The 68,491-nt window shown below is 40.0% G+C and overlaps 3 protein-coding genes across 3 annotated transcripts; all 3 read left to right on the top strand.

Moving 5' to 3' along the window:
* Positions 1–2,650: 2,650 nt before the first annotated feature.
* Positions 2,651–19,424, top strand: HNRNPK (heterogeneous nuclear ribonucleoprotein K; the record flags this gene model as incomplete). Its single annotated transcript, XM_082013005.1, has 14 exons — positions 2,651–2,705; positions 3,586–3,683; positions 5,053–5,109; positions 6,591–6,634; positions 7,536–7,608; positions 8,200–8,313; positions 9,333–9,461; positions 9,907–10,214; positions 10,573–10,627; positions 14,312–14,362; positions 17,141–17,162; positions 17,240–17,322; positions 17,799–17,968; positions 18,759–19,424. 14 exons carry the CDS (start codon positions 2,651–2,653, stop codon positions 18,790–18,792), a joined length of 1,293 nt encoding a protein of 430 aa, XP_081869131.1. The 3' UTR covers positions 18,793–19,424.
* Positions 19,425–21,407: 1,983 nt separating this feature from the next.
* On the top strand, positions 21,408–29,191 carry QNG1 (Q-nucleotide N-glycosylase 1; the record flags this gene model as incomplete). Its single annotated transcript, XM_082013644.1, has 4 exons — positions 21,408–21,744; positions 22,735–22,994; positions 27,305–27,500; positions 28,767–29,191. 4 exons carry the CDS (start codon positions 21,408–21,410, stop codon positions 28,997–28,999), a joined length of 1,026 nt encoding a protein of 341 aa, XP_081869770.1. The 3' UTR covers positions 29,000–29,191.
* A 2,237-nt stretch (positions 29,192–31,428) lies between these two features.
* On the top strand, positions 31,429–62,311 carry KIF27 (kinesin family member 27; the record flags this gene model as incomplete). The annotated part of the gene is made up of 17 exons (XM_082013409.1): positions 31,429–31,738; positions 33,832–34,032; positions 35,310–36,268; positions 44,947–45,090; positions 50,251–50,457; positions 51,011–51,186; positions 51,522–51,655; positions 52,203–52,358; positions 53,444–53,649; positions 54,656–54,853; positions 55,206–55,319; positions 56,367–56,543; positions 57,168–57,383; positions 58,312–58,518; positions 59,346–59,544; positions 60,032–60,196; positions 61,848–62,311. The coding sequence occupies 17 exons, from the start codon at positions 31,429–31,431 to the stop codon at positions 62,309–62,311; spliced, it is 4,233 nt and encodes a 1,410-aa protein (XP_081869535.1).
* Between the last annotated feature and the right edge of the window lie 6,180 nt (positions 62,312–68,491).

The following is a 68,491-nucleotide window of genomic DNA, read 5'->3' as shown; positions in this document are numbered from 1 at the left end:
TGTAGCCGAGGCCGGCGAGGAGGGGGCGCTGCGCGCGCGCTGGGGCGGGACGGGGGGGCACAGGCCAGACCGGGCCTTGCTGGGGGCAGTAACGCTGCTATCGTGCCCCTCTCGGCGCCGTTGCGTGACACAGCGATCGGGAGGCCCGTGCCTCCCTTGTCGCGGGGCCTTAACCTACGGGAGCCGCCTTCTCCCGGGAGCGCCGTGGGCTCCCGCAGAGACGGCGGTGGAATGGCGTGAGCGCTGCTTGCAGAAGGAGATTGGGGTGTCGCCGTCTCAGCGGATACTGGGGGGAGCCCCTTAGGCGTCCGGGAGCAGTCTGCGGGCCCCGGGGGCGTCGCCCGCCCCGAGGGGAAGGCGAGAAGGGTGGCCAGTGTACCTGCGGGTGGCCCTGGGCACTGTGGCCGAGCCAGCGTGGCTCCCGGCGGCGCGGTGCGGTGGAGGCCGGCAGCGGTAGCGGGTGCTCTCTGAGGGCGGGGGAGCGGCCGTCGCCGCCTTCCTGCGCCCGCCCATGGTAACTTTGCGCCCGGGGCGACTTGTCGGGAATTATGGCGGGCGGAGAGGAGGGTGCTCTCGGCCGCGACTTGTGGGGAGGCGACCGCGGGAGGCCGGTTGGGGAGCGCCCCGCATCGCGCCCAGTCGCTGTCGGGGGCGGTCGCGGCGGCGGAGAGCCCTTTGGCGGCGAGGCTGTCCCGCTCCGACGGCCGTGCTGCGGCTTGGGCCGCCGGCCGCCTCCTTTGTGTCTCCCCGGGCGGAGGGGGGTAAATCTCCCTGCGACCGCGTGGTGGTGGTGGCTTTTCCGCTGCCGGCTCCGCCTAGCAGCAGGCAGGCGCCATTACAGCGGCCGCCATTTCTGCTGGCCGCCGCTGCCGGGGAGGTGAGGCTGGGGCTGCGGGAGTTACGTAACGCCGCCGCTCCCCTGCCCAGGAGCCAGCCGGCCTCGCCGCCGCAGCTGGGCGTTCGCCGGAGCCGCCGGGAGAGAGAGGCGGGCGGGAATAGCCGCTTGCGCCCCAGAGGGAGCGGGGCTGATGCGTCCTGGCGTTTCCCAGCTCTCCTGTTTGTGGTAGCTGGTGCCGCCTCCCGCCTGTCGTGGCTGCTTCATCCTTTCGGTGTTTATGAAAACATGGCATTAGTCGATTTAATCCCGCGAACTCTTTTTACCCAGCGGAGCGCGGTAACTGAGAGCACTTTCCGTACGCGCGCCTTGGGGGGGTTTGGTCACGCGGGTAAATATGGGCGACTAGGGGAGACTAAGACCTGGACAGTGTAGTACAGTTCACTCCTCGCAGCCCTAACATTCTTGGGGTGATTGGAAATAGAATAACCAGGATCTGAAGGGGCTGTTCAATCCGTGTAAAAATCTGCCCGGCCCTTTTCTACTCTCCCCCCCGCATAACAGCGTTTTGGCAACGTCTGTCAGACATTTAGCTGTCATTAAGTCTGTGTGTGTCCGTTAGCTCTCTTAAGTACCTGGAAAGACCAGTGTGTGCTGGGAAGGCAGTCGCTCAGCAGCAGCAGCTGGCTGTAAGCAAGCGCACACCGATCGGCAGTACCTGCTGTTAGCCTGTACAAGCGGGGCAACAATTGCAAATTAACAGCTGGCTGTGAGTGTGTTTAAAAAGTAACATGCATCTATTTTTTTTTTTCTTCGTGGATGCCATAGTGAGGGTCTACTGTTTGTTGAGGCAATGGAAATTAGTAATTATACAAGGAGGAAATACATGACTGGCTGTGTTATGGAATACATTTTTGAAGAGAATAAGTTGCAAAATTATTTCTTTTGTCTAGATTTCTCTTTAATATGACAATAATATTCTGAGATCAGCTTAACAAAAGCACATCACAAATGAGATACCTATTTTGGAACGTCATAGTGAAGCTCATCTGCTTTTGAGGTTCTTGGTTGTGCGTGTGCAGAGGAATACATGTAACGCAGAGGGTGGTATTTTTAAAAGATTTTTTTCCCCAGTGTGTCTAGAAGTAATTTGTTGTTTGCTCATCTTTTACACTTGAGTAGAAGGCATGCCAAAATGCCTGGTAGTATGTTGGTAGAGAATTTATAAAACTAATGCTGACAATTTCCATAATAGGACGTATTTTAGTTTAGAACCAAACAGCAGGAGCAGATTGTTACGTAGTGTGCTTTAAAAAGTAAATCCAAGGCATGTAGCATATAACATGTTCACTTCAAATATCTGAAAATAATTTTTAGTAACTGTGGTTACTTAAAACTGTAATTCAGACAGTAATTATTTATTTCTGAGTTTACAGACTTATATCTCCTCTTAGGAGTGTGTTTGGTCTGGGTATGCTTTCCCTTTTATTAAGGAAAAACTTTGCAGCAAAAACTCAGGTCAAACCTCTGTTTTTTGGCCCTAGTGAGAATAGGAGCTGTAAAGCAAGCAGAGTTACAACTGATACATGCTGTTTTTATAGGCTCTTGAAGCAATAGGCTGTTTAATTTTGATCCCGCCCAGAATACTTGAGTTTTTCTCTGCAAGGATATATAATAGTGGTAAGTTCTAGAAGCAGGCATTACTTTTTGCTTTTTCCTTTTAGCATGATGTACAGTGTGCCTTTTCACAAAGTAGATCTACAGGCTTTTTTATTCTTCAACAGGTTTTGCCTGCCCACTTAAGAAAAAAAGGCAATGGAGACTGAACAACAGGAAGAGACCTTTACCAACACAGAGACAAATGGTAAATGTTTTAAAGGACTATTTCTTTTTAGAAATAACCTCTTTAAATTTCAATGTTTCTAAATATTTTGTGATGCTTTAACTGTATCAGATGTTTGTATCAGCAGTAGTTTTGCATTCTGCTTTAAATCTTTTAATTTTTAATTAGACTGTGGCATTACACATGTTTTAGAAGCATAAATGCATCATCTTTCTGTGGGCATGTTTTAGACATGGGATAAGTAGCTGAAAGTTACAAGTATTTGAAAATATTTCATAGTTAAATATTCAGTCCTTGTGTGGAGAGTGTGAATATGTAAGAATATTGTCAGGCATATCCATTAATTGTATTTTGTTTATTGCAGTTTTTACACACAGGGCTATAAATATGTAAAATACATCTAAAGAGCTTCATGAAAAACTTTGACATAATTAGTGAGGAAGTTAGGGCATTAGTGTCATTGATTCATCCCAGTTTTTCCCAAACAGTTTTTGAAGTGCTACTTTACTGTAATTCCACCAGTATTTCACTGTTGGATAAACTACATTTGATCTTGTTGCCTGAAAGGTTTTTCAGAATTGTAAATAAATACTGTGGGAGATACTGCACTGTTTAAACAGCGTGTCATGAATTTCTCACTGGCTGTGTGCAACATTCTTGTTTAAACCATAGTTCGCAGATTTTAATGGATATTTCAGTCGTTAATTGATAACGTAAGCTGAGTAAAGTAAGTAAAGACCTGTTTCTGTGCTATGGATACTCAGAGTAGGCATCAGTAACGAGTGCTGGGCTAATAGGTGATAATGTGTTAAGAATGCAGAGCATGAATTTGGTATGTGTTCCATTTTATTATGACTTAGAAAGTTAAATAAATGTTTGTGTTTCCCCCCTATGGACCTCTCTACAGGCAAACGTCCAGCAGAAGATATGGAGGAAGAGCAGGCCTTCAAAAGATCTCGGAACACAGATGAGATGGTTGAATTGCGCATCCTGCTTCAGAGCAAAGTATGCTTTTTTGTTTTTACTGTCTTTGCTTATGGCATTGCTCAAGACAGTGGTGACAGAGAGTATGTTGGGATATATGTTTAGAAAGAACATGTACTTCATTTACTATGAGATAGCTTATTAGGAGTAACAAAGTGTCCGTGAATGGCAGTAACAGTGTATTGTGATGGAATTATCTTCAGTGGTTCTTTTAAAGGGTGAGTCCCTGTGGATCAATACCGTTACTTTTAAAGGACGTACTCGCTGAAAAAATAGAGCAATAGAAATTATTAAGTGTTCTTAGCGAATGACGGTGTATTAATCTTTGGAAAGGAGGCAGTTTAGAGAATGATCAGCTAGTGATTGTAAATCAAGTATGAGAGGTAAGAAGAGAACTTCCTTAGGATTTTAGTAACTCTCCCACACAGATCTACTAAACCTGTTCAAATATATCTACAGGAAGAAATGTGGGAGTAGTGCTTCTGGGATTGCAGTGGTTTTGTTGACAAGTATAAATAGTTACAGTAAAGTTGCTATGTATGAATCTCCTCTGGTTTTTCCAGTAGTTACAGATGATTTGTACTTCCTGAAGTATTTCAGTCTTTTGTGGTGGCATGGAGGAATGTTACCTTAACTCTGCATGGCATTTCTGACCAATAGTCAAGTTACGTGGGGTATCACGAAATGTTTTGCATGCTGTTAGCATAATGTGTAATCTGTGTAAGAGAAGCAGTGCTTTTGCATGTAATCCTTGAAATAACCCGGTAAAAATAAGAGTTTTGCAATTACAGTTTGTGACTGTCTGCCAGTTTATTCCTGTTGATATTAGAAAAAAAGTGTTAAGTGACTGTTACCATTGGCTTTAACCTTTTTCAGAATATACTGCTCTGAGAAGTCAGTTAAGTTACAGAAGTATAAACCAAAATTAACACTCAAAGTTATCAAGAAATGTTTTGGAGTGCAAAAATGCAACATGCAAACAAATTCCTTAAGAAAAAAAAAATAGTTGATTAAATAAATTAGGGAAATCATTGACCTACATTACATTTATATAGTATATTTTTTTGAGAGCTATAGTGTATGAGATTGCTTTAACACAGGCAGAATTGCCTAGAAACTTCCATTTGGAATTGAAATACTAGTTGCAAAACTGAATATCCTTCTCCTTCCTAAGTTCAGTGGTAAGAGCTATTGATCATTTTTTCCGTGGACAAACTATATTAGTTTGTTTCAATTTGATTTGAACTTTTCAAAAAGCAGTGCCTGCCTGCCCCCACTCCACCGGCCAACAGCATAATAAAAAAATACATTTACCATTCTTAGTCTTAGAGCTCAAAAATGTAGTCTGTGCTGTGTTGGCATAACATGACTTTTGAAAACTATTTTCCAGAACGCTGGAGCAGTGATTGGAAAAGGTGGCAAAAATATTAAGGCACTTCGTACAGACGTGAGTATATATGAGTTTGAACTAATTTAACACCAATTCTTTCAGAGCACTACATCAAAAGCTTGGTTGCGTGCATTTCTAGAAATGGGAGCAATTCAACTCTAGACATCTATAGTCTAGTTACAAGCCATTTGTAATGATTGTTAGAGTAGATAACTTAGTTCTTCAATTTATATTGTAATTAAAACCCAGCTTGACTCATGTGGGAGGAGAGGTTTATATTAAATCTCTTCACTTTTGAATAGGATTCCGCTAAATTACACACTTTAAGTGAGTTAACATTCTAATTATAAATATTGACAAAGCTTAAAATCCTTAATTATACCATTTCCCATATGTGTGAATCCATTATAGTACTGCTGAAACCATTGCAGGTGGCTGGCTTAACCCAGTGATAGAGGAATTCTTTAACTTCCTTTAAAAAAAGCAAACAAAATGGTCCATCTGTTCTTTAACAGCTTGCACATGAAGCATAAAAGCATTAATGTTAAGGTTGCTTGATTTAAATGCGGGAATAGAACAGTAAAGGAACATCCTATTCTGTTACTTGGAAGCATTTTTAAATGGTCATGACTTACTTGCCTATTCACATTTTACAGTGGGTTGACTCTTGTGATTAGACACATGCTCAGTGTTAATGTTGTGTATTTATAAAACTCGGCAACGCTTCTTAAATTCCATTTGTTTACACTCCTGTACTTAACATCAGCTACAATTTCAACAGTTTTTCCAATCAAAACTCTGTTCAACACAAGATTTGGCAATATATCATTATAAATCCGTTCCAACTAAGTGCATAAACTACCATAACTAGAATTGAGGTTGAAGTTGAAATGGTCAGGAATCTTACATATGCTCACTAACTTTGGCAGCTAGTTGTTTTGGGGTTTTTTTTTTTAGGGTAGTGTTTTTTGGCTTTTGAAGTAAATCAATACGTCACCTAAGTCCAGATAATTTACATTGGTCTGGAAAACTAACTTTCCCGATTTGCCCAAGGTTCTAGTTATATCACTCTTGACAGGTTTTGTGTCTACCCTCATGAGCCAGCCTGCTACTGAAACATATGTAAAAAGTAAAAAGTAGTTCAGTCAGGTCAAGTGACTCAATTTTAAGGTCCATACTGTTAAGCCACAGTCGGTGTAGCAATCCGTTATTGTGTTAGTCTTCAGAACAACTTAAGCTTGTTTCATTAATTGAGAGTAATGGGTATAGTTTGTATTAAATTAAAATTTATTGCTTTTCCCCCTTTTCCCTCTCCTTGTTTTTTTGGCCATATATCTCCGTTGCCCATGTACTGGATCGACTTGCCCCTGCGTTGCCCACCATGACGTTGGCCCATCCGCCCCTGAACGCCCATGTGAAAACCCTGGTTGGCTATGCCCAAAAATGTGCTCGTTGCCAAACGGGTACCATACTTGACAACTTCCGATTGAATACCCATGCCCAATGCCAACATCCACGAACGCCAATGACCAATGCAGTACAATGCCAGTGTTTCAGTCCCAGACAGCAGTGGCCCCGAGCGGTATGTCCCAACAGTTTATGCCTCACTGCCTGATTAGAAAGAGAGAAATGTATTTTATTACCTGCCTTTGATATAATTAAATAGTATCCCCTTATAGACGGTGTATTGTTTTTTTTCAAGTTTTCTGTCTTATTTTCCCCATTAAGTCTTTTTGTCACTGAACTTTTACGTGAGTTGCCCACCCAAACAATCCACTAATTTTATTTCAATGGAAGGAGCACAGCTTCAAGTGTCGCATATTCGCTGCATTGTAAATCAGATTGTTTCAAAATACTCTCTCGCTCTGTTTTTGTGGCCCACCTTGCTCCCCTCAACATTGCCTGTTCATAATTATTTCTGATGAAATGCTAACTCTGGTCACTTTCCTTCACTTCTCATTTGTTTTGTCTTTTTTTTTTTTTGTCTTGCATTTGTATTTGTTTTCTTAGAGAGCGCATTAGTAATCTAATTTCTAACTGGTCTCATAACCTTACTCTAGATACAATGTTCACCACTTGCATATCCCCACTTTCTCTATGAGGTGTGCCAGTTTTACCAATGTACTAGCGAGGGTATCCTAAATTAGTGGTGGCGGGGAACATGAATGTTCACTTCTACTTTCAGTTCTGCGTCAATTTCTTGCCCACTTAATCTGAGCCCTTCCAAAAGCCCATTCTGTCTGTCTTTCTCTCTCTCTGCAAGACCTACCTAATCTTAAATTTATCATGCATATATATTGGGCATAAACAAAGATGCATGTGTTTTAAATTGAGCAAACAGGTTTACTTTAAATGGGGAATATTAATTGTAAGCTCTTCTGTGTAGTAAATATTGTTAGACTTTTGTGTATGATGATGAAAAAAATTTACTTCTACTACTTCTTTTCCACCTTCTCCATGTCCGGTATTATGGCCTCCAACAGCATCTTGAGTATAAGTGCAGATATAGAGACAATTGGAGAAATCTTGAAGAAGATTATCCCTACTTTGGAAGAGGTACGTCTCCTAATGTTTGTTTCTTTTTAGAGGCAAAAGATTAGCTTTTGAAACAAGATGGTTATAGATGATTTGCAACTTTTTAAATACAGTAAATTAGAAAATAAAAACCAAAATCCTTTTAAAGGATTATGGCTCTCAAACTACATGTTGGCATTTTTTTGTAGAGGACAAAGTCAATCTCTATTCATTAAATTAACATTTCGAACAGCCTCCCCCCTTTCAAAATACTTACCTCCTGACTTGTTCAGTGCCCATTTTGAAGTAGTTGTCATTTGTATCCAGCGTTAGCTTTGTAAGTAAGAGTGGTGAGCTGTTTGGTTTCATCTTAAATCCTTTTAGAAAGTTGTACAATGTAATGTAATTGGGGGGGGGGAGGAAAACCCAAAACGTATGAACTGACATAAGTTTATGTTGAGGTGAGGTGCTTAAGTAGTTGTGATCCTAGCAAAGGAAATACAAGATTACAATTCAGCAATAAATCAAGTCATACCATTATGTTTGGAGAAGAAACTGAACAAAACTCCAAATATTTTACATTTTTATGTGACTAATACTTTGTTCTTTTCTTTCTATACATCTTTCTTACAGTATCAACACTACAAAGGCAGCGACTTTGACTGCGAGTTAAGACTTCTCATTCACCAAAGTTTGGCAGGAGGAATTATTGGTGTCAAGGGTGCTAAAATTAAAGAACTCAGAGAGGTACTTGCTTACTGTTCTTCTGAGATCTGGGTTTTGTTCAGTAAACAAGTTGTGTTTTGTGTTCACAAGGGGCAAGTATAAGTATCTTCCGTGCAGTAATTCCTTCAGGACATGCTGCGTACATGATTTTGATGTTCTGCGATGGATATTAGTTGAAATTTTCTTTCAAACCTTTCCAAAAGTAAAGTCATTGTTGGTGATAGAGCGTAGGACTTCTTATCAAGCTTCTAAGCAATATTCATGGTAGTGTTTTTAAAGAAGGGTATTTTCTTCTTTTCAATTAAAATAGCATTCATCCGTCCTTCTAGAATGAACTCTTGCACAGACTAGATTTATTCCTGTGGCTGGACATGCAAAATTGTTTACGGTGAATGCATCTCCACAAATTATTATGATGATAATTCAATAGATGTCTGAATATTACTAGAAAGGGCAAAAGGGCTTTTGTTTGGTGTTTTTTTTAAATTCTACCTCCTTGAAGACCATTGTTTTCTTTCAGTGAAGGAATGAGATTTTAAAAAGCTAACAGTCTCTATGAACTTAAAAGCCCTCTGTTTTCTGTCCTTCCTTGGCATTGTGTCAGAGGCAGTTTCAGGTCAGTTCAGGTATAAGTTGGTGCCTGTTTGTGTGGATTGAGAAAGGCAAGATGACTAGACATAATCCTTGCATCCAAAGCATGTTTACTTGACATGTGAAGGTCAATACAACCTGCGAGCTCACAATGGATATGTGCTCCTTTTGCTAGTATTTAATTAAATGGTGGTGTAAATGGGACATAACTGAAAGAAGAGAAAATGGAACTTTTTTCTTCTTCATACAAAACTACGTCAGTAGAAATCTTAAAAAAAAAAGTAATGCTAAATTAAATTTGTTGTGAGAATTCAGAAGCCAGCATGCACTTAAAATGGCTGGGAATTTAATTGTCTTTTGGATTGTTTCTTTAAAAATGTTTTAATGAGTATATAAAGTTGTTTAAGATACTTACATTAGATAATCTTGGATTTTTTTTTCTTCAACAGAACACTCAGACCACCATTAAGCTCTTTCAAGAGTGTTGTCCTCATTCTACTGACAGAGTGGTGCTTATTGGTGGAAAACCTGATAGAGTTGTTGAATGTATCAAGATTATCTTGGATCTTATCTCTGAGGTAGTGTTTGTTAAATGTATTTTGTTCTTTCATTGGCATTCATGAATGTTAGGGATCATTTGGATGAAAAACGTTATCTTTCAGTTTCTATTTTGAAATCAGTACCTCCTGCTTTCCCAGTAACAAAGTGATTGACTGACTGTAACTGGCTGAGGAAAGCAGTTTTTGACACTAGTGGGCCATTATTCATGCTTTGCATATCATTAAGATGCAAAAATTGAAGGGGAAGGGAGACAGGGGTTTTTTTGCCACTGATGAGTAACAGCAGTTTATCATAGTTAAATTCACAGGAAGCACATAACCATCTCCTTTCTTACCAGCATTGTGAAATTGAGAACATGTTCCAAATGTATAAATTTATATTTGAACATTCAATATATTTAATATGCCAATTGTAATAGTCTTAATTGGCTTGGGGGGTTGTTTTTTTGTTTGTGTGTTTTAGTCTCCAATTAAAGGACGTGCCCAGCCTTATGATCCCAATTTCTATGATGAAACATATGACTATGGTGGCTTCACAATGATGTTTGATGATAGAAGGGGACGTCCAGTAGGCTTTCCGATGCGTGGAAGAGGAGGTTTTGATCGAATGCCCCCTGGTCGTGGTGGACGACCTATGCCTCCATCAAGAAGAGATTATGATGATATGAGCCCTCGCAGAGGACCTCCACCACCTCCACCAGGTCGTGGTGGTAGAGGTGGCAGCAGAGCTCGTAATCTTCCTCTTCCACCTCCACCACCTCCGCGTGGCGGGTGAGTTGTTGCATAAATGCATTACATAAAACTCAGGTTCTGTACAGTCTGCTGAATCATGTTCCTTTTCCCAGTGTGTTTTCCACATTTCCATGTCGGTAGTGATTATGCAGGATTGAGTGTGTGTTATACCAGAGTCTTTTGAAAAGTGGTGCAATTTAATTACTTGCTGCACTGTAGTAATCTGTCAATACTATAGTCAGTAGTTCTGAAACTTACGTCATTCGGTACTTGGCTAGAGTAGTTTGAAATTAGTTTGAAATTAAATTTTCACGCTTATGTTTCACACACAACTTAAAGTAGAATACATAAACTAGTTTATAACACAATTCATGTGCTGTTGCTTTTTTCATTTTAGAGATCTTATGTCCTATGACCGAAGGGGCAGACCGGGAGACCGTTACGATGGCATGGTAGGAGTTTAAAATTTGCCTTGTTCTGTTTTGTAAGCACAGTTAGCATGCTGACTGTCTGAAGATACTGTTGCTGAACACGTTTACTTAGGTGTGGGACATGCATGGTTCTGGTGATAAAATGGTCCCTCCTGTGGAGGAATGTTTGGGGTGTAAGTGGTATCTGAGACATGATTTGTTCTCTTTCTTTTCCTCCCTGCCATCAAAAATGATACAGAAAGTTTGACTGTGCTCTACCCTGCAGGTTTTTTTGCACTGACCATCTTTCAGATTTTTTAAGTCAGAATGACAGAAATGGGAATTGGTAGGCTTTTCAGATAATGAAAACATGTCAGAACAATGTTCTCTTAAATTCTTTTATTCATATAAGCATTTTTAACGCTAATGTTGGAAAACATGAATATAATCATATATAATCATATAATCATTTAGGTTGGAAAAGACCTTTAAGATCGTCAAGTCCAACTGTTAACCTAGCACTGCCAAGTCCACCACTGAATCATAGATAGAATTAAGAGCTCTAGTTGGATCTGGAAGGGGATTGCTCTTTCGAATCAATTCTTGTCTATTTGCTGGTTTCACTCTCTGAAAAAAACCTACTGTAATAGCAAATGTTTGGAGCTAGGGCTACTGCTAAGCTGAACCTAAAATTAAATTAGGTGTGATCAACCACATTAATGCTAATACTTGCTGAGGAAAAAAAACCAAACCTCTTAACAGTATATGGGGCCTTAAAAAAAGGTTTTAAGATACTCTTCCATATTGTATTCCGAAATGCTACTTTGTAGCAGTCATTTGCTGTTGTATTAGATTCCTCTTTCCTGGGAAGAGAAATCGTATATGTCCAGGAGGTAAAGCTACAGTAATATTCTGCTTTTCTCCTCTGGACTTTGTTTGGCACCTTCAAGATGACAGGTGAGACAAGATTTCTTTTTTTTTTTTTGCTTTTAATGAGTGCAAGAGAAAGGAGTGGAGAAGAACTATGAAATGGGCTACCTAAATGGGCTTTACACATTGGGAGTAAGAGTTACTGGAAGTATGTATTGCAAGAATGTCACATGCTTACTAGAAATATTAAAAGGAAAGATTTGCACACAGTTACAAAAAAAAGTGCTGCCCATGCTACTCTACATGTTAAGAAACTGGAAGAATTGACAAGTACACCTCCAAGATTCTGTATTTGTATTTCAAAGATCAGTTCTTGTGTTCTTATATTTGCAGCTAATAAAGACAGTGTTAGAGCATATAAACTGAGCAGCCAGCCTTTCATTTGGTATCTGGTTGAGCACAGTCTTACTTAGCTTGATTTTTGGGCAGTAGTGTTGTTTTATTTTTATTCTATTACAGCTAGAATAGAAAATCCATTTTGACTTGTTTAGCCTGACTTTTTGTGAGGCTGACATTTGCTTTCTTGACATGAGTTTCTACAAGTCAGTGGAGTCATCTCTGCTTGGTTTTTTTGTTCCAAAAGAAATTTTATTTCCTCTTCACAGTGGAGCTGCTCATGGCTTTGGCTTCTTTATGATAGGTATCAGCCTGCTTAAAGCGAGGGCTTCCCAACAAAGACTGTAGTTAATTTCTAGTTTTAGTTAGCCATGATCCTAGTGTCATAAATTGTGTAAGCAGATACTAAGTCTTCATGTGGATTGTGAGGCTGGAGCTGGAAATGTCATGCCAAAAATGTAAGGTCTTCCTATGCCACTTTCATGTAGAAACCACTCTAGCAAAACACTTAAACTAGCGTAAACCAACATCACTGTGGTTTGTGAACTAAGCAATGCATGGGAAAGGCTGCTTTCAGAGAGCAGAAGTACTCTTTTACACAGATGCAGTAAAAGGAAAGAAGAGATTATTTTCTCAGATGAACATCTCCAAAATCATGGAAATGTTGAATGTATGGAAATTTTTTTTTTTTTTGTGCCAGTTCCCTTTTCCACTAAAGGCAGAAAGATTCATTAGTTCCAGACCTTCAGAACCAGATGCTGAACTCTGAATTTTCTGGAATTCTAGAGATATGACAATATTGACAGCCTTGTAAATGCTGAGATGAGAAAAACATAATTTGATTTAAAAAAAATACATTCATTCCCCTTACCCATGCAGAGTCACCCACCTGAGAAGATACTTGTCTGTTAGCCCAGCTTACAGTTGCAACTTAATTATGCACTGCTGTTGGAAGAGTTCCCTTGGTTTATAATCTCTGTTCTGAAGCTTCTTCCTGAAGGACAGACTTGTGTTGTTTCTCTGTTAACAGAGCTATAAATTTCATTACGCAACTACTCTGAATCAAATGCCTATGGACCATAAGGGCTATTCTGACAGCTGAAAAAAACTGAATGTATTTCAAGTATTTCTTTTTTTAACACCCTCATCCTCAGGGGTCTTTTAGTACAGAAATGCACACAGATACTGGTGGGAGGGGTGGAAAATTAAGTGGACAAGCATATAGAGCCATTTTATCCCTTCACCTCTTTTTTAATTAACTGATAAGGTACTAAAACTTCAAAGCACACAAAAATTTTAAAACCTGAGTTAATAGAGAGTTAAATCAGAATGTCTCCTGTTAAGTGGACTGTCCCTTGGTGGACTTCTGTGAGTGTCTTCAGACTTCTAATGCGCTTTTGCTCCTTCACATGCTTCCTAGTTCTTGATCTTTTTTTAAAACTTGTACATCTATGTGTACATACATGTATCTTGCCATATAAACACTTGAATAAAGGCACATACGCTTAAAAAAATAAAAAACATGCTTCATGTTTAAGAAATCTGACATGAACAAGCATGTAAAAAAAATCAGTAAAGGAAGAATGTAAACTCCTCTGTTCAGCCATGCAGATGGAAGAAAGTAATAAAATTTCACTCTCCTAGGTCACTCTGTTAAAAAAGAGAAAATTATGGTAAAAGAATTCTACATCAGTTAGGACTGCATGCATCTTTCTTTCATGAGATGTAAACACTAGCACAAATGAGTCCGTAGAGTAGAATATTCTGTTATTTGTGTTAAGGTATATCCTGTTTGAGAAGTTGGTTTTCGAGTGTACAGATGAACATCAATTGCTGCAATTGTAGAATGCTGAAAGAAAGAAATGGTATATATCACACTTCAAAACTACAATTAAATTTCTAATATAGTTAGGCAGCAGTAGATTGTTAATCCAGTTATTGGCTACATGAGGTATATGGAAATGAATTTGTGGAACATGAGCAGCAGTGTCCTGCATGACCTGCTGTTGGCATAGAGGTAGTCATTGACAGTTACTTGTTTCAGTCTTACTAAATCATCATTTTCTAATGGATGGCAGAAATAAAGTATTTTTTTAACACATAGCAGGGAGAAAAGATTTTTATATATAGTGGCACTTGAAGGTCTTCAAAAAGTAAAAAAAAAAGCAACACAAAAAAAAAAGCTTGGTCAAGCTTTGCTCTGCCATTAGCTGTCTGACCACCTTTGTTAGAGGAAAATCTCTTTATACAGAGGGGAAAAAGTGCATGTGACCAGTTCCTTCAAAGTGAAAATAAATGGGATTCTTGAAAGTATGTGATTTAGACCACTTTCAAGTCAAATTTGTTGTGGTATAAATGTTTCTCTGTACCAGTATGTATTGTATTTTCTTGCCAAGTTACCTATAAGCCTGGACATGGACTTAATTTATATTTCTTTCCTCTTTTCCTCGTGTCTGGAAGATGATGCAGTGTCATGTGGATGCCTGTGATGACATGCAGCCCCCAGAGTTGGTGAGTGTGCTCAACCTTTTTTCTGCTTTATTGAAATGTTAAGTGATAACGGGAATTTCTTGATCTTGAGTGTAGTCAGTGGCAGCTTGCACCTGTTGAAAATCATAGAGCTGTCCTGACTCAGAATTTATTGGCCATTTGTCTTAATAGTGTGTCCTGTGCAGGCACATAGTAAAAAGAGAAATGTGGAAGTATGCAGGAGCACAGGCAAAAGAGAGGAGCTTTTCTGTACTTTTTTGCCTCTTTTACCTCCCCCCCCGCATTTCTGTGTTGTAAAGAGTAACTGATAAGAAAATACATTATGAAGTTAATACAAAATACATATCCTAAATGCATGCACCTGCAGTGTGTCAGTTATATTTCAAACAGCAAATACTAAAAGTAGCTTCTTGCTTATATTTGTGGATAAACTATTATGCTTTACTTATCAATGTGTTTGAAAATACACCATTTGATAGGATAGATTTTGGGAAGTTACTGGGTTCATCAAGGTGTTCCTGCTGTCTAGAAGATGGCAAAGTGCTGACAAATATTAAACATCAGTTCTTAGCTTACAAAACCACAGCAAATGTAATTACTTATCTGCTGTCAAGTTCATTTGCTTGTAGTCTGGGGAGGCAAAAACAATCACGGAAAGGATTATTCATTACAACAGATTAGCCCAAAAAGGGATCCTGTGGCAAATATCAACAGGAGTATGTCTGTGAGTATGCAGTATGCTGCTCTGATCAGCCTCTGAATTACATCTTAAGCAGAGTCCTTCATTCTCTTATATTTTGGACTGCACTGTAAGTTCTATTATGTTGTATTACAATCTGTATTGCTAAGTAACGTGATTACACAATATAGGTTGCTTAGAGAATAAGCTCAACTATTTGATCTGAGTAGTTTCCATTTTGATCTTCCAAAAAGGTTACACGTAAATAGTATTTTGGGAAAAGTTACTGCATTACAACTTCTGCAAACAAGTAGTTGTGCTTGGTTGATCTTGTCTGGCTGCCAGATACCCACCCAGCTGCTCTTTTACCCACCTTCCTCATCAGGATGAGGGGAGAAAGTAAGATGGAAAAGCTTGCAGCTGAAAGTAGAGATGGGGAGATCTTCCTAATTACCATCATGAGCAAAACAGAGTAAACTTAGGCAAGGTTAATTTATTGCCACTTAAAAATAGAGTAGCATGGTGAGAAACAGAGGAAAACTAAAAACACCTTTCCTCCCCTCCTTCACTTCTTCCCAGGCTCAACTTCACTCCTTCATTCCTGACTCCTCTACTTCCCCTGCCAAAAGCGGTGCAGGGGGGCTGAGGAATGGTGGGTTGCAGTCAGTTTGTCAGTTCATCACACTTTGTCAGTGTTCCTTCTTCCTCACGCGCTTCCCCTGCTCCAGTGTGGGGTCCCTCCCATGAGATACAGTCATTCACAAATTGCTCAAACGTGGGTATTTCCCATGGACTGCAGTTCTTCCAAGAACTGCTCCAGCCTGGGTCTTCTTCATGGGGTGCTGTCCTTCTGTATGTGGGGAACATTTCCCTAATGGGGAACAGAATGCTCCAGTGTGGGTCCCTCACAGGCCACAGGTCCTGCCAGATGCCTGCATCTGTATGGGCTCTCCACAGCTTCCTTCAGGGCATGTCTACCTGCTTACAGCATAGGGTCCTCTGGGGCTGCAGTGTGTCTAATCTGCTCCAGTGTGGTTCTCTCCATGGGATGCAGGAGAATCTCCATTCCACCACCTAGAGCAGCTTGCCCCCCTCCTTCTTTACTGTGGTGTCTGCAGGGTGGTTTCTCACTTTTTCTCCCTCACTCATCTCTCATAAGTGGTGCACACTGGGGTTTTTTTAACCTTTCTTAAATGTTATCACACAGGTGCTAGCAGCTTTGCTGATAGTCTCAGCTTTAGGCAGCAGTGGGTCCATTTTGATGTTGGCTAGAACAGAGTGGCTTTGTCTGGCACAGGGGCAGCCCCTGGTCTCTTCTCACAGAGGCCACCCCAGCAGTCTCCCGGAAGTTGAATTCTGGAGAACTGTGCATATTTATTTGCTGCTTCTATAGGAAAGTATAAAAATGGGGTTTGGGGCACTTAGAAGGCATTAAATGAAATGAAGCACTTGATGTCAAACACTGGTCTACAAGTCCTAAAAAATAAAAAGCAGCTAGGAGTGCTTGTTGCAGTGATTTGGATTTGGTATATGATAGTTTTAGCCAGAAAGGATTGTAACATAGTCTGAATCGAGAGACAAATTGCAGAGCTATTCTTAAGAGCTGATTTTCTCCCTGGAGACCTAGATGAAGTAGGAGGATTGAGAGTCACTGGGTAAACTTTTTGTCCCAAAACTAGAGACTTGAGTCTCTCCTGAGCTGTATTGGTAGCATTAATAATGCTGTACTCTGATATTTTGATTTGAATGTGAGTTTAGTCCAAGGGTCAGGAGTAGGTCAGCATCAAGAGCTGTCTACCAGCAGTTGAATTAGTGCAGCTGCTTGGTAAACTGGTACGGCTGGATCATCTATATCATTTTGTGCCTTACTCCTAGAGGTCTTGACAGGGCAGGATGAGAGGCTGAGACTTCCCCCACCCGCCCCTTTTGTTTCTGGTGTGCCTTCTGCCTCAGTATGCCTTTGATGGCACAACACTGTAACATTTAGAGTAAGGTTGGGTGTTCAGATTTTTGCATAAAACAGCCTCAAAGCTAACAATATGATACTCAAGAAGAAAACATATTAATGAAGCATGGCTGTTCACTATTTTAAGGGGTTTTTTTTCTCTTTTCTCTTACAGTTTGAGGGTGGATCTGGATATGGTAAGTATTTATATAGAACTTTTGCATGCACTTCATTATGTAGTTATCAAAGGGCTTGATGCATACGTTTCAATCAGACTATTCTTACGCAGGGGGGCGTGGTTCATATGGAGATCTTGGTGGACCCATCATCACGACACAAGTAACGATTCCCAAAGATGTAAGTAAAGTTAACTTGCTTTCAGCCTGTGTTTTCTCTTAAAGTCACAGCCTTTTCTTAGACTATATAAATAAATCAGAAGTACTTTAGGGTGCTTGATGAGTACTTCCAATATAAAAAACGTGTTTCTAAATCACCAGAAGTCTATTCTTCAGGTGTTTGTTTTGTGTCTTCACTTTAGAGACACACTAAACAATGTTATTAATGTTAATATTCAGTAATAGAGATGATCTGTGTAAGTTATTTCTTGCAAATGAGCAACTGGTTTTCCCAGTTTTATCCCACCTGTGTTTACACAATAAATACTGCAGGAGATGTTTTGAGGCTGTAAAGAAGTAAGCTTCCATTGCAACTCTCAAAACTAAACTTATGGAAGCTACTCAAACACTGCTGTGATTTTTTTTTTTTTTTTTTTTGGTAACTGTTTTTAGACAAAAAGTTGTATCAGGAAATGAATGCTTTGCTTTTTCCCCTAGCTGGCAGGATCTATTATTGGAAAGGGAGGCCAGAGAATCAAACAAATACGTCATGAGTCAGGAGCTTCGATCAAAATTGATGAACCATTAGAGGGCTCGGAAGATCGGATAATAACTATTACGGGAACACAGGACCAGATACAAAATGCACAGTATTTACTGCAGAACAGGCAAGTTAAAGTTCAATGTTGTCCCTGCTGTCAATTTTAAACTGACTTGTACATTCTATGGCTCTTCTCTGTGATAGAGTTTGTAGAAGGCAGGTTTTAAGTAACAATTTGAACCTAACTTCTCCAGTGCTAGTTGTGCCTTGATTTTCTTCTGTTCTCCATTCTAATTAAAATGAAGACACACCCTCAAAACTAATCTTGCTGGAAGACACCTTAACCAAGCAGTCCTCTCATTTCTCTGGTGAAAACTGCTGCAAAAAAACTACTTGTAATAAATTACATAGAGCCTGTAGAAAATATAGAAGATTTCAGTGGATGTTGGTCTAGTTCTGTGTGGAAGACTAGTGATTTTGTTGTTTTTAGATAACTAAATTGACAACAAATCACAGTCTGCCATATGGCACAGACCATGCCTCTACAGGAAAAGTTGAAATCGATTTGGTGCTGTTAATGCAGCATTTCACACCTTGCTGACATGACTTTGTCTTTTCTGCCAAATATTAACAGCTTCAGATTTAATTTGCTTAGCTTTGCTTTATTAACATGCTGGCTGTCATAGCAGATTTTAATGTTTTAACTTGAATGTTTGGCTTTAGATTAGTAGTACTTAAATGTGCCTAAAATATATTAATATACCTATAATTATTAGCCATTAATCTTTTAAAATTATTTACTTTTAAATGTATAAGAAATTTGTAATTTAATCTGCTCTAAGAATGTCATTGTGAATGTTGATGCAAGATGTATGGTCCATCATTCTAATACATGCTTTTTTCTTTTTCTTTTATAGTGTGAAGCAGTATGCAGATGTTGAAGGATTCTAATGCAAGATTATTTTTTCTTTTTTATAGTGTGAAGCAGTATTCTGGAAAGTTTTTCTAAGACTAGTGAAGAACTGAAGGAGTCCTGCACCCTTTTGTTTTTTTTTTTTTTTTTATCTGCTTCTGTTTAAAAAGCCAACATTCCTCTGCTTCATAGGTGTTCTGCATTTGAGGTGTAGTGGAATCTTTGCTGTCCACCAGCTGTAATGTTTTAGTTCCTTACAAATACGTGTGGGGGGGAAGGGCGCACGAGACTAACATTGAAATTTTGAAGCAGCAGCAGAGAGAGTGAATTTTATTTTTTTGTTCATTGGTAGTGGTAAACTGTACTGTTTTTCTGTAATTGTTGTGAACACCCTGCTTTATGTACACTGTTGGTTTTTTTTTTAAGGGGGGTGAATACTGGTAGGCCACATGTCCCTGGCATCCTTTGAGAGAACTGTGCAGAATGTAACGCTCTTTTGGAAGAAACATTTCATGATTTTTAAATAAATTCAATGAGCCTATTCTTGGTGGTCATTTTCCTTGAGATATACGTAAGGTAGTATCTAAAGTGGGTATACCCTCTTTTTTCCTTACCAGAGAATGCATAAAGGAAAGTTTCTTAAGTTTGCTCTTTGATATACATAAGCGATGTGGGGTTATTTTTTGACGAATTAAAGAAATCATGTGAAACCAATGGCTCTGCTTTGCTGTTTGGGGAAAAAAAAGCGCAAAAATATTCATGCAAATGTTGTGTAAAACTTGACATTTTTGCAAGTGTTTGGCCCTCTTTGCAGTACATATATTGGTGACAGTATATAAATAAAATATTTTAAAACTTTGTGATGTCACTGAGTAAACAGTGGTAAAATACACCTGGTTATAGACAGCTTGCTTAATGCAGATAACACTGTTAGAAATGACAGTTGCTGTACTGTTACTGAAAGAATTATAGTTGATTTATGAGCTTTCATTTGTATGAGGTAGGAACTCTTACACATTGGCAAATTGACGGTATCTAACTCTGTTACTTGTTTTTCATTGTATGCAAAAGTTAAACTTGTTTGTTTTCCCTGTTTTATGTTGAATTCCATTAGGAATTATTTGTGAGAAATTAAAAAACATAAAGCCTCTGGATATCTCATGTAATACCTTGCCATTTGTATTTATAGTTTACAAGTTTTAATTTCACTTCCTGAATAAAAACAAATTTTGAATGCAAGTGTGTTGCACTTACGAGTATGATGGGTCCATCGTTTTTTGGGTTTTGGTTTGGGGTTGGTGTACCCCGTCCTTGTCCACCCCCAGGGGTTGTACAACATTTCACTTTGCTTTTTTTAAGGGCACGGGGTAATCTGAGAGTAGTAGGCAGCCACCCTTAAAGCTAACGGGGAAGGCACGGAGCGAAGAGCTTACGGGTGAGGCTGACGTCCTTGGCAGAGCTACAAACCCGTCCTTTGAGGAGAAAAAGCCGCCCTGGCTTTGCGGGCCGGCGCTGGGCTCGGTAGCCAAAGGCGGCCGGGCGAACGCCGGCACTTCCTCAGCAACGTCAGGCACTGGCTGCCTACGTCAGAGGGCGGTGGCTGTCACCAAGGCAAAAAGATTTTCGGGCAAAATGCAATTTTTTAAACACGGGCGCCGAATTTTTCTGCCTGCCTGCCTGCAGCTTGCGCTCGTGCAGGAGGGTGGCGGTTTCTGGTCTTAAAGCGGGACGGAAGCTCCACGGGCATCCCGACGCAACGGGGTTGGTTTGTTTGCCTCCTTCGTTTTTGCCCTTTTCTTTTTCAATGATGTGGATCTTTCGGAAAATTTCCTTACCAAGATGCTGGGCGTGTGCACCGCCTCCAGCTTGGCAGGATTTGGGGGCGGTGGAGTCTCTTGGAATAACCGTCCACGACTTCGGATGCGCCACGAGGCCTCCTGCCCCGCCGGGAGCTCCCGCGGTCGTGGGGTGAGTACACACCCTCCCTCGGATCTTCCCCCTGCCCCCAGGGAGGGTGCGAGGGGTGCCGGTAACGCGTCCGGCCTTACCGTACCCGCAGTTCAGGCCCAGCGCCGCCGTGCGGGCTGCATCGGTGTGGCCCACGTGGGGCTCCTCTTTAAAGGCTGCCTCGCCGGGCGGGAGCGGCTGCGGGGCGAGGCGCCGGCCTTGAGGGGCGACGTCTTTCTCTACGCGCCGCCGCGTGTCCGGAAGGAGGCGGGCCGCGGGACACCGGCGGCGGCAAGGCCGACGACCGCACCAGCAGCCACCTGCCCGCCACGGCCGCAGCTCCTGCCACGACTGCCCCGCGCGCCTGCGCACTGCGCAGCGGCGGCTTGCAGCGCGGGGCGGGGCGCGAGGGGCGGGCGCATGCCCGGCGGCGATAAGTGTGGGGCCGCCGGGGGGCCGTGATTCGCGCCGCTCCTGTGTGAGCGTCGCCGGTGGAAGCGAGGGCTGTGCTGGAGCCTCACGGCGTGAGGTGTGTTGGGGTGCGGGCGGTGGGGATACCTGGTACCGAGTCGCTTCCTGTCAGCGCACCGCGGGCTAACCGGGGTCGGGGCCGGGGCCGGGGCCGGGCCGAGCTGGGGCGGAGGCACGACGGAGGGGCTGGCCTTGAAAGCGTGCGTGTTTCCTGCCCCCAGGGAGGCGGACGAGTATGGAGGTGTTCCCGTCCCCCCTGGAGTCCGCCATGTTTATAGCCGGCAACAGCAAAGATGTCACCGTGGACGAGGAGGGGGCGCGGCGGGTGGCGGAGAGTTTATTTGACAAAGCCTCGGCGGCGGAGTTCGGGCTGGCGGGGTGGAAGAGCCTCCACGAGCTGAACCCCTGGGCCGCCAGCGAGGAGGCGGTGGACTGGGTGTTCCTGGTGGACACCCTCAACTTCTCCTTCTGGTCCTGGCAGGAGGAGCAGAAGTACCTGGTGAAGTACAAGGGTAAAACGTACAGCGGCTACTGGTCCCTCTGCGCCGCCGTCAACAGGGCCCTTGACAACGGTTAGTGAGCGCCAGGGGAGCGGGGCTTCCCGACCCCGGGCGGGCGGCAGAGCCGGGCCAGGCTCCCCCCGCAAGGCTGTCCGTGGGCCCCCGCGGCGGGGCCGGGGGTGGCGGGAGGGTGCCCGTGGGGAGGTATGTTAGAAACCGAGCCATGGGTATGTTGTGATAAATCTGTGTGCGCAGACCTGTCCCATGGAGCTCGGGGGAGGTGACTGGAAGCAGTTTAGCAACACCTTGTTCGGAAAACGCGTAACTTGTGGCGCTTACGGGGTTACCTCTTTTCCGTTAAAAAGACTTTAAGGAATGTCTGTAGTCAGCAGTTCGTGACTTCTGTTGTTTCGCGTGTCTTCTTACCATAAATTGCGTATTTCTGTGACAAATGAGAAAACGAGGTTTATACTGAGAATCCGCTGGAATAATCTAGTACCAAAGTGGCTTCACTAAGTCTGAAAACCCATGTTTTTTAGCAGTATTTTAGCGCTTGCTTTTGTTGCTGTCATCAGAAAAAAAATCTATTTGTAGGTATAGATGAAGGGTTTAATTAATTTTCCTACATACCTGATTGTAAATTAAGGGAAGGTTTGCATTAAGATACTTTTTGCAAATGCACATGATTAGGACCTAAGGGAAAACAGGCCTATGCTGGCTGTACAAATTATATACTAACTATATTTGCTGGTGTGCTACGTAAATACCATAATCAAAGATGGAGGCTAAGCAGTTGGGAAAAATTGCATGTAAAAAAGTAGGAAAAGCTCTATGGGTGCGTGTTGGAAGTTTTTATCTGTAGAAGGAAGCACTGTGTGCAAACATGAACTTTGTTTTAAGCAGCTAAGTGAGTGTGATTATTGCTGAACCCTCAGTTCATCTTAAATGTTGATAGACTCTTTAGATACTACCATACAAATGCTCTCATCTGTAGCAGGCCACTGCATTAGGTCTCAGGGTATGTTTTGATAGTCTAAACATCTTGTTTTTACTTTTCTGAAGGAATACCCATTACCAGTGCATCGTATTTTGCCACCATGACGCTTGACCAAGTTAAGCATGTATTTCGCTCTGACACAGAAGTGCCCATACCTTTGATTGAAGACAGGCATCGGGTGCTGAATGAAAGTGGGACAGTTCTATTAGAGAAGTTTGGAGGCTCTTTCCTCACCTGTGTTAAAATGAGTCAGAGAAGTGCTCAGAAACTACTACGTCTAATACTGGAAAATTTTCCTTCCTACAGAGATGAAGCTGTATTTGAGGTAAGCTATAGTTCTAACATTGATTTTCTTATGACAACAATTTATTTGTTACTGATTGTGACTTGAGAAGATAGCTCTTAGGTTGTCTATGTAAATTTTTCTGAGATGGTAGTCAGTTCAAAATTGACCTAATGTTTGTGAATTGTTGCGGGTTTTAATCCAGGAAGTAGAAGGTGAAAGAAACGTTTTGGTGGAACTTGGTGTATCCAACAGTAATATTCAAGGGAAATAAGAAGGAAAATTACTATTATTGTAATATTTTTGCCTCAAATCAGTAAAGATAGTGGTCTGTATAATGGAAGAAAAATCAGACTTTGAAGCAGCTGATCTTAATTAGATAAATTGCTATGAGTCATACTGATAGGGAGGAAGGTTTTTTTTGAATACTCTTGGAACACATTATCCTACTTTGTTAAGCTGGGGTAAAATTGCTGAGATTTCATTTCTCTATCAGTCTAACCCTCTGAAGACAAAATCATACAGTTTATTAACAGTAGAAGAATCTTGATTGTCTTACATTCCTGACTAGTTAAGGACTTATTTCTAATGGCTAGGGTCACTTCTTTGCCTAGAGGAGAGCCATTTTTTTCATATGCTGTCTCTGTCCTCATCACTTTGTTGTAATTTATTCTGATACACTCCAAGTTCCCAATTAGATCACGGCTCCTCTGTACTCCTTTACAAATGCATAATATCTGAGATAATTTCTCCCTGAAAAATCAGAATCCTTTTTCTTTTTTTTTTTTCTTGAATTTCTACCAGCCCCCCTCTGCTCCATCTCTCATCTTTTACCTTGAGAATCTCTGCAGCTAATGAAGGAAAATCAAACTCTGGTAGAATTGTGAAAATGTACAACTACTGGGAATCAACAGTATTAACTGTTGTTGATTCAACAGGGATTGCATAAATGACTACAGGCCAGAATTAACCTGTGCTTTGGGCAGGGTTGACAGTATACTGAAGCTTTTTGGTGCCATTGTCCTGGAAGAAACCTATGGCAAGTAAACTGAGAGTATCTGGTATTTTCTGTGTCTCTGGTTTTGCCTATACAGCCATGATTTTTATTTAGCATCGGTGACATACGTAGCTGCTCCTGTGTTCAGTTCCATCTGCAGTAGTATTCAGCTGTTACATCATTATATCCAAAAGACTTTATTCTAGTGACAGTGCAGCCTATCCTAATAGTCTGTGCAGTCTTTTCAAGGTAACTCCCTGGAACACCAATCACTGGAGCTTTGAACCTATAGCATTTATCACTTAAATCTGCCCTGCAGTAGGTGGCATGCTTTTATTTTCCTTTGTCTTCTGCAATGAAGTAAGGTATGTTTGCATGAAAAATCTGAGATTTTCTAACTAATCTTTGAAGGTACTCATTTAATTTGTTGTGATTTGTTACAGCTAAAGTAATTTTCTGACGATTTTTATGATCAAACAGGAAATATTTTCCAAGTAAAGTGATAAATAGAGTATTTTCTTATCTTTATAGTGACTGTATTCATTGACGTAATGTCTTTCATGAGATGATGCTGAGTGCTTTATAAAGCAAGCCTTCCTAAAAGCAGCAGCAGACTACAGAATGAAAAGATGTTCCCAAAATGATCCCAGACCGTAAGCACTGACATAGTAGTAAAGCCTGTTGCATGAATATGGAAGCTGTTATTCTGCTTTCACTAAGAAAGGTGTATTTTGAAGGTGGGTGAAATAACACAGACCACATTTACACCCTACTTGTTTTTTGGAAAAAAAACCCCACACACACAAAAAAACCTGAACAAAACAAAAAAAACCCCCAGTGTTAGCACCTAATGGGAAGTGACATGGATCACAATATCAACAATATAATTTCTATAGCAGTAAGTTGAGCTCTCAAGTAAGATTTTGTGTTCAATAAAGGGTTATGAGGGAACTGAAAAGATGGTGAGATACCCAATAGCAAACCAGTGGTTTTCAGTTACTCTCCATAATAGAAATATATATATGATTAGAAAATAAATTCCAAAGTAGAATCATACTATCACAGACTACTATAGCTTTCCTATGCTTTGACCTTCTGGGAGAACTTCTAAAATTAACACAGTTCTTTGGATAAACATATAGCCAAACATATACACAAACTGAATGTAATTGTAGAAGCTGCCAATGTTCTTTTGCTTCTGAAAAGTGAATTGCAAACCAAAACCAAAAATCCCCAAAACCTCTTCGTCCGTGGGTGGATAGTTGATATTTAGACACTGTGCTGAATTTGAATCCTGACAGAAGTTTAAATATTAGACTATGTTATACTCACATATCAGGGTTTTCATGCTCTGACATAGAGTGGAGTCCTTTCTGAGCTGTCAGTTGTTGACATTGTGTGTGTTTATCTTTTATTTCCCATCACCTGGGACTGAAGTTGTAAAATTCTCATGATCTTCCTATTCTTTTTTTTTAACTGGCTATCCCATTTTGCTCTTTGACAACACAATGCACCTTCTTTCTTTTAATATCAGTAGGTCATAATTAGTTATGTCTCTTAATACTACCTTACTGTAGTGGAGGGGAGACACAAGAGTCCTGCTATGTGGTGGCTTTTCCTGGAAAGTGAGGATGTTGCAGAAAAAGAAGTGTATTTGTAGTGCCATCTCGTAAAATGTTCCATTTTTGGACAAATGATACTATCTTTGAGACATAGTATCATCCACCTAATGCTTTCCTTGCTTTCTGTTGAAAAGAATGGTGGGAAAATTTATGAGACATGCTTAATAGTCTTTTTCATGTTGAGAAGTGTATGCAAACTTTAGAAGCTCTGTGCAACATAAAAATTAACAATACTTGAAACAATTAAATTATAAATTCTTCTGCTCAATGATAAGTTCCAGATGGTATTTTTCTTCCAAATTAAATTGCAGCATGAGATGAAAAGTTCCATTTGAGTTCTCCCTTGTTCTGCTCTTGCAAAATGGTGTGGTGCTGGAGGTGATCAGCTCTTTACTATATTGGAAAAATCTTAATGCTACAATAGAGCAATGTCCTTGGGTTTCCATTAACTTTGGGGCAGTAGGAGCTATGGTGGGATTTTGTCTCTTAATTATTTACTTGCTGTTGTGATGTTTCAAGCAATGTTTTGTTAATATACAAAATTGTTTATGTTCTCTAGAAGTAAGTTTGTTCATCCATGTCAAGTATAGAATGAAGCATGGGGAAAGGAGTTTTCAGGATGTTTGCAGAAGCTGTTCTGTGAAATATAGTTGGACATCTTGTTCTCAGTGTTCTTGGAGAATAGCATTTAATGACAAAAAATGTCTTATTCAGGAATAGCAGCATCTTGGCAATAAAGTAAAACTAAATTGGCTTAAAGTGCCATTTGTAAATTGCGGTGATATGAAGGGTGGCAAAATAAAACTGGGAAGACGTTGAATCTCCATCTACTTGTATTTCAGATTAAGTATTCCAGTTACATATTGTTGTTTAGCACATGTTGTCAAAAATCTTGTCTAGCTGAAAGGGAGGGGAAAAAAACATAACTCACTAATACCTTTTTCCTTAAAAATGTGGATTTACATTCACACATTGTGCTTATCATAGAGTGAAAATCTCAACAGCATACAGAGCGTAGCATATCTTCAGTTTTTCCCCTTGTGAGCAGTCACAAAAGCACATAAATCTTTGCAGGATTAGCACTAGTAAAAAAGTTTGACAGAAATAGAAACATACGTAGTAGCTAAGAAAACCTTGTATTTGTGAATACGCCTTCTACCGGAATTAATTTTCCCCTCTCCTCTTTAACCAGCAAGATACCCTACAAAACACAGGAGCATTCATTAAAGTTTTCACTAAAATTTTAGTTCCTTAACATTATGGATAAATTGATTGACAAAATGTTTTAATTGTCTAATCCAATATGTGCCTTTTAAGCTTCGCTCCTTGAAATAAAAGGTTGGATGAACTCTAGGGTTTCTGAAAGAATTAATGTTTGCTGAACTACAATTGCAGTGTTTGCCAAATGGAAGTAAACCAACATTTATGTGTTCTGAGATCCAAGTGGAATCTAAACCATGTTTATTCCACTGCAGTCATTTCTACTGTGTTTTTTCTTCTATTTTAATTTTTTTATAAGCATTCCATATGTTACTTGTTTGTAGTTCAATATTGTTTAAATTTGAAGGTATTTAAGTGTTGCCCTTTTATTCTGTTTTAACTAATATGTTGGCTTAACCAAATGATAGTTTATGTTCCTTGGGAACAATGTAAGTCTGTGTCTCTGTACATGCCATTTGCTGTATATATTGGTGTTTCAGGCACTTACATAATTTGTAAATTTCTTTCATCAGAAAAAAAAGGTGTCTTTCTATAAACGGGCACAAATACTTGTCGCTGACACATGGAGTGTATTAGAAGGCAAAGGAGATGGCTCTTTTGATGACATTTCTAGCCTGACCATATTTGCTGACTACAGAATTCCTCAAGTTCTTGTTCATTTAAAAGCAATGAAGTATTCTGAAGAGCTAATGAGGAAACTACGTGAAGGTTTGTTCCTCCCTTACTAATATCAAGTAAACCTCACCGCTTGACATTAAAAGCAGCTTTAGTCTACAAAATGTGGTCTTTTATCCATGTAAGGGTTATGTGTATTTTTTTGCTCCAGGGAAGAAGGACTTCTTATGTAGTGATGAGGTGACTGGAGGGAACTTATTTTCTAACAGTGATCTTGAATCTTAAGGTTATGTTTTTATACAGATCTAACTGTTCCTTGGATTAAATATTGGTAACGGAAGGATTAAAGAGACTCTAAGACAACTGAGTTCTGAGTTTCTGAAGGGCTGCTGTGGCCAAAAACACTTCATCATGAGTATAGCTGTGATTTTTGAACTTTAGATAAAAGAAGAAACAATATCTTCATTGGTTCAAAGATGATGTAAAAGAGTGGAGATTCTTCCTTATCCATACTGAACTGCTAGTGTCAAGCAGGGTAATATTATAAGCATCAATTATAAAAAAATTTGCTTTAAGTTAATTGCCTAAGACTAGAGTCTCATTTTTAAGCATCTTCCAGTACTTACTCATTGTGAACTTCAGTGAATAAATAACATAAACCAATCCCTTTTCCACTCTAAAATGACTATATTTAGAGGTAGGACTGCTATTATGCAATTTTAAAATTACACAGCAAGATAAACAGATGAATGCAATTGTCCATGGATCTTAGTAGAAGTGCCATGTGTGTATATATATGCCTATATATACATATATAAAATAGATCATGTAGACAATTATTTTTTTCCATGAATCCTAATAAGGCCATTCCCATCGAAGTCATTCAAACAAATGGGTCCCTCTATTTTTTTTTTTATTTATACATGTGTGTATATATGTATAGGGTGTTTTGATCTTTGGTTTTGTTTTGGTGTTTTGTTGGGTTTTTTAAATCTTAAGAGTTATCCTGGCAGAAAATCTACTGTCTTGGAATTAGACTTGGAATTGACTACGCTTTTTGTCTCCACAAGCGAAGTAACAGTCATGTAATGTGCAGTATAACCCAAACACCAGTTCTTTTCTTAAACCACTCTCTTAGAACACAGGACATTGTTTTGACTGAATGGGATTGCTTCAAGTTTTTTTTAAAACAATCATTATAAAATGTGTAGCAACATTGTTAGCAGTTGTAGTGTAAGTCATGAAACCTGCAGTCCTAGAATAGAATAAATGCTGGGGGCGGGAGGGAAGCAAATTCAGGCCATCCTGGGGCTTTTGTCTCTTGACCATCATTGGATTGCTGTCTCTTGTGTCCTGCAGGAACAATATTCCAGTCTGGAGATAAAGAAGAAGTGGAGATCCGTGGCTGTTCTATTTGGTGTTGTGCACTGATTTGTAAGTACCTGCTGGAGCTCTATGAGAAGAAGGGCCAGGACATGAGTGGAAAGATCAACGCAGTTTTACTTGATTATTATCTTTGGGACTATGCCAGGGATCATAGGGAAGAGATGAAAGACATTCCGTTTCACCGAGTACGCTGTATATATTACTAAGTCCAATGTGATAGATGTTGTAGTGATGTGTTATCTTTTGAATTGCAATTATTTTTTTTCATACGGTGGTTTGTTAAATACTAATTAGGCACTGGATAAATCAAGTATTACTTTTCTGATGATGATTAACAAATTGCTTTTGTTTTTTCCCCTGAATCTTTCAGTTGCTGTGACTGGAATTAATACTGTAACTTTGCTGGACAATCTATGTTAACACAGGCTTTATTATGCCTGCTTTGAGTTCTGTTACATACATGTATGTGCACACGTTTACGTGCGTACAGACCTACCTGTGTGTAGTGTGCTCCAGTGCTTGCACCAAGACCAGCTATGGCTTGTCTCCGGCAAACACGCCCCTCTGACGAGAGCTGAACTATTGAATGCATTGAATAAACACTGCAGTGACGTAAATCGCACGGAGCATACCTGGCTTTTTGTTGAAGTGGGTTGGGGGGACACGGGGGGCTCCATCCTTGCGGTGCATCCTGCCTGTTGGCTCGCATCCTCCCGCCGCTGGGGGCGCTGTGGGCAGCGGGATGCGACGCTCTGCCGCGGGGGCCGCCGCCGGACGTTGCCGCCGTTGCCTAGCGAGGCGCCGTAAACAACGGGGAGAGACCGGCCGCTGCCGCCCCGGCCGCCTCCGCCGCGGCCTGCCTCCCTCCCTGACGCGCCCCGCCACCCGGGCCCGGTGGCAGCGGCTGGTGGCGCGGTGCGACAGCCGGGGACCGTCCCGGTGGGCATTCCGCGGCCCCGGGCGCCTCCCGAGACCCAGGCGAGATCCCGTTCCCGGCTTCTTTCAGGTTTGGAATAAAAAGTGCACTTCGAGACACGGCGAACGCGGAAAGTGCGCTGGCCCGCTCTCAAAATACCCTTGCGAGCAAAAAGCCTTCCGCTATTTTGGCTTCTGCTTTCTGGCAGCCGAGAGCGTACGATGTATGGACAGCGGGGTATTTCTGTGGCTTTGGCATATGCCTATTTTGTATACCCACTTATTTTTTTTTTAAGTAGTGAAGCGGCTTTTCCTCTCTTTCCCCCGCCCCCCCCAATGACTTCGTTTAATCTTTTTTTTTTATATGTGTAATTTTAAAAGGGAGAGGGGAATGTCAGCACTTTTAAAGCAGTGCTTGCTAGGGGATAAAAATAATGCACCTGGATAAATAAAAACAAATCAATCAAAATGTAGTTTGAATCTGTAGTTATTAAGTTTATAAAGTTGTTTCTGATTGCCGTGTCCTTTATGAGATGAGTCTGATTTCAGTCTCATCCTTTGCTTATTTGTTTTACTTCTGCTCAATTCATAAAACGGGGCTGCTTTTTCCCCCAGCTTCTGATAGTTTCTCAACTCTGGATGGCCAAGTTCTCTTAAATGGAATTACATGAAATGCAGAATCTTTTCTCTTTGCAACCACAGGACAACGTTTTAAAGCTATTTGTTTTCAACAAACTTGAATTTTGGGGACTTAGCTGATGAGTTCTGCCAGTTTGGTAATAGAGCTTTCTTAAAAGCAATGTGTGGGAGTTCAGCAAGCAGGAAGTTCAGTGAACTTTTCCTTGCACTTCAAAGATACTTATAATTAGCAAAAAAAAAAAAAAAGGAATTTGGTACCTGTGAGGATTTTGGAATGTTCATGAAAGACAGCTGTAAAGAAAGGCTATTCCTTGCCATTTACAGTTGTGCTACTGTACAGTGATTGTGTTGTAAGAATGAATATGCAGGGAGCAGTCAGTATAAGGAATCATGGGTGCCAAAATACATAATTAATAAAAAATAATTACACATGTGCTTAAACATGCAGATTAAAACCAGAGGAATGCATTATGTGTAGTAATTGGATATGTCTAGAATCACACTTCCTTTGTAGGCAACACAACTGCTTTCTCTGTGCTTGTTGAGTTACAATGCTTGGCACTTCTTAAGTGGAAGAGCGTTTTAAAACGTGTGTGTACATACAACTTTTGGAGAAAAAGGGTTTGTTTGACTGATTTATGTTGCCTATGGAGCATGAATGTAGGAACAGGAAAACAAGAGGATTCACTGTAAGCATATGCTTTATCGACAGTGTTTATTTTAACACGCCCTTAGGATATCATAGCTTCCTATGGCTGTGTTCAAATATAAAATCAGGCAACTTTCAGACTTAAGTCTGCTACCTTGGAAATTAATAGAGGTGAAATTAATTTATGAATTGATTTAGCAGTTATTAATATAGCTGCTTTTATATCAGGTACTTTTCAAGAGTGTAATGGTTCTTACATATTTTTTAGTGAATGTCAACTTTCTACTTCAGCAGGAAATTAATTCTTATTTATTATATAATGTGGAAATTTGTTTTTTCTTAGTTGCAGACAACTGCAAATGAGGTGAACACAAGAGTGGTAACAGATTTCTTCTTGACTATGTGAATACTGAGTACAGGGGGAGCGCAGGGATGGAGTCTGGCATGGAGGAGATCCCAGTTAAAGTTGCAGTTCGAATCAGACCTCTGCTTTCCAAAGAAGTACTTCATAACCACCAAGTGTGCGTGAGATTAGTCCGAAATACACAACAAATTATCATCGGGAAAGACCGTGTCTTCACTTTTGATTTTGTATTTGGCAAAAATGCAACCCAAGAAGAAGTTTATACTGTTTGCATTAAGCCTCTTCTAGTGTCTTTGACTGAGGGATACAATGCTACAGTGTTTGCATATGGACAAACAGGTTCTGGGAAGACTTACACTATCGGAGGTGGCCACATTGGTAGGTTGTAGAAAGTTTGAGGTTTTTTAAACTGGTGAACAATGTATTTGTGCAAGTTAAGTATTTAATACATAGTAAATGATGTGCAGAATTTTGAAGAGCTAGTGAAGAATAGTATAGTAAAAAAAATGCTTCCAGAGTTTATGTGATAATTAAACTGTTCTAAAAACAAATTCACCATAAGTTAGGCTATACAAAAATATCTAAGAAAAAAATAATTTATGAAGTGCTTTTTCTCATTCCTCAATTTAACATGCAACTTAAACTAGAATTCCTGAAATGCAGTGTTTTGGAGGTTATAGCTACATTTATCTTACCTTAAAAATGTGTGCATTAGGCAATTAATTGCTTGCTTGCTCACTCTTTGCTTGTTTTGAGAGAGAGACGTTTCCCTGACATCATTAGAATTTAATATTTACATCTTCCAAATGGATATAAATAGATTATTCTAAATCTCTTGGTAGGTATTGATATCTTGCTTTTATTTAGAATCATAGAATCACAGCATCATGTAGGTTGGAAAAGACCCTTGAGATCATCGAAGTCCAACTGTTTACCTAACACTCCCAAGTGCACCACTAAACCATGTCCCTAAGTGCTACATCTGCATTTCTTTTAAATACCTTCAGGGATGATGACTCGACCACTTCCGTAGGCAACCTGTTCCAATGCTTGACAACCCTTGCAGTGAAGAAATTTTTCCTACTATCTAATCTAAACCTCCCCTGGTGCAACTTGAGGCCATTTCCTCTCATCCTATCACTTGTTACTTGAGAAAAGAGACCAACACCCACCTCAATACAGCTTCCTTTCACGTAGTTGTAGAGAGCGATAAGGTCTCCCCTCAGCCTCCTCCAGACTAAACAACTGCAGTTCCCTCAGCCACTCCTCATAAGACTTGTGCTCTAGATCTTTCACCAGCTCTGTTGCCCTTCTTTGGACACACTCCAGTACCTCAATGTCCTTCTTGTAGCGAGGGGCCCAAAACTGAACACAGTATTCGAGACACGACCTCACCAGTGCCGAGTACAGGGGGACAGTCACCTCTCAAGTCCTGCTGTTCACACTATTTCTGATACAGGCCAGGATGCTGTTGGCCGCCTTGGCCACCTGGGCACACTGTCCAGCCGGCTGTCAACCAGCACCCCCACGTTCTTTTCCGCCGTGCAGCTCTCCAGCCACTCTTCCCCAAGCCTGTAGCGTTGCATGGGGTTGTTGTGGCTGAAGTGCAGAACCTGGCACTTGGCCTTGTTGAACCTCATACAGTAGGCATCTAATTCTACTTACTGTTACAACTTTTCTTGTTTTTCCTCTAGTAGTAGCTATTTAATGTTTTTATAAGTACCATTGCCAGCCAAATTCTTTAGGTGGTGGATGTCACAATCTAAGGCTGTTCATAGCTCAGCAATCTTGCTTTTATACGTACGTTTATTAAATTATAGTTAGATGTGAGCAACCTTGTATTTTTTTGGTAAAAAAGATTCTTGGTATCCTCTCATAGACAAACAGTTTCCACATTCTTGAATAAAGAACAGAAATTATTTATGGAAGCATTGTCCTATACTGAATATTAAAAAAACCCAAATAATCAGAGTGTGGCATTAGTGTTCCATATCTACTTTGAAAAAATAGGAAATTACTGCAAATGTTGGTCATAGATCTTTTCTCACCAAGTTACTGATGGTCTTTGCTGTATGTAAGTGGAATTTATAGTTTCTCAAACCCTTGCAAAGCCATTGCCAACCATAATTAGGAATAAAGAAGAAATCTATACTTTGAGGAGTTACAATGAAGGGAAATTATAGTGAAGTTATAACTTACAGATTCAAAGTAGACTCCATATTTTCCATAACTTTCATGACTATAACATTAAGTAATTTAGAACTTGACTTTGAATCCTGTTAATGGATGCAAACAAATATTCTGAATCCCAGAAGAACAAATATTTACAAAAGCCCTTGGGAACACTGAGCTCTTTGGATTCCATAGTATACTGAGTAGCAAATCTCACAGACTTCTCTCCATCTTCAGTCTTTGTAATTTATGCAGCAGAATGACTGTAAGCTCCTGTGACATCTTTGCTTATCTTTTAGCATCAGTTGCAGAGGATGAAAAGGGCATAATCCCACGGGCTATTCAGGAATTATTTCACCATATTTCTGAAAACCGTAACACTGACTTCCATGTGAAAGTATCTTATATAGAGGTTTATAAGGAAGAACTTCGAGATTTATTGGAGTTGGAAACCTCTGTGAAAGAATTACATATCCGAGAAGATGAGAAGGGAAATACAGGTAGGATTTAATCTCTAAAATTTGATGTGCTTGTTTTCAAGTTGTGTGCCCAAGTTATTCTTGTCTTCTCTTGAAAGAGCTTATTCATGACCAATGCTAGAAAAAAGTTACATTTTCAGAATATAAGCTCAGTTTAGCTGATTTGAAGCAGTTTTGGGTTTAGGTGCCTGTGAATGATACAGGTGTTCCATCAGAAATGCCAACAAATGATAAAGTAGAAATACAGTTACTGCTTCTGCAAATTCTGTCTAGAAACACAATAGTGTGTGATTATTCAGTTGAGTAAGTATTTCAAGGTTAAACTTTTGCTTCTCTCTTCAAAATTATAATTGTTAAGCCACTTATACTGTAAATATCTGTCCCCTTCCACTATGAAATGAGTGGAAGAGAACATTTCATTAAAAGTAGGATCTGATATGTTTTGAAGGCTTTGAAATAACACTTAGTTTTTAGTTAACTATAGTTTTCCTGTCCACTACATAAAAATGCTAGAAGAGTCCACTGCAGAGATATTTTATTCTGAAACTGTATAATCTGTTCTGGTTTTTTTTTTCCTTTATTCTTTATACTCTAATTGTTGTGTTTGCTGTAATATTAGTATGCTGTTGCATTGAGTTGTCATGGTTTTCTTGTCTGTAGCTGGAAGAAGGCACCAGTTTAGCACAAATCTTGCAGACAATATCATTGCTTCATAAGAATGCTGCAACGTATTTGAAACTAATTCTCTTCTTCAGTGCAGTTTGAGTTAGCTTCAGTTGATTGTGCTAGGACATTTTCCATCCTTCATTAAAACAAAAGACAAAAAATATGCTTGGTAGGAGTACTTAGTATGAGCTATGTATAACAGAAATTCTGTTCTTTTACCATAGGCTGGGAGTGATTTCTACTACAAACTTTTTTATTTTTAGGGATTTTTTTAACTGGCAAAAATCCTTTGAGCTGACTTTGTTCATACTTTTTCTAGATAGCACTAGATTGCAAATTGTGTATGGCAATGTGTAAATGAGTAAAGCTGTGTATTGTGTTTAAGACATTGCAAATGCTATGACATAATACATGCATATATTAAATATCTGCAGGTTTCAGATGTGTTGTACCTCATGATTTTCATATATCAGTCTTATTTTTCTATAACTATATGCTATGACCTCATAGTAATGCAGGCTTGTATATTTCTCTAATTTGTGTTTATAGTTTGACTGTTCCTAATTGCTGTAAACTTTTGCTGAAGAGTTTAAATTTAATTTTATTATTCTTACTTTCTTTGGTGTTTGAAGTGATTGTTGGTGCCAAGGAATTCCAAGTAGAATGTGCAGATGAAGTGATAAGCCTGTTGGAAAGTGGCAATGCAGCTCGTCACACAGGTACAACACAAATGAATGAGCACTCTAGTCGATCTCACGCCATTTTTACCATTAGTATTTGTCAGAAACAGTCTGCAGAGTCTCAAAAAAATCCTGATGCTGCACAGGATTCATCTTGGAAATCAGTCCAGATGATTGCTTCAAAGTTTCATTTTGTGGATTTGGCAGGATCAGAGAGGGTGACAAAGACTGGAAATACTGGTGAACGCTTCAAAGAATCAATTCAGATCAATAGCGGTCTGTTGGCCTTGGGAAATGTCATCAGTGCTCTTGGAGACCCAAAAAGGAAAAGTGTACATATTCCATACAGGGATGCTAAAATCACTCGTATTCTGAAAGACTCTCTTGGAGGAAATGCCAAGACTGTCATGATAACGTGTATAAGTCCATCTTCATCAGACTTTGATGAATCTTTAAATTCCCTCAAGTATGCCAACAGAGCCAAAAACATTAGAAATAAACCAGTTGTAAATTACAACCCTGATCAAGACCGAATTGATGAAATGGAACTTGAAATCAGATTGCTTCGAGAGGCTTTGCAGAACCAGCAAGTCAGTAATCTGTGTTCACACGATTTAAATCAAGAAAGAACTCGTATCAATTCACTTGAGGAGCAGCTCACCCGGCTTCAGGTTCAATGTTTCAGTTACAGAAATTGTGTAGATGAAGCCTTCCCATTTCTGGTTGATTTGAATGATGATGTTAACTTAAAAAGAAGTCAGCGGGACAGATTGCAGAGCTGGATCACTATGGTACAGGAAGTGAGGAAGGAAGATCTCACCATGCAGGAAACTGACACAGGGACAGGGACCAACCAAGAGCCACATCACATCACAATTCTTCAGCTAAAGAGGGAACTAAAGAAATGCCAGGTATTTAATTATAAGTTGATTATTTAAAAAACTATGTGAAAGAGCAGTCTGCTAAAACTTGAATTCAATTTTGAAAGATGTAAAACTGTTACACTTACCTGTGACACATTTAAATTTGACAATTTAAATTTAATTCAGAATCTTGTATAATTTTGCTTGTCTAATCCCTAGGACATAGATTTATATTAATGGATGATTGAATAGACAATCTTCTTAATCATGATAGAGATAGATAAAGTTATGTTATGTTTTGGCTAGTCACTTTCAAGATGATTTTATGACACTGAGCTGTTTGATAGATTTTTGGTTTTAGCTATGCTAGTGTGCTAGGTCTGGCTTGGATGGAGTTAATTTTCTTCATAGCAGCTCGTAGCATGCTTTGTTTTGTATTTGTGACCAATACAATGCTGATAACACACTAGCATTTTATGTCTTGCTGAACAGTGTTTGCACAGTGTGAGGCCTTCTCTTTTTCTTCCTCTGCCACCCCAGTGAATAGATTGGGGGGTACACAAAATGTTGGGGACACACACACACAACCAAGCAGATGACCCAAACTAATCAAGGAGATACTTCGTGCCATATAATATCATGCTCAGCCATAAAAAGGGAGAGGAGGAGGTTTAGGGAGGTTAGCCATACTTTTCCTGGGAACTGGCTGAGCATCAGTCAGCCATGGGAGGTGGTAAGTGATTGCTTTTGCATCATTTGTTTTATTTTCTTTTTCTCTTCTACCACTTCACCTTTACTTACTGAACAATCTCTATCTCAACCCACAAGTTTTCTTTCCTGTACTCTTCTGTTGCTTTTCCCCCACATTGGCTGTGTGTGCTTAGCTGCCTACTGAGGTTAACCCACGATGGTCTCTTTGGTACTCAACATGGGGCTCAAGGCCTTTGAGATAATAACAGATTTGACTAGAGTGTGCTAGATTAAACTTCTAGGTGTTACACCTGTTTGGATAAGTGGTTATTTGAGTAGCTGTTGCAGATCATGGTGCTGGCATACTTACTTTGGGTGCTGACTTATGTGTTCCTTTGAATATTCCAATGCTTGATTCCTTTCTTGCTGTACAACAGACTCCAAGAATCATTAATGACTGTTTTCAGATTTTGCTGTTTAGTGTGTTATCACTTTGTTTTCCTTTGCTTGGGAGAGCTATGATGAAACCACTGGCTTTCAGCCTAATCTGGTATTTGAGTCCTACATCGCTGGTGTCCCCACTACACCAAGAACCATTTCATGGACAAAACCAGCAGCTATACCTTTCCCTTTTTCTCCTCTAAGAGACATTTTCTGGAGAGAGGTGAGAATGGTACCTATCCCTTCCTCTCATCTGTGATAGATGATGTAATAGATTTGATGTAATGTCTTCTCAGTTCCTTCAATATCCTCATGTAATCAAACTGTTCATACTGGTGTGTGTTGTGATCCTGATTTTGACTGCTGTTCAAAAGGTTAAACAACTAACTGGGGATGCCACACAGGAACATGCTCTAAGGTGATTGATCCCTGGGGTGGCAGGGTGTATGGGAGGAGTTGCGTAGGTGTGCAGGGCTATTATTGCCTCCGGCAGCTTGGGATTTCACACCTGAACAGGCTTGTAAACCCATCAAACTAATACACCATTTGAAGGAGGGGAGGTGAAACATAGTGACTTCTAAAGCTGTGTTGGGACCTGACCCATGCCTGTGAAGCGACTGTCCAGTGCGCTCAAACATGCAAGAGGGTCTCCCAATCTGAGAGCCCACAAACGGGCACTGAGAAGGTCTCTTGCTCTGAGGCCACACAAACGGACACTAAACCAGAGGCTGAACCCTCAACTGTAATAGTTGCTTCTGTAGTCAAAAAGAAAGAGTGGAAGCAGAAGTCAACTCAGTTAGTAAGAGAAGAAGCTGCTCCATCTGAGATGGGGAGAGAAAGAAGAGGCAGACTATTCTGCAGCAGGACAGGGAAGAAAGAGATAGAAATTGTAAGAGGCAGAAACTACCCAGTCCCTATCCATGACCAAGCTGCAAGATAGGCAGAAAGATTTTGTCCATCAGCAAGATGAGCGAATTGCTACCTGGTTGCTCCAGTGCTGGGATAGTGGGGCTAACAGTCTGGAACTAGAAGGTAGGGAAGCACAGCAGCTGTGGTCCATTGCTAGGGCCTGTGGGATTGACAGAGGGATCAGAAGAAGGGCAGCCACCCGCAGCCTCTGGAGGTGGCTCTTATCAAGCATGAAGACAAGGTACCCTCTTAAGGAAGAGAGTGTCCAGCCTGGAGAAGAGAAGGCTCCAGGGAGACCTTACTGCAGCCTTCCAGTACTTAAACGAAGCTTATAAGAAAAAGGGGGACAAACTTTTTAACGGAGTCTGTTGCAATAGGACAAGGGGTAATGTTTTTAAACTAAAGGAGGGTAGATTTCAACTAGATATAAGGAAGACATTTTTGACAATGAAGGTGGTGAAACACTGGCACAGGTTGCCCAAGGAGGTGGTAGATGCCTCATTCCTGGAAGCATTCAAGGTCAGGTTGGATGGGGCTCTGAGCAACCTGATATAGTTGAAGATGTCCCTGCTCACTGCAGGGGATTGGACTAGATGGCCTTTAAAGGTCTCTTCCAACCCAAGCTATTCTATGATTTTATGATTCTATATTGTAATCCAGTGAGGCAAGTGGACTACCACAGAGGAAGGTATCCAGTGTCTAAGGGAATGAGCGGTCATGGAGGTGGTCTGCAGTGACATGGACAATAAGCAGGCCCCCAAAGATCCAAATAACATACAGCACACATGTGTTTTGTGGCAGAAGTCTGTATAGAGCACACTGACATCATGCACCAGCAGCCTAGCACTGATGGATCAGGCTGACATTGAGGCACCAACTTTGAATAGATTAGTCTGCCAGCTCTGGCAACTTGAAGAGGATCTATATTCCCCCTGCCTGCTATGGCCCTGCATTTCATCTGTGGAAAGACTGTTCCACAAGGTTAGGCAACTTGTAGAGAATGTGGATAATGTCTCTCCCTCCTTGCCCCTGCAGGCCAGCATCTTAGCCGTTCTCTGCTCAAAGGAGAGGGAACCATTGGCACACACCACATGCCACCCTGTGGTTCTATCTGTGTGACTGTGGGGATGATATGAGGAAGTGAGTTGTTGTACCTGCCTTGGTCCTAGAAGTCTCTGTACATGAATTGTGGGAAAAAGCAGTGGTAAAAAAGGGTCCTTCCAGGAAGGTTACTGCTCCAGTTGCCAATTGAATTGGGAATTGCTGTTGAGCAATTCTCAAGATGCAGTAGATGGGCTGAGGGCCTCTCTCTTCTTTCTGATACTGATCTGATGGACTTATGTCCATGTGTGTTTGAACCCCATGCTTTCTACCATGGTAGGACCATGCTGGTCTGTAGTAATTAACTACTATTAACACCTGTTAATAGTCCTTGAGGCATAGCCCGGGCGACAGAGAGATGCATGGGCTCCTTTCCTGGTGTAAAGACTTGCAGTTTGCAATTATAGGAGTCAGGTAATGAATGCTCTGACTGGGAATAGGGTGACTCTCCCTGCAGCCAAGGAGAGGAAAGGGACAATTTGATTTACTTTGGTTTTGGTGGACACTGGTGCACAGTGTACCCTAAAGCCATCAGGATACAAGGGGGCAGAACACATCTGGATTTCTGGAGTGACAGGGGGTTCCCAACTGTTGTCTGTTTTAGAAGCTGAGGTGAGCCTAACAGGAAACAAGTAGCAGAAGCATCCTATTGTCACCAGTCCAGAGGCCCCATATATCCTTGCCATTGACTGTCTCAAAAAAGGGTACTTCAAGGATCCAAAGAGGTACCATTCGGCCTTTGACATAGCCACTGCAGGTTCAGAGAAGATTAAACAGCTGTCTACCTCACCTGGCATCTTGGACAATCTTTCTGTTGTGGGGTTGCTGCAAGTGCCAATTGCTACCATGATGGTAGCTGGCATCAATATCGTCCCAGCTGAAACTCCCTTGTTCCCATGGCCTCAGCTGGACCTTCTGGCAGAAAGCACCTGGCAACATCCACGGTCGACCTCTAGGGTTTTGGAGCTGTGGGTATAGAGGATCCAAGGCCATACGGCTGGCCTTAGATATTGTGGAACAAGAAAAGTGGACAGCAGGGTACCCATACCACCACCCAAAACACTGCATGGTACCCATACCACTGCCTGAAACACTGTCCTGGGCCTTGAAAAGCACATTCTGTGGTGACATGGCACCCCAGGAAGAATTGAGTCAGACAATGGGACTCATTTCCAAAACAGTCTCATAAGCACCCGACCAGGAAATATGGCATTCATCAGGTGTATCACATTCCCTATCATGCACCAGCCTCCAGAAAGGTTGAATGTTACAATGGACTATTAAAGACTTTACTGAAAGCAATGGGCACTGGGACATGTCAGCAAATTTATCAGAAGCCACTTGGCTAATTAATACCAGAGGATTAGCTAACCGACCTGGACCTGCCCAAACAAAAACACTGTGTACTGTAGAAAGAGATAAGGTCCCAGTAGTGCGTGTAGAGAACTGGCTGGGAAAGACAGCATGGATTGTTCCTCCCTTGGGAAAAGGCAAACCTGTTTGTGGGACTGCTTTTGCTCAAGGACCCAGGTAAACTTGGTGGGAGGATGGGGAAATCTCATGTGTACCTCAAGAGATTTAACCTTGTGGGAGAATAACCCATGGTTTGAGTTGTATATTTCAGGAAGTACAACATCAGGAATCTCTTAAACCAACAGAGAACAAGCCTCATGAAAAGCCAGGCAAGTGCATCAGTGACCCAGCCTGAACTCGTTTTGATGTTTAGTAACGTAACACAACATGCTTCTCCTGTCCTGAGTGACTACCATAACAGCCAGAACCCAAGTGGTGGAGTAAATTAACTCAGTCGACAATTTAGGAATATTTTACGGATATTTTACAGGAATGGCCCATAGAGTAAGGGAATGATATCTGTGCATAAATCAAAGGAGGATAAGGGGGGGTGGTGGTTACTGAGGTTGTATTGGATAGTGTAGGAGTTAAGCATGACATAAATGGTATGGAATATGGAATGGAGATTGTACTGGGTCTGGCTGAGGTGGAGTTAATTTTCTTCAAAGCAGCTCATAGGGTGCTGTGTTCTATATTTGTGACCAATACAATGCTGATAACCCACCAGTGTTTCGGGTCTTGCTGAACAGTGTTTGCATAGTGTGAAGGCTGTCTCTGTTTCTCCCTCTGCCACTCCAGTGAATAGATTGGGGCATGCACCCGGGGGGGGGGGCACAACCAGGCAGATGACTCAAACCAAGCAAAGAGATATTTCACGCGATATGACATGCTCAGCAATAAAAAGGGAGAGGAGGAGGGCTTAGGTTTGTCAGCCACCTTTGGCTCAGCAGCTGGCTGGGCATCAGTCTACCCTTGGGAGGTGGTGGGTTTTGCATTAATTGCCTTTGCATTGCTTGTCTTATTTTCTCTCTTCTTCCACTTCACCTTCACTTACTGAACAATTTCTATCATGACCCACAAGTTTTCTTGCTTTTACTCTTCCTTTGCTCTTCCCTGGTGGGAGGGGAAGTGAGTGAGCAGCTGTGTGTGCTTAGCTGTGTGCTGGGGTTAACCCACAACAACTACTTTCAGTTGTCCTGTAAACTCAGAAATTGTTTTAAATCCTGCAAAGAAAGTAGTCTGTCAGAGGCATTACAGATATAACTACAATGCAGATATTATCACAGATATCTGTGCACTTACAGATCACCTGTGGGCTAATTTTTGCAATTTATATCTAGCATTATCTAATACTAGGTATGTAATATACTAGCTTATCTAATACTGTGAAGTTGCAAGTACCTCACCTATTATTATTAAGTCATTTCCTAACCTGTATTTCTTCAGCAATGTTTTCACCAAGAACTCCTGCATTTCCTTTTCATTATCGTGCCTGCAGCTAACTGAGCTTCTAAACTACGGATTTCTCTGTCTCATCACTTTTCTAACACTTGCTTTTGTGTTATCTATCAACTTTCTGCTTTTTGGTGGCATCATACTTCTTTACAGTTTTCTAGCTGAGGTGAGAATTTCAAAACAAGATATGGGATTCCTAACATGCAGATATCCCATGAGGATCCTGTCATGCCAGTAGCTCCAATTAGCTCCTTCTCAGACAGCAGATAACAGTGCTAGATGGCAACCTGTGGGGAGCTCTCAGCCTTCTCAAGCATGACAATGTCTCCGCACAGAACTGACACATGATCACATAAATAATTCTTTTTGCGAACATCCCCATATACATTTAGGAAGTGCATATTTTGGATGTACTGAGTTAAAATGTTGACTATGAATAACAAAACATCCAAAATAATGCAGAGTAGTATATAATAAACAGGACCCCAAATGAAAATTAATTTTGTAACTTAAAATACCTGGACACTCGTTTGAAACTGAGTGAAGTTCTGATATAAGATGAACAGCTCAGAAAAACGAATCTGAGTCTGTCTTGTAGTAGAAGGACATAGTGCTCCAACAAGTTGGAAATTTATAACACCAACCCATTTTCAGTTTGCACTCCAAACTGTGATAAGCCTGTAGATTGTTACCAGGCAATTGCATATACAAATTCTGTCTTTTCTTTGTTCTCAATCAATCTAAATCACAGCTTTTTTCTTCTTTCTTGATTTTCTTCTGTAGCTTATTTTAAACCTCTGTTTCCCAGGTTCAAAACAGTGTAAGAGCTGAGTTTAAACTTAAATTTCCCCAGGTGAGTATGCTGTCCACAGCCAGGAGGAGATGGTTAAGGAGACACTAAAATAAATGAGCCAGTACAAACTCTAGAGCAGAGCTTGCATATGGACAGCTTTAATAGCTAGTAGTGGACCTGTTCTTGTGTGTATATACATATTGCTTTGCTAACAGCTATGATTACATGGATAATGCTGTCTTACACAAAATAAAAATACTGCCCTAGTGGGTTAGCCATAGCTAACAGCGAAACTCCCACCCAGCCACTCATTCACCCCTTCATCAGCAGGACTTGGGGAGAGAAAATAGGAAGAACAGGAATGAGGAGGCTTGTGGGATGAGATAAAGACAGGGAGATTTCTTACCAGTTAAAAAACAGTCTCAAGTTGTGTAAAAATTATTGAATTTATTGCCAATTAAAAAAAAAATTACTAGTTTGGGTAGTGGGGAACAAAAAGACAAACATTAAAACAACACTTCTCCTTCCTTCCTTTTCCAGGCTTATCTTCACTCCTTCACTCCATACTCCTGTTCCTCACTGCTGAGTGGTGCAGGGACATAGTGAGGTGGTTTATGATCAGTACATAGCAGTTTCTCTCTGCTGCTCTTTCCTCCTAACACTTTTCATCTGATTCAGCATGGGCTTTGCATGGGCAGCAGTTCTTTCAGGACCCATATGCTCCAGCACGGGTCCTCCATAGGCTGCAGTGTGGGTATCTGCTCCACTATGGAGCACCTCCCCCCTTCTTCTCCTCCTGGTGTTCCCTCTGCTCTTTCTCACTCTTTTTGGTTCCCTCCTCTCCTGCCTGTCTGGCATTTTGTGCCCTTTCTTAAATATACTATCACAGAGGCACCACCATCTTGGCTGAGGGGCTCAGCTGTTCCCTGTGGTGTGTCCACTGGAGTCGCCTGGAACCGTCTGTGTCCAGCATGCGGCAACCCTGGTCTCTTCTCACAGATGCCATCCCTGTAGTCAACCCCACCAAACCCTTGACACCGACACCTGGTGCAACTGAGCAAATATGTTCTGATTTTAGTTATGTATGTTTAATACAATATGGACAATATGCCACTCAGTTTTCTATCACTTCATCCTGCCCCACTCTGTCACCATGCTAACATCTGTGCAAGCTTCTTTTTTTCTATAGTTGGCATAACCACATAACTCTGCTTAATGATACAGCACAGGGTGGGCGACAGGATACACTTTGTCAACTACATTTAGTAGAAACATTTGCATTGGTACATAGGCTTTGGAAAAAGTTCTATTCTCTAAAGAGACATCAGGTTCTTGAGTGCATTCTTAAAAGCTGTTAAGAGTTGTCTTTTCTTGGAAGCAAGATGCAGTTGTACAGAAGTACCCAGTTTTAGAACAATAAGACATGATGTTTCCATACTTCATATTTGGCTTCTACAGGCTTTCTGGAAGAGTAACAACAATTGGAAGTGTCCTTCAATCAATATTGGATTATTTGTCCACAAGAACATCTGAAGAAGCATTCTTATGGTTTCTTCAATCTTTAGGCTCTTACACGAGTTGCAGAATGTGGACAGGTGTCCTTATTTTTTTGTTTGAGAAGTGTGTTAATCTTATTGTTGATGCTGAGATCTTGTGGCTACATCTCACAGCACCCTAAAGAGAATAATTGGATTTAGATATCTACTTCAGTAAAGTAGTTTTGGTTATGGGTACATTATTCCCTTTGGAAGAAAGAAACTTGTCAGAAGAAAATCAACAGATAAAATCAAGTGAAGAAATAAATGGTAGAAACCACAGATAACCACTTGGACAATTTGCCACACATACCTCAAAACTTTGTAGTTGTGATCACATCTTTTAACAACAAATTACATTTGGTTTGGGTTTTTTTTCCATTTTCCAACTGTAAGAAATAATAATGATGTCCCCTTTTCCCCAGCTGAACTTTTCCTTTGTTATCTAGCAGGCTCTAGTTATGGATGAAGAAGTATTTAGCCAGAAGGATCATGAACTGCAGATACTGCAGAATCAGATAAAGACATTACTACAGGAAAATGAAGAACAACTGGAATCTTTAAAGGACGCTCAAGAAACACATAGATTACAGGTATTTGTCCTGCGGTGCACATTATGTACATCTGTGTTGAACCATCCTTCCTCTGTGTTGAAACAAGGATCTAAAACAATTACAAGGTTTTAGCATATGTCACTAATCAACTGTAAGTTTTGCAAATGTCTTAATATATGGAACGTTATTGATTACATGGTTAGTTTAACTTTAGTATAGAATTCTTTAGCCTAATTGTGTAATTATGTTTAATGGCCTATTCTCATTGTCCTTAGGCTGTATTTCCTCAATGCTGACATTGTAACTATGTGTAAACAGTGAATCATGAGGAAAGCAGGCTCATGAAAATTAAAACAGAGAAAAGTTAAGAGCAAGGACTGAGAGATTAAAGAAAACAGAGAAGTTATTTTAACCTTGAGCGTAGAGACAGACTGGCAGGAATGCTCTAACAAGGATGATAAGAAGGAACTGCTTGGCTGAACAACAGAAAGGGTGAACATTCAAGGAGAAGAAATTATCCTCAAGAGACCTGTGACCATAAAAGGGAAAAAGGAGTAGGGGTCTAAGTCCCCAAATGACCACCGACAACCACCCGAGACCCCCGCGCATGCGTAGTGTAGTTTTGCAAAGCCAGCATTATGTAAATGTAATAGATAAGCAAGGAGGTGGTGATTTGTTGGAAAATGTGTGAATATTCATGTCTTTCAGGTATATAAAGGATGAACTTTTGTTTCAGTGCACACACGTTAGGAGGAGATATCCCTCATGCGTCCAGCGCTGCAATAAAGATGTCTGCTTAATATCACTTTGATGTTATTGAGTTTAAATTTCTTAAGTTTGGATTTCTTTGAATCAGTATGCATGCACTCATTATTTCAAGACAGGTCCCTGGGATTTGTTTTGGACATAACTACCTATCAATCTTACGGGCATTTTGTTTGAATTAGAGATGTATTACTTAATGAGTTGAATTTCTCTAGTGGATGAAGCACAATAGTGTGATTCCTGAAGTTTGTGTATCAGCCTGGCTGTGCCACAGCCTTCCTGTATAACATACATATACATGTATATACATAACATGTATAACCCTCTCCATGCTTCCTAAAGCATAACACCCCCTCTCCCCTCAGATGTATATTATCACTAAGTAGTTTCATGACAATTAATGAATTAGGATTTGAAAGGCCTTTAAAGATTCTGTAGAATCTGAAAAAGACTATAAAGATCCTATAGAATGCTTTAATTGAAAAGTTGTATAGAAACATATTTTTTTGTAGCTTTATTAATAATTAGAGTATTGTTCCCTTTTGACTTTATAAAACAGATTTTCATCCTAATTTTCTGAGCATTTACTATTAGAGAAAACTGAGTGACATAGTGGAAACACTGCTTGCCTCCTTCCTTCTCTAGATTTTGTGCTTGCTAATGAAAGTATGTTGGGTAGTAAAAGTGTATAATGTGTCAAGATCCAGGATACCATAAATAGAATAGTTAACATTCTCCTGGTGTTTCCTGTCATGTGGATGAGAGATAAATTATTATCTGACTTTTTAAAAGAGAAAAGCATAAGGATGGCTAGCTAGTACTCTTCTCCTTATTCTGCTTTTTCTCCTTTTTCCTCTTCTTTGCTGATAGCATGGGAAGAGTCAATGAATGAAAGGTAAGTATACTAGTCATCATCTTTTTCTTCCCTCTGCCACTTTCTTTCTTTGCTGTCACCTCTGGCTGGATTTTTTTTTTTTTTTTAACCTGGACAGCATAGTGTTAACTTATTATACTGAGAAAATGATTATATACATTCTGGAGGATAGAAGGTAGAGGTAATGAACAGAATCAGGAACAGTGTCGGTAAAAGATCATGTTTGTTTCAGTACCAGAGACAGGAGAGAAGCTGGAGGGCACTCAGGCCCCATTTTGGTACTTAATCCACTAAACTGCTACTTCTATTTAAAAATATGTAAAATAGGTAGAATAATGAAAAGCAAATGCTTCTGTCAATATTTTAAGTTGTATTCACAGGAATATGTAGTTTAGTGATACGTGATAGAATAAGAACTTTAAATGTAGCATGTACTAGTTATTAAATGTTTATACGCATATCTATATCTGTAATAGGTGTTGCAGTGTGGGGTTGTATGTAGAAGGGTATCAAGGACGAAGAGTCTTAAAAGGGTTAAATAATAGCTTCAGGGTGGATCAGTTTGCCTTCAATGCTTCCAAAATCACAGAATCACAGAATCACTAAGGTTGGAAAAGACCTTCAAGATCATCAAGTCCAACCGTTAACCCAATGCCACCATGCCCCCTAAACCATGTCCCAAAGCACCATGTCTACACGTTTTTTGAATACTTCCAGAGATGGTGACTCCACCACCTCCTTGGGCAGCCTGTTCCAGTGCTTGACCACTCTCTCGGTGAAGAAATTTTTCCTGATTTCCAATCTAAACCTCCCCTGGTGTAACTTGAGGCCATTTCCTCTCGTCCTATTGCTAGTTAGTTGGGAGAAGAGACCAATACCCACCTCGCCACAACCCCCTTTCAGGCGGTTGTAGAGAGCGATAAGGTCTCCCCTCAGCCTCCTCTTCTCCAGACTGAACAACCCCAGTTCCCTCAGCCGCTCTTCGTAAGACTTGTGCTCCAGACCCCTTGCCAGCTTCATTGCCCTTCTCTGGACACGCTCCAGCAGCTCAGCATCCTTCTTGTAGTGAGGGGCCCAAAACTGGACACAGTATTCAAGGTGCGGCCTCACCAGTGCCGAGGGGCACAATCACTTCCCTACTCCTGCTGGCCACACTATTTCTGATACAGGCCAGGACGCTGTTGGCCTTCTTGGCCACCTGGGCACACTGCTGGCTAATATTCAGCCGGCTGTCAACCAGCACCCCCAGGTCCTCTTCCGCTGGGCAGCTCTCCAGCCATTCCTCCCCAAGCCTGTAGCCTTGCATGGGGTTCTTGTGGCCGAAGTGCAGGACCTGGCACTTGGCCTTATTAAATCTCATACAGTTGATCTCAGCCCATCAATCCAGCCTGTCCAGACCCCTCTGCAGAGCCCTCCTGCCCTCCAGCGGATCAGCACTCCCACCCTACTTGGTGTCATCTGCAAACTTACTGAGGGAGCACTCGATCCCCTCATCCAGATCATCAATAAGGATATTGAACAAGACCGGCCCCAGAACCGAGCCCTGGGGAACACCGCTCGTGACCGGCCGCCAGCCGGATTTAACACCATTCACCACGACTCTCTGGGCTCGGCCATCCAGCCAGTTCTTTACCTAGTGAAGAGTAAACCTGTCTAAGCCATGAGCTGCCAGTTTCTCCAGGAGAATGCTGTGGGAGACGCTGTCAAAGGCTTTACTAAAGTCCAGGTAGACAACGTCCACAGCCTTTCCCTCATCCACTAGGCAGGTCACCTGGTCACAGAAGGAAATCAGGTTGGTCAAGCAGGACCTGCCTTTCATGAACCCATGCCTTGGTTGTCCTTCACATGCCTTGTGAGCACTCTCAAGGTGAACTGCTCCATGATCTTCCCTGGTATGGAGGTCAGGCTGACAGGCCTGTAATTCCCAGGATCCTCTTTCCGGCCTTGCTTGTAGGTGGGCGGCACACTGGCAAGCCTCCAGTCTTCTGGGACCTCCCCTGTTAACCAGGACTGCTGATAAATGATGGAGAGTGGCTTGGCAAGCTCCTCCACCAGCTCTCTCAGTACTCTTGGGTGGATCCCATCAGACCCCATAGACTTGTGGGTGTCCAGGTGGTTTAACAGGTCCTTAACTGTTTCCTGCTGGATTACCAGCTGTGTCAGGAAGTTATCCTCCACACACTCCAGGAACCTCCTCGACTGTTTCCTCTCTGCTGTGTTATACTTCCAGCAGACGTCTGGTAGATTCAAGTCCCCTACAAGAACAAGGGCTAGTGATTGTAAGACTTCTGCCAGTCACTTATAGAACGTTTCATCTGCCTCTTCACCCTGGTTGGGTGGTCTATAACAGACTCCCAGCAGGATATCTGCCTCATTGGCCTTCCCCCTCATCCTTACCCATAAGCGCTCAACTTGGTCTTCACAATCGCTGATTTCTATACAATCAAAACTCTCCCTAACATACAGAGCCACCCCACCATCTCTCCTTCCTTGCCTATCCCTTCTGAAGAGCTTATAGCCATCCATTGCAGCACTCCAGTCATAAGAATCATCCCATCATAACAAATCATAAGAAATATGATATTCATATATATGTATTCTATTTCCTATGACACAGGATTATTATGTATTGTATTCCAACAAAATGTCAATTTGCAAGGTATTGTCTATGTGTGTTTGGAAGGAACTTGCAGTCTAAGAAAACAAGATATAGAGAATTAATAAAAATGTATTATTCAAAGTACAAGAATGCAAAATATCTTTAATTGAATACTTTCAGTTGACTATCACTAGCTATTAGTCAACTTTCCTGTTGTTACTAGACCAGATTTTAATGGTACTTTGAAAAGAATTGAAAGGAATAGAGGGAATTGAAAATGGTTATAATCTTGGCTTTATAGATGAATCAGTTTAAGTAAGATAAGTTTGTAGTTTTGAACAATGTACAGAGACTGCTGGATGAGTAGCAGATAAGTAAGTTCTCCAGATTAGCATTACCAGTGAAGCTGAGGCTCTGTAGAAGAAAAAGAAGTGGCCTGTACAAAGCATCGTGGGATCATATATACATTTATATTTATTAATACAAATAATCTTTAAAATGGAACTGCTCAAAGAGGAAAAGGAAGCCTGTATACATGTTTAATTAATTAAACTCAGACCATGTGTTTCATGTTTTACAGAATCATAGAATAATCAATTTGAACATTTTTATTGAATTCTTATTTTATTTCTCCATAAACGCATGTATAAAGCAAGCACAGGCTGATAACTATGTCATCTACGTCCTACTAGATGCCTAGATAAGCTAATATAACTTAACTGGGACAGGTCTTTCTGGACAAAAATGTGTCTAAAATTTACTGGAGTTGGGCTGTGTGTGATAGATTAATGATATGTCATAGAATTTTCAGTTTGTTGCAGAATTTGCCTGTGCATTGCAGAAGAAATTAGGGTCAGTGAGGGATTTACAGGATTCGTGAGCTTTGTAAGGAATTTAGAAATGGTGGATATAGAGCTCATGATCAGCAACAGTTTTGCTTTGTTTTTTTTTTCCTCATGAGAACGAGAAAATGGTGGAACAGCAAATGCTTATTAATCAGCTAAAAGAAAAATTAGAGAAGCTTACAGATGTGAAAACTTCAGACTTCTCACGTGCTTGTGGAGATGGGCCAGCTGTTGTGGCATCCGCAAGGAGGCCATATAGTGTCCCACTCACAAAAAGTCTGCTACATGCCCTTCACCCAACTACAGGGACAGAGACCCAAAAGGTAAGGTGTACCCAAATGTTACATTATTTTCCTTTGCTTTGTAATGGTTATAGTTCAATAATTAAGACTTGACATGCCAAATTATGGTGGCTTTCTCAGATGCTATTTAACTTCCCATTGAAGACTGTGAAAAATTACTTTTTAATGTTTTGCAACATATGCTATGCCACAATTGTCCAAAATGTTGAGGCTTAAAATTATCACTTAAAAGTGCTAAAGCTGTAGCCTTTTCTGGTATTTTCCTGGGGTTTTGAGAGTTCAAATATGAAGCATTATCAGAAATTAATGATTACTCTTACCAATATACTGAATATGTTAGATAATGAGTTGCTAACAGTGCCTTCTTTCACATTTGGAACAACTGCTCTAAGCTCTCACAAAACATTTTGTTACAAAGGTATTCGTAGTTATTATAGAAAACCTCTGTCATTTGGCTTACAAGCTCAGGTGATGACAGACTTTTAAATTGAAATATTTTTAAAATATCAGTAAAGAACTGCTAAATTATTGCAAGCATTTTTACCCATCAATTTTTTTGTGTGCTTTTTGACAGGTGTATACCAGCCTCCCTGCCTTCTCCCTGGCCCGGGTAATGGCAGAATTCCGTGCTCGCAGCCAGATGATACTGAGCAACATAGAAGATCAGGATAAAGTCCTTCACTGCCATCTCTCTGATCAGAGCGATAAAGAGGAAGAAAATACAGGCAGCAAAAAGAAAACCTCATTTAAGTAATTTTTTTTTTACTCTTTAATTTTTCTTACAGAGAAATGCATAACAAAGGCAGTATTACTGCCTAATCCTCCCACACCATGAGACCATTTGTGGTGTTACTTATGGGTTTTGATTTAGTAAAGATTGCATAATCCTTGTTTTGGGACCAGAATCTACGAGGGCCAGGATCTACCATGAAGATCAGGGCAGCAGGTGGGGAGTGGATGGGAAAGAAGGTACAAATGCTTATGTGAGTTTGGGATTCTTCTCTGTTAAGATCATGTACTTTGCATGAAGCTTGAAGTAAAAAATTTCCTGTATGTTTGGAATGTAGCATGTTTTTCATTCTTAGGCATTCCATAAACCGAACATGGACACGAAAACAGGCTTCTCTGTGCTTTCTTCCTGATCGAAGTGACATGAAGTGTCAAGTAGACAAGTCTGGTTTATCCAACAAATCTGCACTACAGACTGACACAACCACAGGTAAAATGGAAGTCATTGAGAGCAAATGTTATTACAGTATCAGTATATGCAAGAATGTCTTTAGCACATGTAATTATTTTTCCCAGCAAAATATGTGTATTTGTTACAAGTATTTTTCTGGTTATAGTTCAACACAGGCTTTCAAGATTCTCTTCTTCTTCCACTTTCTGAAACTGATGTCAGTGACCGTAATAAGTAATACGTATTAACCAGAAAGCATGTCACACATCAAAAAGCTGTTTTGATATAAATCTTTAGTAGTGCTTCAATGCAAGAAAATAGATACTATCATCTTATCAGAGATGCACTGAAATCATTTCAGGAATATTTTTCCTCCCTCTTAGAGTCTTGAAATGCTAGTGCATGCCAACCTTTCATTTCCTGTGTAGACACATGGTAGGGAAAAGACTCTTTGCACTATTCTTTCCTTTTGATTCTTTTACTTTGTATGGAAGAACTCCACACATACACCTTTTCAGAGCAATATCTTTTGGATACAGTGTGTATTCCAGATTTTTAATCTCCATTTGCTTTGTTTTCTTTCAAGGTGAAGAGATTGACAGCCTCCAAAAAAGTCATGTTTTTAACATGCAGAAGTTAAAGAATTCAGAGTTGAGACTCACTGAGGCTGAGCAAAAAATGAGAGAACTTGCACTTAATATCAAAATGAAAGAGGAACTTATTAAGGAATTAATAAGAACAGGTAACTGGCTACTGTAGGGAAAATTAGAATTAAGTTCAGAAACAAAAGAAAAGGCACAAAACTTCTGAAGTCCTGCATGTCTTAGTTTTTGTGTAATTATCTTATGCAAGAATACTTTTAATAACTTAAATATTCATAACTTTCATTAATTACTTGCTATGATTGCACTGAAGGATGTAAATTTTGATCACAGCCTACTCTGCTATGATACACAGAACTATTTTGTTAAATACTTTTTGTGCTTTGCTAATTACTGCTTTTATCCACCAATAGTGTAACTTTTCATGTATGCTTAGTGCTACTGATCTCTTCAGGGACATATATTTGTCACATGGTGTCTCTGGGTTAGGAGAGAAGATACACCACTGTGCTGGGAATGTAGGCATCCCCAGCACTGCAGTAGAGAAACAGGAGTCAGAAGTAGATGAGGGAAAATGTCAGTGTCCCTATTAGCCTACATCCTTTACACATCTGTCCTGTCGTATATATATATATACACATATATATATGCCTGCTAGAAACTAGCCTTATGATGACAGAAAGGATCTCCTTGCTCAACCCCTTCAATCACACTCTTCTCCTATGCATACCTTCTCTTGAGATTGTCTTTTGGCACTGAGAAAGATTTTGTGCCCCCAAAAATAGTACTTTGGGAAAGAGCACCCAAACAGGGCAAGTCAGAGAGTAGAAACACAATCCAAAGTTGTTTACTGATTATTAAGCTGAAAGTTGAGTAATAAATAAATGGCTTATTCTTCTGGAAAAAGCAAAATTTATAAAATACAGGAGAGCCTTTTTGGCAAAGACTACAGCAGGCAGAAGAATTTCACTTTATTTTACACTCAGGTGGTACTTTATTTGGTGATATCAGGTGACTCATGAAGAATTCAGATTTAAGACTCTCCTCCTTTATCTCTATTTCAGAGTTAGAAAGGAACCGTATGTTCCTTTAGGGTTGGAAAATGTCTCAGAAATTATTGGTTTAGCCAGAATGAAGTAAGTAATGACTCAACTACAGAATTAAGTATTAGATTTCAACTGATTATCCTACTGTTTTTAAACTATTTGGATATGGTGTCTTTAAGGTAAGGATGCTCAGTCTATAAGTAAGCAATATTCTTTGAAGATAACTAAACTGGAGCAAGAATCAGAGCAGGCCAAAATGGAACTGGCTGAAACACAAAAGCGGCTTCAGGAGCTGGAGAGCAAGGAGCTGAGAGACATTCCTGAGAAAGCCAAGTTACAAAAAGAGTTCAGGAAGAGGATGGATGCAGCTAAGTTGAAAGTGCAGGTATTTCTGATCTGACCTGATTCTGATCTAAGATTTGCAAATCTCTGTCTCACTATCACCTTTGAACCTTAACACTCTGCTTGTAAAACTCTCACCAGTTTTACACATTGGAAGCTGGTTGGATTGAACTAGCTAATGAGAAACTTAGTGTTATTATACTCAGAATGCTATTTAACATATATGTTGTTAGATACATACAGTATTTTCTTGCTAGATAAGAAACCAAGAAAGAAGAGATGCTCATATACCATTGTATGTAGTACCATAAAAGAATCTACACAAGGAGACTATTACAAGTTTATTACCTGTCATGAATAGAACTGATGTTTTATGAAAACAAATTCCAGCTCTAAGCAAAATATTGTGATGGTTTGCCACACCAGGCCCAACACAGTCATATATGTTTGGCACTGACATTTTACCTCTAAGTTCTGCAGTACTTAAGTTTAAATTCTGTGTAGGGCCAGCTTAGGTGCTCTGTGCCTCTCAGTCCTAGAATGGTGGGTCAGACAAGCACCATACAGAAAGAGGTAGCTGGCTTATTGATTTGAACTCAGGACCAGCCTTCTGGCACCATTATGTCCCTGCGCATTTTCCTGAGCTGTGATTTCTGTTAGTTTTTACTACTTTCATTGTATTGCCAGGCATGAACTATATCGTTACTTTTCATGTTGCTTGAGATTAATTTTGCCTGTGCCAACTTTACCAGATAGCTCAGAAACCACAGAAATAACGAGTGGTTGTTTGGGCAGAAGTTAGTAAGTCTTGCTGACTAAGAAGCCAGTGAAATAAAGAATGAAGCTGAGTTGTAACCTGAGAATTCAATGGGTTTGGTTGTCTGGTAGGTTTGAGGGTGATCCTGATGAGTTCTGTTATAAATGTTCCATGGTTTGTTTGTTTTTTTCATTTTCCTCTCTGATATAAATGGCAGAGGTCTGTGGTTTTGGTTGCTCCTAAAACTAAAAGTTTTCCTGCTATTAAGCTGAAATTTGCCATGAACATTCAGGCCTTACAGAAGAAGCAGCAAGACACTAAGAATCTGGCTTCATTATCTAACCAAAGTGAGAGACAAGCAACAGAACTTGAGCAGAACGTGGCTCAGATGAAGCATCAGCAGACCCAGCTACAGAAGAGACTGTGCGAGGAGAGTGAAAAAAAGAAGCAACTAGAAGCAGAGATTCAACGGGACCAGCAACAAATTAAAGTAGGATTCTTCCTATTTCTTTATGACAAAGAATGAGATGAGCCAATTTTGCCTCTGCTTCCCCAAAGACTATAAACTATACTGCCAGGCTCTCCATAGTAATTACTTAAAACTTTCTTGGCAAATGCATTGAAGAAGTTGTCTATAAACATTTTCACAGAAATCTTCAGTTTGCCTTTCTCTTCAGGGTTTTTTTTTTTGTTTTATTACGTGATGTCTAGCTCTAAATTGCAATTCTACATGTAAATTTAGGGTCAGTATTTCAAATTATATACTTGTGTGGACTCTGACATTAAATGCATTTTAAAAACAGACTGAGGCAGGAAGAATGGGGTTTATTGTTTGTTTATAGGAACTTCAACTGAAGATGGAGCAACAACAGAAGATCCTTAAACTTAAGGATAAAGAGATTGCCGCATTTAAAAAGAAGAAAAATAACTCAGTAGGAACTTCACAGAAGCTACAGGTAGCTAATCTATTCTGAATCTTTGTGGGCCCTGAAAAATTTTTTTCTTTATTTATCCATAGTCATCTTTGTAAAATGTCTGGAAGAAGAGTATTCTGACATAGTTTTGTCTTCTTTTTTGCTGTAGCAAAAGTTGGGGGTATAGTCTAGCAGCTCTTGTACTCTTTTTTAATGAAAGAAAAGAGAGGCTCTAATGTCATTTATTTCTATAATTTGTCAAAGATGCTGATTCCGAGACCTGAGAATTCAATGGGTTTGGTTGTCTGGTAGGTTTGAGGGTGATCCTGATGAGTTCTGTTATAAATGTTCCATGGTTTGTTTGTTTTTTTCATTTTCCTCTCTGATATAAATGGCAGAGGTCTATGGTTTTGGTTGCTTCTAACAGAGTTAGAAAAGTAGGTGTCCTGTGCAGCAGTGTCACCTTACATTATTTCAGATGTGGACACTGGAACATTAGAGTTTCATGAGCTACCCAAAGTCTTTAAAGGTGAAAAGATATTTTAAAAGTTAAATAAAGGCAACTTTTTAGCCTTAACAGGAGTACATGAACTGATAAACTGTGGCTTCAGAATGAGTTTATAATGGACTGTGCTAGCAGGATCAGAGCTCTCGTTTACTGTCTTTCTGTCTGTCAACAACATAATTTCTTGTCACTTAATGTCTTTTCACAAATAGCTGTTTTTGGGCAACCACAATGCAATAAGGATGGGCTAGGTGAATTCTTGTGGTACCTTCCAAACCCAGCTGCTGTGATTATATAGAAGACATCTATTTACGTAACCATTCTTAGAAAAAGAATAAATTTTATTACAGGAATCTGATACAAATTTGTTTATACAAGATGTAGCAATGTAACATTGCTGAGCCTCTTTTTAAGTCAGTCCAATTTCTGTGTTATTCTGAATCAAGATTCTGTTGCAGAATTAATGTCAACATTAGAAATGTCAATTTCTTCTACAGTTATTCTAAAAACTGAAAAACATAATCATAAAATTCTGAGAAAAAAAATCCTGGTTAATGCTCTCTGGATCTCTATTTAAACTTCAGAAATTAGAAGAGCAAAAGAAATGGCTGGACGAAGAAATGGAAAGAATTCTCCAACAGCACCAACAGTTAGCAGAACTAGAAGAAGATTTAAAGAAAAGAGAAGCCATTGTAGCCAAAAAAGAAGCACTATTGCAGGAGAAAAGCCACCTGGAAATCAAGAAACTGAGATCTAGCCAGGTGATTTAAGAAAAAACCTGAAACTTACCACAGTTATAGTGCTGACTGAAAGACTTGAGGTGGGGGGAAGGCAGATAGATAGCAGAAGCAGCTCAAACCATGTGACCTGTGTCTCTACCACTGCCATGAAGTTATTGTGTGGCTTGAGCAAATCAACATTTAAAATGTGAATAACACAGAACAATAATTTTTACTCACTTTTTCTCCCCAAAATTCCAACAAGAAGAAAATTTGAACTACGGAGTCCTGTTGTTGCAGAGCGTTAAATAATATGGTATCTAAAAATTACTTGGTCCTTTTACAAATTGGAATGCATGACAAGGAAACATTTTGCATTATTTATTTTTTAGTAGCAAAAGTGAATAGAAATTGAAGTATCATTGTGACTTATAATGACTAGCCCCTTTAATTTTTATTATGTAGAAAACTGCACATTGACCGTTTTTGTTTTCTTTGATCTTCTCAGTAAACAGTGAATTTTATGGTAGCTGTCTACTCAAAATAAATGGGGTCCCATTGCAAGTAGGCAAGTCTTTCACTGCAGAATGTGACGGTCTCATCTACATTTTTCTTACTGGAAGGAGTATCTTAGTTTTATATCTATCATTGCTGTGGTTCTTTTAGGCTTTAAACAAAGACAGTATGAAATTGTCTACTCGCTTAAGTATGCTGGATCAGGAACTGTGTGATAAAGGTATGCAGCTTCAGCACAGCGCCACTGAAGATAAGACAGACATTTTGGAAAAAATTCAGGTTCTCCAGACAGAAAGGGATCAGCTGCTCAGAAGAAGGAATAGTGTGGATGAGAAACTGAAAGATGGTAAAGTGTTGTCAGCTGAAGTAAGTAAGCACCTCTGAGATAAATATATGTTTTAGGTAGTGTTGTACAATAATGCATTCCAATCAGAACCTAAAGTTCTTGTTCAGAGGGGCTTAATTCAGCTAGTGCCTTGACAAACTCCACTGGCCCAAGGATCATATAATCAGAAATAAGGGAATTTGAAGTTCATCAGTTTATCATAGGCAGATATTTTAATGTCAGGACATAGAACAAGGCAATGTACTCACATAGTGAGGCCCCTTGATTTTTTTCACAGGGTTTTGTGAAAAAGCAAACTTCACCTGAAGGCGTCCATATTTTTACAGTGAAAATAAGTCATATTATCTGGATGGGCCACACTTGGGTTGATAAGTATAATTACATTGAAGATATAATAAACGCATATAAAACACACAGATTATTTCTAGATCTTGAGAAGCAGTTTGCGCATGTGGCTGAGGTGGTAATGTGCCAGAAAGAACCCTACTTGCCTCACTCCTCAAAATCTTCTGCAGTGCTTCAGGCCATGCATTTCTCCCAATTCCCTACACAGGTTATGGTCGCTAAACTCCTTACTGACCTGATTCACTCATTAATCCAACAAAAAACTAGCACAAGCAAAAAAAAAATAGTAGAAGTCAAACTGTGGGGAGGATGAAGGAAGGATAAAAAGGGAAACATTATTTCTGTTTTTTCTGGTTTTGTGATGAACCATTTGATCGACCTCTTTATCATGAAAGGGGTACTATGGCAGAAAAAGACAAATGTTCTAGATTTGTACTCTACCTCTTATTTTTCCCATTCCATTCTCTATACTACTACTGCTAGTTTGTCTTGCCCTTAAGTTTAGTTTCACTCCTGAGAATGAAGTTAAAGGATGTCTTATATATAGAAAGATTAATTCTACACTTTTTTTTTTAAAGATCTCCCTCATGTGTTTCTCTGTAGGAAGAACATGTCCTTTTCCAGCTGGAAGAAGGAATTGAAGCCTTGGAGGCTGCTATTGATTACAAGAATGAAAGTATTCAGAATCGCCAGCACTTGCTTAGGTCATCTTCTCAGATTCTTTCACAGAGCGAGAATAATGTACTAGGAAAACTAGTTTCCCTGTCTGCCGCTGAGCTCAGAGCTATCCTCTTCAAATATTTCAACAAGGTTTGTTTTGGCTAGTGAAAAATATTTTATCCTATTTTCTGTTACTGTTCTAGATAATGAAATGAAATGGTGTCAAGAATTAAAAATAAATTTAACAAACTTTTGGTGAAAATCTCTTCAGGTTACATACATTTGCTATTAATTCAGATATTTTTAATTTTTACATTAACCTAAATAGGATGGTTATGTGTTAACTTTGTATATCTTGTTTTGGGGTCATTAGCTTAAAAGGTGCTACAAATCTGGAAATTTTCTTGCTCCTTTCCAGTGCTCTGTGTTGCTAACTTTTGGAGCAGCAACATATTTAAATAGCAGCATTGCACTGAAATTCTTCCCACCTGCAGGCTTCATAAACCTCAGGCTAGTATTCCTATTTTTTTTCTAAAGACAGTATAAACTCTTTTTGCATACACTGCCTGCAGTGTGTACAGCCAAATACTGAAGAATCATACTGACATCTGGACACATAAAAATGAAGTGCATTAGGACATGGTGTATCTTTGTGACCTTGGGTGAACCTTGAGTGATTTTGTGAACAAGTTGTCTGTGGGATGCAAGTTGGAAGTTTTCCAGAATCAGGAAAACACTGTTGTTTCAGTTCAAATTCTGCACAGGGTATTAAAGAAATCCACTAGTCCATGTGATCAAAACATACAGAGCTCATTTCTAAAGTGTGAACAGGCAAGCAGGCAAATCTGTTTCCAATATAAGCTTATGCCTTACAGAGACCATTGGTTTTTTATGCTTTAATCTATTAATCAGAAGGGTAAGTAAAATCTTTTATGGAAATGGTTTGATAAATCAAAAGAAGTGTATTTCTTTCTTAGATTGTTGGCCTACGTGAGTCTGAACGTAAACTACAACTGCAGATTGAAGAACAGGAAATGAAGGTCATAGACCAGGAAAATATAATACGTGAATTAGAATCTGCACTTGAACACGTCAAGTTGCAGTATGACAGGCAGCTGACCCTACAACACAAAGACCATGAGAAAAAACTACAGTTAATACTGCATCATTTCAAAGGTATTTGCTTCTTGGGGGGGAAATGTATAGCAAGTATTTTCAGTCACTACTGAGAAATGTATAGCAAGTATTTTCAGTCACTACTATTCCAACTGAAAAAAAAAGAAGAATAAGGTCATAGATATATTTTGTCTGTCACTAATTCTGATGTTGTGTAGGATGCTGAACAGTAGACACATGGTGTTTGTATGAAGAGAAAACTGAGTATTTTTTTAAAGCAGTATCATAATTGGTGTATTTTCATATTGAATTTGCTGATACTGGAAAGTTGAAAGGTACCGGTCCTGCTGATCTTGATCTTCTAAATACTCCTATTAAAACTGACAAGTGGGTTGGCATGGCCCTTTTTGATCCTGTGTCATACTAGTTAAAATGTACACGCTGCAAGCAAAGCGTCAGCAAGATACAAGACATATTCTGACTAGTTGGGCATCTTGATGTTTGGCACAGAGGTACTTGGTTCTTAAACTGGTTTTACTTGTCCTAGAACAAGATAGCGAAGGTATTGCAGAAACCTTGAAAGGGTATGAAGTAAAAGTCCAACAACTCGAAAAAGACTTATTTTTCTATAAGAAAACCAGCAGAGAGCTAAAGAAGAAATTGAAGGGCCTCTTTGGAGAGTCATCCCATCAATTACTGGCATCCACTAAATGTAAGTACATTTTCTTGAAATATTTATGCAGTTGTCAATAGAACATTTGAAGGGTGGTGAACACACAGAAGTATATCAGATAGACATAAAAATCATATTTTTACTGAACTATCTATTCTCCAGGAATACATTACACTTCCTCCTGAGTTACAAAGGAGAGGCAACATTGGTTTGTAGCTGTAGCAGTGGTATACCAGTGGTTTAAATTCTTCTTCTGTTTTATCTGGATTCTAACATAATTTCAGCATCTACAAGATGGTTAAGAAAAAGGAATTTTACTGTCTGAAAAGGTCTGAATGACGCTGTAACTAACAGCTTTGGCATATGCCATGCTCTTATGTAGGCTGCTCCCAGCACTTGATTTCATAAAAGTTACTTACTGGGACATTGTCAGTGAAGAATTCCATACTTTCAGTTACTAATTTACTTTACTTACTTACTAAGGCTAAAAGAGAAGATTTATACACTTACAGCGAAAAAAAGAGACCTTTCTAATGTGGTTCTGTGCTTTGACACAAAAACCCCCCAAACAAACCAACAACCAACCACTGCTGTAAGTTTTTCATGTCCTACTTTGTTCCATGTCCTACTTGCCAGAATCCAAACCTGTAGTAGAGTTATTCAAGTGGAAGAGAAAAGAAGGTTCAATTTCTGTCACTGTTTCAGTTGTCTCGCACCTCTTGATGCCACCACCAATACCTCACATGCACTATACAGTCTTCTTGGCCCTGTGTTTCTTCTTGAGGCTCAGCGTGACAGGTTCTTCCTCCCAATGGATGCTTCTGTTTCTTTCCACTCGGGCAGTGCCATGCCTTCCTAACACATAGATGTTGATCACGTACCTGCTACTCCCAGAGGGAATTAAGGCTCAGCCCATGCCCCCTAGGCAGGATAACGAGCCAACATGTTCATTACTATAAAGTACACTGTCAAACTGTGAACATGAATATTCTACAGGTTGGATTATAAATGAGCGTGGGAAAGACTATTCTATGTCTAGTATACAAAGGAGCATGTGGTTCAGGGCATGTATCCATACCGGGAAACACCCATCCTAGCCAAATTGTAGCAAGAAGAAGGAAGAAGATAGCTGTGAATTTCCAACTTTTTCAAATACATATGTTTGTTAGTAAGTTTTGTAAGAAATACTTTGTATTTAGTTATTTTTCTTTTTAATACATTTTGAGGCATGCTGCAGTGCAATGTAATAAAAACACTTTATGATTTGTTGCTGAGCTTTAAAAATACTAAAAGCCCTGTGTGTACATTACAGTCAAATTTGCAGAATGTGTTTTTGTGTTATCCTAGTGTAACTGACTGTTTCTGAATATACGAATGATCTCATATTTGACTGTCATGGTTCAGTTGTTTTAAGACTGCTTCCTACAATATATTACAAGTTAGAACAGTGAGTCTTGTATTGCCAGCATCTTGTCAGAGGCAAGTAACAGTTAATACCTCTGATGTTTTTGTAGATGACAAACTTTTTAACAGAAAGGACAAAATGTGAGGTGCTGATAATTTTTACCATGTTCACACTACAAGTTACTGATGCTGTAAAATCATATTGACTAACTAATATATCTTGATGGCAGGCACTCGGGAGATTTGTATCTTTTAGATAGTTATCTCCTGATAAATTTCATTTTAGATAACAGTGCTGGTGACAAGGCATCCAGTCAAGATGAAGCAGAAGTTGCTTCTGAAGAATTCAAGTCAACATTTAACCCTGAAACCAACAGTCAACCAGGGAAAATAAAAGAAACAGATAGAACAAGTATTTTAAGAGCACAGCAGAATTCATACAAGCTTGGAGAAGATGTTCCAGAATTTGGTTGCAACAAAGAATGTTTTTCAAGCACTAGTGATGACAAAACAGGAGCAGATGAAGCTCAGCCTTCAAAATCTCATTCTCAGCTACCTTCTGTCATCCAGAGAAGAGAAACCGTAACACAGTTTCAAGGAGTAACTCCAGTAAAACTATCTCGCCGAGAGCTACGTCATATTCCTCCCTCTGAATTATCTTTGAGACGCTCAGGCCTTGGAGTTGGTGTCAGTTTAATTGCTCCAGATTCCATTGAAACGGACAAAAAGTCTAGTGTCACTAAGACATAGCTACTCTTCATTGCATTTTTAATAGCTGTTGCTACTGAAGCAACTGTATTAGATTTCTTTGTTCATGGTCTTGTTAAGTATTGACCACGGATAAAGCATTCTTAGTCCTTATTGCTCTCTGTCAAGTCGTTAGATGTTATGCTCACACAGTTTCAGAGAATCTGAGATTAATTTTAATTAACACAGTATCTAAGAATTTTCATTCAAAGGCCTTTTAATATTGAAGAAATTATTTATATTGGGGTATTTTTTGCAGTAACTTCAAAAAATATAAAAGCTTTTCAAAAACTGCACTGTGACATGCACTGCACTATGTTTCCTAGAACAATAGTCTACTTCACTTTCTTGGGTCAGAAACAATGACAAATTATTTAATTTATTTGGATATATAGCTAGAAAATTTAGTTGCCAGACTGTCACCTAGTATTGATAGCGACTGGCTTTTGTACATTCTTTATCTAAAAACATTTTATACGAGCCATGTTTGAGACCAAAATCGGTACCTAAAGATAAATTTGTGCTGAAAAGGAACATAAAAGTACCTAGTTTTCTTTATGGCTTATGTATGAAATTCAGAGAATTGCTTATTTTACTTGCTGGTTTTGTTTATTGGGCTTTTAAAGAATTACACTTGGCAACTCAGTGTGATATTTATTTCTGTACTACTAAGATGGAAAAAAACAAAGGACCAAATTCAGCATGTCTTGGTAAGCCAGATGAACCAATATATTATTTTATTTGTACTAACTAGTCATGTCCTTATTCTTCTGGATTCCATATCTGCTTCAGAGCAAGGACTGCACATATCCTTCGATTTACTGCTGTACTGTCACTGGTAATGCACACAGGATGAAAAGCAAATTTTTTTTCTAAGAGAACAGTGGTCACTGAGAAGCATACGCTTAACAGCTGCACAAACTTGAAGGCAGAGACCAGAATGTCCACATTTAAATGAGATTAACACCTCTAACCGTAGCTCGCTCCTACATAAAAAGTGGCAGGACCAAAAGTAAGGTTAGTTTTATTTGAGTAGCAGACTTCCACCAGTCATGTGTGAAAATGTGGTCTTATTAGATGTACTTAGGAATTTTTGCTTTCTGCTTTTTTCTAGGCAAGGTCTTGTGTATAGCATATGTGACTATAGGTATAAAAGAACTACATTTTTCCACACTGCAAGCACAGTTCAAATCTGTCCAAATTATGAAGATGCTATTTCAGCATGATAAATGAACCTATTGTCTTGTGGCACGTTTTAAAATTTTCTGCATAGACTGCAAAATACTGCATTCTGATCAGATAGATAAACCACTTAACGGGTCAAATTACTGTATCTTTCACGATTATACCTAATTATGACCTATTGTTCAGATGAACTGTGAGATAAGGGTTGGGGTCTTTCTTGATTTGTTTTGGGATTGGGCTTGACTGTTTCTACTGTCACGGAAGTACTGAGCCTTAACTAATGTTAAGTTTCATATTGATGTATATATCATTAAGTGAATGTTTCTAGTCAAAAAGCAATAAATAGAAACAAGTAAATATAGTTTCAAATGTGTACTTATTTACTACATCTCTGTATTAAGTGAAGTAATTGTTGAAGGAATTTCTTCTCAAAATAATACTATGCATTATCATACACCTCACACTACTCTATGACTAAACATGAATTCCTCTTCTTTTGAAGTTTTCACAAATGAAAATCCTGTTCTTTACGGATGCAAAACAAGCAAGGGAAAATGTAGGAAATTGTAACTAAATCACTAGTAGACATCAGCTGGTGCTCTGGAGGTTTCTGTAGCGGTGACACTGCAGATTAAGTAGTCATGCAAACATTAGATTCTGTATGCCACATGTGCCCATTTCAAGACACAACTACAACATCACCTAATGCCGGGGTCAATAAATCCACCACATATATTTCTGATCTTTGGAGAAGTGGAAGAATGGTTGACCTTGAGGGGGACCTAACATAAGCAAAGGAGCGAGAGAGGCCAGTATAGAACAAAAAAGGTACACAGTGAGTTACGTTCTCATTTATGTAACTCTAACAGGGCTAACAAATAAAATGGTTTTACCTCTTTCAGTCAATATGTAGCTCCTCTTATTTCTGCTAATTAAAAACAAGACTTTATCTGAGAGGCTTTTATTATCACTCTGTTTTAATTCTTTGATGTTATTCACTGGTATTTTCAGCCTTCATTGACATTTAGCTGTTGTGTAATATGGGGGTAAAAACAATATGGAGCTAATGCACAGTGATCCGCCACACCGTAAGTTCACTTACGAACAGCTGTTTCTCCTGCGAGGTCCTGCTAACACGAACTACAAAATAGCCATGTGTATAATCCGTTCTGTTGTCTAGCTAGTAACCGTGAATAGAAACGAGCTTTGCTTATGATCTGAATTCTCCGGTTATCTGAATGCTGTGAGGGTTGCATTGCTAGAACAGACTCTTGCCCTCCCTGTTACTCTTTCCTTTAGTGCTGCGCAGTAATGGTGGAGTTACCCCACGTGAGTATTCGCAGGAGTTCTCTGATTTGTGTGAATGTTAACTCCATCACCTGTGAGAACCAAATCTGGCTTCTAGTAAGTTAATGGAAGTTTTACCCTGTCTATACCAAAACAGGGTTTTGCTCTCAGTAACTTAAAAGGTGAGACTGAACTTGTGAAATATGTTTATCTGATTCGTGTGATGAAGTGTAATCTTCTGTACTTCCATGGATTTCTCCTGCACCATAAAAAGGGGTATTTTACAGGAGAAAGTTAAACTACTTTGCTGGTATATCAGCTCAAACCAGTTTGACCACTGACCGCATAGTATTGTGTAAAGAAAGTGCATGCATAAGGTTTGGGGTCATCCTGGGGGCACGCCGAGGAAGATTCGAGAAGACTCTAGCAGGAGAAGAGGGCATGCGCTGAAGAAGACACGCCTGTTCATTAATATGTATTAGCGAACAGGATCACGCTGAGGAAGAGTCGAGAAGATTCTAGAAGGAAAAGAGGGCATGTGCTGAAGAAGTCACACCTATTCATGAACATGTATTAACAGACAGGATATAAACCAGGAACAGGAACTGTACCTCGTGCGTCTTGGTGAAGCAGAGACTCCCGGCGCACCCAGCGCTGTTTGCTTGCCTCTATTTGCTTAATAAATTGTAAATTTGAATTGGAATCCTGTTTGGGACTAAATCATTTATAACAATTGGGGGCTCGTCCAGGATGGTCTTGGTTCCTGAATTCTGACTTGATCTAGGAGGGGCGCCCCACCTTTTGGTGGCTCCTGGTCGGGTCGGGACTAACGCCATCCTGAAACTGAATAGGGGCAAGCAAAGAATTTGATTTTTTATGAGCTCCCTTGCCGGCTGCAGCAGTTTATTTTGCCCGTAATTCTGCGCGCGAAGATCCGAACGAAGACGACGGAGTCGTAAGTATTTAAGGTGTATACTGTTCGGTTGGGTAGGATTCGGTTGCCTGTGTGTGTAAGAGTGTGACTGAGACGGAACCTAGTTCCGAAGCGATTGTGGAGTTCCAATCTCCCGCGAGGGACTTGGCCGGTGAAGGACCGAAGCGATTCTTACAGGATTCGTGGGTGGGTGATAGGTCCTAAACCCCCTGCAAGACACTCCTACTGGTAGCCAAGGGCTGTAGGAATTGCCACAGTAAAAATTCCTAGATGGGTCAGACGAAATCGAGAACCCAGGACCAGAAGAAAGGGAGCGAATTACTAGAAATACCTCTGAAGAGTCCATTAGGAATAATGATTGAAAATTGGAATGATAGGGGCCCCAGAAAAGGAAAAAGTAAATTAAAATTAGTTCAATATTGTATGGTAGAATGGCCAAAAGAACCTTTGAGACCACATGTCTTTTGGCCCGTTTTTGGATCTTTTGAAGACTGGGTCCTTAAATATATATGTTAACTCAAAGGAACCTTTTAGTCAGGAGGAAAGTGATTATGCAGGATTATGGGACAGAACTTTACATTCTTTTCCAGAAAAACAGATGAAAAGTTTGAGGAAGAAGAAGAGGGGAAAAGTGAAAAGGAAAAAGATGATAAATGGGAGCCACTGGATAACCTACCGCCTCCATATTCTAATAATCTATCTCCGGTGGCGGCTCCCCCTCCGGTGGCCATAGTACCTCTATCTGTACCACCGTTGCCCCTATCTCCACCACCAACAGCACCGGAATTAGATCGACCTCCGGCTGCATGTACGAGAAGTAGGACTGCTGTATCTGAGGGAGCTTCTCTATATCCCTTACGAGCAGTACCCCTCGGAGGCAATCGGAGGCATCGGGTTTGTGGCAGTCCCATTAAATACCACAGATGTAAGAAATTTCAAGAAAGAAATGGGGACCCTATTAGATGATCCCCTCGGAGTAGCTGAAAAATTGGACCAATTCCTAGGCCCCAATACTTATACCTGGGAAGAAATACAGTCCATTTTAGGGATCCTATTCGCTGTTGAGGAAAGGGGAGTGATTAGACAAGCTGGAATGAGAATTTGGGGAAGACAGAATCAGGCAGGACCCCCGGGAGATCAGAAATGGCCAAATGTGGATCCCCACTGGGATCATCAACAACCCCAAGGAAGACAAAATATGAGGGATTTGAGAACGTTACAAATGTATTCTGGAATTGATCCGAATACAGTGGCTGGGACCGCACTCCTTAAAACACAATTTGTAGCTAAATCCTGGGGGGATATAAGAAGGAAATTAGAAAAATTGGAAGATTGGCAAGAAAGAGGAGTAGAGGAGTTACTTAGAGAAGCCCAGAAAGTCTATGTTAGGAGGGACGAACAAAAACAAAAAGCAAAAGCAAAAATTTTTGTAGCAGCAGTAAGGGAAAGTCAGAAAAGTAAGACGACTCCTGGAGAGAAAAGGGAAAAAAGAATAGACCAGACACCCCGGGGACAGCCTTATCGAGAAAGATGTACAATTCCCATCTGTTACTACTGTAACAAGAGGGGCCATGTTCAGAAGAACTGCCGTAAGCGGGAACAAGATGAGAAGATGTTCAAAGAAGACTAGGGGTGTCAGGGGCTCTATCTTCTGGGGACTTCAACATCAACAGAGCCCTTGATAAAATTATTAATTGGTCCCCATAAAGAGGAAGTTTTATTTTTAGTGGATACAGGGGCCGAAAAGTCAACCATTCAAAAACTTCCCTTTTTCTATTCCTTTTGGAAGAGTTACGTGTCAGTAGTAGGAGCAAAAGGAGAGCCTTTTAAAGTAAATATATTGAAAGATGTAGAAGTAGAAACAGAAAAGAAAATTTGTCTTAATGATTTACTTTTGCTCCCTGAAGCGGAATACAATTTATTAGGACAGGATTTGATTTGGAAGTTAAACTTGAGCATTCAGAGTCAAGGGGACAAATTGCAGATTAAATTACACACTTTAACAGAAGAGGATGAAGAAGCTATTAACCCCTCAGTGTGGTATAAGGAAGGGGAAACTGGAAACATAAAAACGGACCCCATAAGGGTTCAAATAATAGATCCGCACCGCCCAATTAGAATCAAGCAATACCCTATACCTATGGAGGGTCGAAAAGGATTAAAACCTGTAGTTGACAGACTTTTGGAAAAAGGAACCCTAGAACCATGTATGTCACCTCATAACACGCCCATTCTTCCTGTAAAGAAACCGGATGGGTCATACAGGATGGTGCAGGACTTAAGAGCTGTAAATCAGCGAACAATCACTAAATTCCCTGTGGTGGCAAATCCTTATACTTTATTGAGTCATATATCTCCCAAACATACTTTGTATAGTGTAATAGATTTGAAAGATGCTTTTTGGGCCTGTCCTCTGGATGAGGGATCCAGAGATTATTTTGCCTTTGAGTGGGAGGACCCTGAAACAGGACGAAAACAACAATTAAGATGGACTGTGTTACCACAAGGGTTTACAGAGTCACCAAATCTATTTGGACAAACTTTAGAAAAAATTCTGCAAGATTTCACAATACCTAAGGAGGTAAAATTATTGCAATATGTGGACGATTTATTAGTAGCAGGAGAAACTGAAGAGGGGATCCGAAAAGCCACCATTAAATTGTTAAATTTTCTAGGGGAAAAGGGATTAAAGGTGTCCCGATCAAAGCTACAGTTTGTAGAACAAGAAGTAAAATACTTAGGACATTGGCTGAGTAAGGGAAGGAAGAAGTTAGATC

This window comes from Phaethon aethereus, assembly GCF_964289735.1.
Source record: "Phaethon aethereus genome assembly, chromosome: Z".
In the NCBI taxonomy this organism is placed as follows: domain Eukaryota; kingdom Metazoa; phylum Chordata; class Aves; order Phaethontiformes; family Phaethontidae; genus Phaethon; species Phaethon aethereus.
Note: the sequence above shows the minus strand (reverse complement) of the source record. Positions and strands in the feature narration are given on the sequence as shown.